General features: G+C 42.5%; 2 protein-coding genes across 4 annotated transcripts in view; both read right to left on the reverse strand.

Moving 5' to 3' along the window:
* Positions 1-336: 336 nt before the first annotated feature.
* Positions 337-42,538, reverse strand: ASB2 (ankyrin repeat and SOCS box containing 2). Of its 2 annotated transcripts, none has more exons than XM_057413428.1 (10): positions 42,419-42,538; positions 23,307-23,565; positions 21,645-21,749; positions 16,507-16,673; positions 15,704-15,859; positions 13,919-14,164; positions 11,784-11,955; positions 6,491-7,052; positions 2,843-2,996; positions 337-2,079 (listed from the first exon to the last, which is right to left on the reverse strand). In XM_057413428.1, the coding sequence occupies exons 2-10, from the start codon at positions 23,543-23,545 to the stop codon at positions 1,943-1,945; spliced, it is 1,938 nt and encodes a 645-aa protein (XP_057269411.1). In that variant the 5' UTR covers positions 23,546-23,565; positions 42,419-42,538; the 3' UTR covers positions 337-1,942. The 2 variants fall into 2 exon arrangements, with proteins under 2 accessions (XP_057269411.1, XP_057269410.1); XM_057413427.1 differs by lacking the exon at positions 42,419-42,538 and adding an exon at positions 29,515-29,943.
* A 19,693-nt stretch (positions 42,539-62,231) lies between these two features.
* DDX24 (DEAD-box helicase 24) overlaps positions 62,232-72,089 on the reverse strand; it is a 15,582-nt gene continuing 5,724 nt past the window's right edge. Inside the window, exons 3-8 of one of the 2 annotated variants that reach the window (XM_057413426.1) lie at positions 71,121-71,274; positions 70,194-70,709; positions 68,053-68,128; positions 67,302-67,490; positions 65,234-65,363; positions 62,232-63,424 (exon numbers count right to left, since the gene is read on the reverse strand). In XM_057413426.1, coding sequence (XP_057269409.1) covers positions 63,189-63,424; positions 65,234-65,363; positions 67,302-67,490; positions 68,053-68,128; positions 70,194-70,709; positions 71,121-71,274 — 1,301 coding nt within the window. In that variant the 3' untranslated portion in view covers positions 62,232-63,188. Of the gene's footprint in view, positions 63,425-65,229; positions 65,364-67,301; positions 67,491-68,052; positions 68,129-70,193; positions 70,710-71,120; positions 71,275-72,089 lie in introns of both variants that reach the window. The other variant, XM_057413425.1, reaches the window with a different exon arrangement.

The following is a 72,089-nucleotide window of genomic DNA, read 5'->3' on the forward strand; positions in this document are numbered from 1 at the left end:
CTGCTCACATCCTGTCCTACAAGTGCTGAACACATTTCACACAAAACCATCACAGAATCTGAACTCGTGTGCCCAGACTTGTTTTGTGCAACACACTTTTACTCCTGTGTTAAGGTAGAAAACTCCACACAAATAAAACTCAGTGCAATGCATTTTCGCTACTTACATTTATATCTGATTCCATGGGTGGCATGCAGGCCAACAAACAAAACCAGATCTTTCAGGTCTCTGGTGGGAAATCCAAATAAACCATGGTGCACAGCTCCTTAATCACCTAAGGTAAGAACGAGTGTGTGTCTAGCATAAGATCCACAAAGATGTAGTTCCAAATGTAGGTTTTTCCATCCTTATTTAGATGCCTAGTTAAAAATAAGGCACTCATCAAATCAGTTCAGCAAGTCACACCTGTCAACTGAGCTGTAGTCACTGCCAATAACCAACCGTTCATGGGCTTTTCGGCCTCCCCAGCTGTGAGGGAATGTGACTTGTTAAAAACTTCACTAAAAGAATTTCACGGACAATTATAGTGGTTCAGCTGATAGATGGTAACTTGTTAAGCTGCCATAAATCAGCTGTAGATCTGAGCTGGAAATAGGTGACCTAATTTTCAAAGAAGCTGAGATACTAACTTTCAGTGTCAAAGGGAGCTGATAGATACTTCAAACCTCTAAAGTCAGGAAATTCAGAGCTAAATCCTAAGACATTTATTCTGCCTCAGTAATATCTGACACCAAATGTGATCCCATTGGCTTAGTGGAACTACACCTGGCGCAAGCAACTTGACATTGTTTAAGCACCTGAATAAGGATTTGGAAGCCTAATTCTGGGTATTTGTTTTCATAAATCTCAGTCTGATTTCCACAATTTTGAAATAATATCTCTTCCAGTGATGGTATTGTTATAGCTACAGAGGTCCAAGGAGTAACAGAGGCTGGGCCTTGTAGGGAGCAAGATCTCCTAGAGAAGGAACAGATAAAATTGGTTTATCAGTGTTGCATCTCCTTACATACCTCACCTCTCTCCTTCACATCACTTTCTCCTCCTCTTCCCCTCGGGCTTTGTTCTGTCCTGACACCAGCTCCATGACAAAGTAAAGCTACTGTTTACAGTGCAGCCACTTCTAATTTATATCCCACGCTCCCCCCAAAACAAACAACATCAGAAACTCAGAATTGCCTTCAAATCCCCAGTCTAGAAAATGTTCTCAAGCAGAATTTAACTTTTTTCTCACTGCAAATGTAATGCAAAATGAACTGTATTCACTATGTGCAAATACAGTTCTTACATCCTTCTTAAATAAAACTTTCCTTGACTTCTACAGGAATCAGCATTTCTGTATTTTATTTCTATTAAAGTCTGAGATTTGAATGTTCAGAAATCAGGTACTCAACAAGAAAGGTCCAGAAAATGAAAGCTTTTGCTTGTTAGCAAGATGGTATCAAAGTATCAGAGAATTAGCAACCAGCACACCTAGCAGAAATCCAAACAGTAGAATAGAAACTGAAATTAAAATCTCAGTTGGTGAAGGAAATGTGTTTGTTTTCCCAAATATGTTGAATCTTGACAATTTCTCAATTTGGATTACAGCAGGGATGCTAAGCTCCACCACAACCCCAGAATACCTTTGAATTCCTCACTGATACTTGCTTCAGCACTACTCATTTTTCAGTGTTGGCTTTCATTTTTTCTACAAACCAAGCTTTGAGGTGAATCATATGTTTTCTCTTGGAAAACCTAACAGCGGTCCTGTGTTTAGTTCTCTGTCTCCATCATTTTCTTCTCACTCATGCTTCAGAAGCCTATTTGTCTTCAATTAGTCGTTGGAGGGCTATTGACAAAGCCAGCAGCAATTCCTCCCCACCATGCACAATGTGTGCCCTTGCCATGCTGATGATGCTGGGTGTCATGTCAGGAAGCCGCTGTGTGCCCAGTGTGCCTTGGGTCACTGTGTGTAATTATGCTGTAAGTATTGAATCAGTCTGTCTGGGAGAGGCAAGGTGTTAAGAAGTTTAATGCGGTTTCTTCCAACCAGGCTTCGTACCTTGATGCGGCAAAGATGGGAAAGAGGTCGTGGGGGCTCTGAAAGACAGGCAGGTCAGAAACATGAGCCAAACAGGTTTGAACTTGAGAGAGACAGCTTGGCTTGGCTAAGTCAGTGGCAAGAGCAAAATGGGAGAAGGAGGAGTGAAAAAAGGGGGCTTTTTCTATAATGGAGGGATGATATAACTGGCATTGGTGGCAGCTCATCTATACTGAGGCATATAGGACACACATAGGGAAGGAAGTGGGGCTGGAGAATGGCATGCTGTATCTCATCTCAGCCTTAGCAATAGGCTTTCTAGGAGGATTTAAACAATTTGCTTCCCAGTACCCAGTCTTCCCACTCAAAATAAACGTAGTAAGTACCAAATTTAGCTTGGTGCCAGAAAGCTAATTCTGATAATGCCTATGAAAGACTTTGGATCCTGAGGGAAAATACATTTAGGAAAGCAGAATATTAGTAAAGTCTTTAAAGGGCACTGATGTCTTCTGGGTTGCTGTGGAGATGGTCATGCTGCCCAGCTGCCCTGATCTGACTGCACCCCAGATGCAGCCACATGGCTCTCCTGCACTGACAATGCTCACTCCCAGACAGATCCACTGCTGGTGTACATTTAACATCACAGAGTAGGTGACACCCCAACAATTTCTAGTACTTCATACCTGGTCTAAAATGTCATCTAGTCTCAGTAGAGAAATCCCATCAAGTTTAAGAGATGAATACTAATTTGGAGACGGTGACTAAGGGTTTGAATCCAAAACCAGGACTATTTGTGCCAGATTCTTTCCAGGGTGAACATACCTGCTTTTTCTTTAATGACAGCCCAGTCCTCATAACTGTCAATATGCTCCTTGAGCCGGGAACAGAGCTGCACATTACCCACATAATCCAGAAGAACATCGATGATTGGCCCAGCCCAGCGACTAATCTCTGGAGTAGACACCATTTCACAGAACTTCAAATTAAAACAGATTGACTACTGTTAGTGGGACATGAATGCACCCGTGGAAATTGTAACGATAGTAACTGCCCCAATGTCTTTGGTGGTCCCACCCTACTACCTGATAAGAGGGCAATTACCAGTTTCCCCTCAGAAAACTTCAACTAAAACTTTTTTTTTGCACCTGAGGTTAGAATCCCCTCTTTACAACCACAGCAGGACACAAACACCTGGTGAAATCCTAGCTCTGGAGCATGGAAAGGATACCAAGTTGTTCATGGGGTCCACAGGTCCTACTGCAAAAATGGTAAGGCAGAGAAGCTTTGTGCTAAACCAGTGAGGGAGTTACTGAGAGGTCTATGCAGCCCAGGGCACTGTGACCCAGTGTGCTGGCTCTCTTTAGCTTCTGGAGAGGGGCTCTGTGGGGCAACTTGCACAAAGGAGGCTCAGGTAAAGTGAGAAATTTGGCAAAGCACAGCACTTCCTGCTTCTTGTGAACCCACTAGTATCTGCAGCTTTTGGGGACCAAGCGCCTTACTAGAAACAAGTCTGTGGAAACTGCATAGATGAATCCCTGGCATTTTTACTTGCTCATGGAGAACTATCCTGGGCCTAATATAGAGGTGCCTTCCTTACTCAGTCCTGAATCAGGCAAATTTTCTGTTGCACTCACTGTAAGCTGCAGAGTACTCAAAGCTGTTGCATGGAGGGCTGCTTATGGAGATACTGAAGAACAGATTTAAGGACCTGATTTTAAGCAGTCTCATTTAAAAAAAGTAGTGACTTCTCTTCCCTCTTTAATCTAAATATGTATATTTTTCCAGACAGCTTAATCTATCTAGAGTGCTGCATATGATGAAGATATCTGTGGATGTATCTGCATGTGAGCAGCCAGAAGGTTTGACATGAATTAAATCATGCTGTGTGGATAAGAATGCAGACACATAGACAAACCCAAATGAATGATGGTGGCTTAAGCACCATCCATCAGCTTAGTCACAGAGACTGCAAGCACCCTCCAAGCCCACCCTAAACAGGAAAGAAAATGCACCAGCTTAAACCTCTTTCAGTTTAAGCTCCTCTAACTAGATCAAATTTGATGGTATATGTATGAGCTCGCACTCAAAAGGCATTAAACTTTTGTGTGGATAATGTTATTCAGAAATAAAACCACATTAGCTCACCTAGGAAAGAATAAAGCTGCAGCAAATTATAAGGCAATTTTGTTGAAGATAAGAGCATTCACGGAGGTGGTTACTACTCTTCTGACTTTTTTTTTTTTCCCCCACTGGGCATCACCATGTAGTTTCTCCCAGGAAAATTAGATACAGTAACATCAGGAGGATCCCAGCAGACAACCCAGTTTCCTACCTGAAATGTTTATAGGAAATCCAGTATAGTATATCTGGCTGTCATTCTCCAGTGCATGTGGCATTCACATGCAATTACCCATAGGACATGCAAACTGGGGATCTGCACCACTACCTCCAAACAGTAACTCCACTTTGTCAGAGTTTAAATGAAGGCACATGTGTAAGGCAATAAACCACTGGATCTTACTTATCTCTTCTTGCCTCTGCCAGAGAGTTTGCCTTTTTCTCTCTTCCCTGTAGACAAGCTCAGTCTACAAAAAAATTTTCTGAAATAAAAATGTTCCAAAACATGTTGCAGGAAAAGAAGCATAGCTAAACAAGGAAAAATAATTCAAACCTGCAACTACAGGCAGTGGAATTGAATCAGGGACAAAGTGACTCAGAGCCTCCAGTCTCGATAGGCCCCAGAATGCCCTCTCGCGGCAGTAGAATAATTCACTCCCCACTTCCACGGTTTTGACACTGCAACTCTGGAAACGTGGAGTGAGTCAGCAACCATTTTTCTGTGTTCACTTTCTCCAGGACACATTAATTTAGTAGCAACAGTAGTGATTTATAGTTGCACGTTTTTCAGATCACTTCCAGTAGCTCATAGTCTTTACTGTATAAAGACTAATCATTCAGATTTATTATCCTTATGTAATCTTGTACAAGAAAATAATAAAAAAGAAAGCACATCTTTTGTCTCGAGAAGTCTATAGTTTCATAAGATCCTCTATACTTCAGAATACAAACCATATCACAACTATGTCATGAAGTTACACCATACAAGCCTTATTTTTGTTAGCCAAATTCCTAGCAGTGGGAAGCAAATTTAAAATGATATTGGAGGGAAGGAATTGCTTTTTCTCTGTATGCATTTGTCCCTCACCAGTCTCTCTCTAGGCACATATATAATTTTATTATTTTATTAATTTTTCTGTGACAAAAATGTGGTATGCTAAAGCAATCCTAAAGCTGTGACAAACACTCTCAAAGAGAAGTCAACTCTTCAGGATAAGAGATTATTTTGATGGACTCTTACAATCTTCTTTCTAAGATTTCTTTTTGTTTGTTTCTCAGACATGTCACTGAAGAGTAAAGTTTTTTGGAAGCAGGGCTGGTAAAAAGTTAAAGATTTTCTAGGATCTTTTAATGTATTTTTTCATTCTTTCCACCACTGAGGAACATTTTTGGTGACTATCTCTTAAGGCAAATGACACTTTCTTCTAAATCCCTCAAAACTATACTTAAATGAGATAGAAGGTGATTTATTTCTTCCCTAATTCTTTGCAAAATGGAAAGACTGACATGCTAAGATTTCTTTATCATGTTACATGTTTAAGGGTAGAAAATTTTGATTGGAAAATCAGATTTTGTTTGAGATTTTGTTTGGAAGGAGTCAATATACAGAGATCAGAAAAAAAGCATAATCTTAGATTATACAAAATCCTTTTGGGTATTGAGAATCCAATGGAAGATAAGCCCAGCTGCACTTTGGAAAGGACTGCAAAGAGATATGTGTAAAGCTTGGATATTTAAAATCTGTAACTGGCTTTGAAATCATGGATCTAAATCTCCTAATCTCTTTTGAAAACTTCAAATATAATGCACAGTCATATAGCTAACAATTTACTCCCTCTCTCCAGGCTGCCTATCCAGTAGAGTTCGAAATTACAACTATTTACATTCAGTGGTTTACCTACATGAAGTGAAGCACCAATTTTAATTTAGCCAGGAGCTTAAATTCCATATCAGACAAAACAAATCTTACAGGGCAAATAAACCAAGAAGCAAATAGACTGCCTATATGCTACCACCCCTATTCTACCACCTGTATGACATTGCCTGACACTCCTGGCACTTCAGATCCAGAGGAAAAAATTACTGTAGATCTGACAGCAAGGCTGTCAAGATGGCTATAATTCACTGTAAATTCAAGCTAGGGCCACAGTAGCTGTTGCCTACCATCCTGAAGTCATTGAACATGGACTTGAAATGTTCACAGACTCTTATTAAGCCTTTTTTCTGTAAATAAAGCAGGAATAAAGGCATCTTCTCTCACAGGAAAGATGGAAGAAACAAATACACTAAAGTTTCCAAGATACATGAGTAGGAGACACCCTCAGAAGTACCAGTAGACCAGGCAGTGCTTACCTGAACTACCGTTGGCTCCTTGGACAGTTCAGGATCATTAAGTCTGTCCCGTCTGTAATTTAATGCAGGGTGCGGGCCATTTCCATACTGACACTCAAAACAGGAACCTGCATCACAGCCCAGATCCAGCAGATACTTCAGCACAGATAGGTACTTCATTGAAAACATGATGGTAGCTGGAAATGTGGTGGGGTGGCTTGATATATAGGCATCAATGTTTGCTCCATGGTCAAGGAGCAGTTTCATGGTCTTCAAGCAGCCGTGGCGGATGGAGATGAGCAATGGGTTAATAAGGTCAACATTGGGGTTGGCTCCAGCTTGCAGCAGGAGCTCTGTTGCGTAGATGTTGTTGTTAAAAACAGCAAAATAGAGGGGGGTGGTGCGTCTGTCTTCGTAAAGGCAGGACCGTTCATTGGACAGCGCAGTGTTAACATCATAGCCAGCATCGATCAGCTCTTCCAAGATGTCATCGTTGTTGCGTTCGGCCGCTAAGTGCAAGGGGCTGATACCACTACGCTTGATGCGGGTGCGGCTGGTCACTGGGATCAGCATGGAGACAATCCTGCCAGGTGGAGAGTCAGCGTACAGCAGTGAGCTCCAGGGGATCCAGGGCATTTACAACCACACAGCAAATTTTAGCTCTCCATAGGAGAGAGCCTGCTAATTTGGCCACAGGAAAAACTCTCTCTGAGAGAAACCAGGGTGTGAACTTGAAACCCGTCAGCTGTGTGACCCCCTCTTTCATGGAGGAAACAAGTGTTTTTGAAATTATCACCCAGTTTCTATGAGGTATTGGCAGCTACAGGGGCAGTTATGATGGAAGGGGCAATGTGCTGGCACTCACCTATGCTGTTGTAACCTCTCTTAGGTGCCACAGCCAAATGGCAGACACCAGACCAGGATCCCCCAGACATTTTGCACCTTCATCACCATGCTGTGGGTAGGACTGGAGAAACAGGCATGGCCTGCAGGCCAAGGTGCCAGCAGACGGGCTGTATCTTCCAATCTCCCACCTCCATTGGGATTGCTGTATTGCTCCACAGAGAAGTGTGCCAACACAAATCACTGGCAGGCCTCATGGGTCACAGCCACAGCAAGAGGCTTGAGACCAGAAAGGGAGTGAAACGAAACCTTGCTTTGCAGGATTGCACAAGGATAGACTACACGTTTGGTTCCCAGGCCTCACCACCAAATTTTACAATTTGGTTATTACCCTGGATTCATCCACATCCTGGAGGTCCTTGCCATGTGGCTTTTGGTTGTGGCAAATCCATGGGACTATCAACGGCCATCCCAGACCACAGGGAGCCAAAAAGACAATTTGGAAAGAGGAGAAAAAGAAATGAAAATATTTTCCAAGCTGGTTTCCATGCTTTAGCAGAGGGAGAAAAAATGTACAGCCAAGTCCTAAACCCCAGTAATCAGGGATTGTTACTGGAAAATGTGATGTGGCCTTAAATACAGCAAAATAAATCAAGCTGCTGTCATGTAATGTGAAGTGCAAATATACGATGTACAGGAGCCCCACAGTTGCAAATCCATGATTATTTTTATGTCTCTCTAGCTGTCATTGGAGCTGCATGACCAGCTCCATGGGTTAAACCCTCGCTACCTGCTCATAAAGTTGGGTGGCTTAGCCAACACACTAGGTTGATTTTGTAAGCACACGTGAGTCACCTTAACCTACTTCCAGAAAGAGACTGGGGACCATGCAACCTGAGTCTTCCTATTGTGTCAGGAGATGCCCATGCTCCTTATGTAATGCTGGTGGAGAGAGGAATATCTAAAAAGGAATTTGTGGGACCAAGCTAACAAGCAAAGCACACCCTCACCTTTTCTTCATCCCATGCAGACTCCTCTATCTAGCAGTCAACAGTTCTAACACAAACATGCAAAGCTTATTTTTCTACCATGTAGTATGCCTCTTTTAAAATGCTGCATATCTTCAGCTTCACTGCAATGGTCTCAGCACTGGGACCTCAAACATACATTTACATAATGAACAAGCAAAATATAAGTGCTAGCCTTAGAAAAACCTTTGGCTGTGATGATCCTGTGATCCTGTGAAAATGATCCTGTGAAAGACCGAGCCCCCAGAAGCTGAAATATGAGTTGAAGATGCAAAACACTTTACAGGATTATGTTCCTATTTACGTGATTAAGCACTTCTTCCCCCCACCCCCCCCAGCAGCTTCACTAATCTTCTAGTGCTGTGATGCTCACCAGGGAGCAGGAGGTTTGGGTGCTGGTGAGCTGGCAACGTCCCACCATTAGCAAATGTTCTGTAAGAGCCATAATAACAAAAAGAGCACAGAGCACTGTGAGGACACCATGCCAAGTACCAGCATTAGTCATCCCATGATCAACTGATTTGAAGATTTAAGGGTCTGTTTTGTTCTTTTGCTCCAGCATATGTACTTCAGCCAGCTCTTCACATCTGAGTTAAAGAGGCACTGCATCGTTTCTGCCTGCAGTGGGGACCTGACCCTCACTGCAGGGATGGCAAGCTGAGGCTCTGCATCCAAATGCTGCAGTGTCCCAGACCTTAGTACACTCCCTGTACCACACATTTATTTGGGGAGGAAAAGCAGGAAGCATCAAATTTGTAACAGAGAGTAATTTTGTAGCTTGAACCTGTCTCCCTCATCCTCCAAAGTGGGTTGGTTCAGAAATAATGGTGCCTCCACCTCTTCAGTCTTTCCGGTCTCACTAGGGAGAAGGCAGCTCAAGTGAAGGCAGCCAAGGCCAGACAAGCCAGACCACATCCCAGATCTGTCACAGGGCTGAGCTCCATGTACAGGTTCCAACTAGTGTTGAGTTTCTCCTTATTCCTGACACCTGCTTCTGTGATTTCTATTTGTTAGAAGTTATGTGGAGAAGGAGGCAGAGTATTCTTAGCATGAGTGTGTCAAGAGTCTGATGACTTGTATTTACTTAATAAATCTGCTCACACTTCACAAAGTCTTCCCTTCTCAGCATCTCAGTTCTGAGGGGTAAAGAGTTAAACTGACTGCTTGCGATTGTCTTACAGCTGATGAGATGACCCTTATGAATTTGAGGTCACTATTGACAAGGTGTCATTTAAAATAAACAAACACCATGCAACAAGAGTTGACAGTTGAGCCTTGGGACCACATTCTTGGCTTTTTGATGGTAGGGAGCCTTTGTGTTCTATCAAAAAGTTGAAGCATGGAATTCCTACAGAATTACATATTAAATCTGAGGAATACAGAGGACACTGTGAAGGGTGTTATTTTACTGAATATTGAAAGAATTAAGAATGATCAGCCAATTAGGCTAAAGCTTTGTCATTTAGATAAATATTTATAAGAGAAGATCCTTTTCTTTCTTCTTTCTTTTGCATTTAGTTTGCAGCAGTTATGGACAAAAATCTGTGTTCCGTCTTTTACAACTCAAGGAACTCAGACTTTGTACTGAATTCTGATCTCATTTATGCTGCTTGGTTTTGGGAATAATAGATGTGAGGTCTGAATTAGGCCCTTTCGTAACATGGGGATGGCCTCAGATTGAAGAGTTTCCATGTAAATTTCTTTTCAGGTCAGGATGTGGCACTATTGAGGGAAGGAAAAGATTCAAAAAGCTGACTCTTGTGTACAAATTGGATTCTGATCAACTTACTGTAGTTTCAGAGGAACTTTTCTGGAAGTGAGCAACTGGAGCTGGGTTCTGTCTTTGGCACATTTCTCATCTCAAATGTGTTTGTTTTCAAGAAAATGTCCTTGTAACTCAAACCCCAGAGAAAATTGTTAATCATGCCTGCATTAGTCTATGTGTGGTATTCATGTTCATGCTCTAAGCATATAAACCCATTACATAAATTCACACTGGGCTGCCCTCTAGAATACACAGCTTGCACAAAGAAGCAGGCTTACTCCAACTACAGAAAATTAATATCCTCATATCTATTAAAGTGATTTAAGAAGCTATATTGGGATTCCCAAGCAGACCTAAATGCTAGGATGAAAGATGCTATGGGAAGGTGTAGTGCTGTCAAAAGTTTTCATTCCTCAGACATTGTGAAATATATGAGAATCTGTTCTAACAGTTGTTTGCAGATACAGCTTTACTGTCCAGAAACAGTCTTTGCAGTGGGATATACTTTTTCCTTTGATTATTGCTGAAAGGATTTTTATAGAAACTGTGATAGCCAGAAGAGTTCACTACAGTCACCAAAAAGGTCTATCACCTCCAGATGTGACTGTTTTGCAAAAACAACTGTGGTTGACTTGCCTTTCCAGCAGTGAGGGATTAAAGGCAGGAGATAAATTTGCTCTAAGATCAGAAGTAAATGCTCAGGATTAGAAGCATGCTGCAACGTCCTAGGTCTTGAAAGAGCAAGGTAAACACTATTTACATGACTGTGCAACAATCCCATCCCTAAACAGGATCTTCTAAACTGATATTCTGTATCATGCGCTGCATTGTTTCTCCATCTCCTATAAACACCTGTACTTCAGTGGAGTGGTAAATCTACCCAATTCACAGTTATTTTTTCCATTAGTTACTTTCCTCACTGTTTAAAGAATGTGCTCAGCTCTATCCCAAATACATTAAATTTCAGAAACAAACCACTGGATCTTTTTATGCATTTAAGAGTCATTTAATAACTCAGTAATGAAGTCTATTTTCCAGACCGTGAGTAATTCTTTTACTTCTTTTCTGAAGCCTTTCCAATTTCCTGAAAGGTTTCTGAAAGGGAGGATAACAGAGCTGGACACCATATTCTAGCATCATTCTCACTAATGCCCTAGAGATTCACTTAACCGCTTCCTGCTGTCAGCATCTGAATTATTGTTAATAAAACCTGAACACAACAGAGATGAATGAAACATGTTCTGCTTGTGCAGAAGAATCACAATGGGCTCATGTAGGAAAATTGTTGCAAACTATCCTGCAATAGCTATTGAGGACTATCTCCACCCCCCCCCCCCCCCCCCCCGATGCTTTTTTATTTCATCTCAAGCATATTTTGTGCAGCAGAGTTTAATCCCCTTCCAAGATACATGATGTTATTTAACTGTAATTGATGATATCTTGGCAAAGCTAAATGAATCTTGCACCCACATTCCTGCTCACCCAATCCCAGCCCATAATCACACTCATCAGTTTATAATTTTGAACCTGAGCTCTGCAAGCAGAAAACCCGGTTCTCAGTTGGCAGCTCCTTTGCTTGCAATGCTCAGAATTAGATGTGGGACGTTACATTTTAATTTTCATGAGGATGTTGTATTCTTTTCTAAAAAACAAAACTATGAAATGAACTAAAACTTACTTGCAAATCCCTTTTTTGGCTGCTATGTGAAGAGGTAACAGGCCATCCTTATTGGCTTTGTTAGCATCTGCTCCTTGGGACAAAAGAAACTCCACAATATGTACGTGTCCATTTTTACAAGCTTCGTAAAGAGCAGAGGCATTATCGCTGGCTTGAGTATTTATATCAGCACCTAGGAAGAAAAAAAAATAATCTCAGTAAAACAAAAAGGTCAAAATCAGATGGAAATAACGTACTTTGAATGAGCATATACATCTCCATGACACTGAAGCTACTAAGTGTGATGGAAAGAGATGTTATCGCAGATAACAGTCATATCAGTTATGTAAAGTTCTACCATAGTTTTCCACTGGCATTGAATATGATGTGAATTTTATGAGGGAAAGTTTAACCTTGGGTGGAAACCATTATGTCCCAGTCATGAATCCAAGCTCCATTCAGCATTAGGAAGAAATTCTTTACGATGAGGGTGGTGAGGCACTGGAACACATTGCCCCAAGGTGTTATGGATGCCCCATCCCTGGTGGTGTTCAAGGTCAGGTTGGAAGGGGCTTTGGGCAACCTGGTCTAATGGAATGTGTCCCTGCCCACAGTAGGAGGGTTGGAACTAGATGATCTTTAAGGTCCCTTCCAACCCAAACTGTTCAATGATTCTAGGATTTTTGGGGTCATTTTTTCTTGAGCTCTACTGTGTGCTTCTCGTAATAAACATGATACAACTATAAACCAAGACCTAATACTTCTTGTCTACAAATAATTTGGAATCTAACTTCTGTGTTAGATACTTACGGCCTGAAATCCTGGGTTTCAACTGTAATATAGTGTACCCTCATGTCCTCAGGAAGGCTGTTTTATGTGTATCCTAAATGGGAATGACAGTTCACTGGATTTTGTTTCTAAACTCCAGTAAAGAAGCCAATCAGTCTCCTGTTTTATCATGAAAACTCCATGTCAAAGAGAACATTTCCTTGTGCTCTCACCCCAGACTGAAATGTGTTGTGTTTGGTTCTTTGAAGATGTTGTAGCTGGGAACATCAGGGAAATTGCTGTGACAAGACATAACACAGGACTATGTTCCTAATGAAAAAGAAATTAAAAAGAAATCATTTTTATGATGAACATTGCTCATCATAAAAAAATGCAGTGATATCATTCCTGGTATTCTCTGAGTTTTTCAGGGCTTGAAAAAATTGGACCGTTTTATTGGATTTTCTCCTGTGTATTTTTCTCAAAATTGAACTTTAAGGAAATCCTAATAGTTGTCTAAACTGAAACTCATATCACATTCTGCCTTAGTTTCTAAAACTGTGGGCAGTATAATAGACTAACTGGTCATATAAAACTGACTTGACAGTGCCAGCTGGACAGCAGAACACATTATTTGTTCCCTAACTCTCATATCTTTCTTATCCACACTAACTGCTTCAGAAGTCTCTCTTCATCAATGTTTAGCTCTTGTTCCACAAGTGCAGGACACAACTCTTACCTGCATTCAAGACATTAGTCCACAGTGAAAATAAAATACACCTCAGAATAGCAGCGAAGTCTGTTGTGCTTGTTGTAAAGTTGTTTTACATGAGTGGAGAAGTAAAAGTTAAGTTTAGTGTAAACTAGATTCAAAGTCGCTGTTTATACGTTTGAACACATGGGGAGAGTTTCTGATTCTTCTTAGTGTTAATCCAAGAACTGTACAATAGTATTTAATTTATTTTCAGTAGGAGTCATTAGTGGAGGAGGGCTAACCTTGCCCATCACTGCACATCTTCATGAGCAGGTGGGGTTGGCTAATATTCAACTTCTGCCATCTATTACCAGCTATAGCTGCCTTTTATGACTGATGGGGTTTTAGGCTACACATGTGCAGCAATATAGGTTTTGAAAACTGTCAGATATTGCAATTAGAGAGCCCCATATTACTTCCCAAAGTAGCTGACCTTGAATGAATGCTGAAGAAGTGCATATACCTAGACCACACTTTCTGAAAGCTTCTACACAATTCAGCCACCTGGAGCAACAGGGTTTCATCACCTATGCAGGCTCCTGTGACAGAAAAACTAAGACAGGGAGAATTATGGGAACTTTGAAATATTAAGAATTAAGTGAGCAAAGGCATGTAATGGCATAAGTGTACTCACCACATTTTGCGAGGTATCTCAAAGCTTCCAACTGCCCACTCTCAGCTGCCACAAATAAAGAAGTGATCCCATAGGCATTTGCAGACTCAATCTTGGCACCCCCTTTCACAAGTATATCAATAATCTCCAGGTCATTTCGGGAGACAGCCTCATGGAGAGCAGTCCATCCTCGATTGCAGCGATGGTTGGTGTCAGCATTGTACTGTACCAGAAGTCTTGCAGCCTCTGCATTCTTGTACTCACAAGCTGTTTTGGAAAAAAAGGAAAGTGATTAGGAAGGCTTTTGAAAAGATTCTGGATATTATGGTGTCCAGTTCATGCAACACAGTGACAAGGCAATATAATACAACTAGGCCATAGTGAGTAAGATCAAAGACCATCCTGAGCTAAAGGTATTTTCTTGATAATTAATATTATCTTATTGGGGTTTATTCTACCTATTTGTTCCATTGATTTTTCAATCCCAAATCCTGAGGTTTCTATAGAACTTTCAGTGGGACCCCCAAACAAAGGTACCTAGAATAAGCAGCCACATTTTCAAACCCCAATTAGCATTTATTATACAATGTACAGAAAGAGAAGCTAGCACATTCCATAACAATTGTTGATTTTTTTTCATTGAAATAATAATAACTTTTTCTCACAGAGGTCCCATGATTTGGTTTTGACTCTTCTCTTAGGATATTTCCACGGCTTCCTTTCCCATACACAGGAGTCACATGCACTGAAAACAACTTCATGATTAGATACTTCTGTAATTACCTATACACAGCTCTGAAGAATTTAATTTGCTTACATACTAGGGATGACTAATTTGTTATGACAATTTGTTATGATCAGAGACCAGAAGATTTTACATCAAGACTAGTACATTCTTAGTAAGCTCTTCTCTGGCTAAAGGGTGATTTCATATTATTGCTCTTATTATTACTGAGTACTACTACTACTACCACTACTATGTGTTTAATGCATAGTTGAACAGCTTTCCTGTAGCAAACTATAAGCCAAAATTTTGAAATGAAAGCATTTTAACCAGAGCAGCTCTAAAGCCAGGTATCCAGAATCAGAGGCCATTAGTTTTAATCACTCATATGTGATTTTAATGTTTCAGACTGCTAAAAATAGTCATGACATGAGCAGTCAGTCCATCATCATCTCCTTCTCTGAATCTTTGTGATACCATGGATGTAACGCTGTTCAGCTAAAGAAAGTACTCTTTCTGACCAACAGCAAAGTAACATGTTCATGTTAAACACCAACTACCTCACTGAATTCTTTATAGCTTTATGCTATATATGCTATATTCTTTATAGCTTTATGCTATATATGCTATATTCTTTATAGCTTCCATAGCACACAGCCTGGCTTGGCCTACACAGTATCAGAATCACTGGCATATCTACAGTTACTGTACTCCCACATCTAACAGTGACTTAGGTCCTGCTGTTTAGAAAAGCATACATATTCCCATACTATCCAGCTTTCCATACATCTGGGACATTGTGCAGACACCCTGTGCTTAAGCATCTCACACCTCATACCTCACTGATCTCAGCAGCAAATCACAGCCTGCACCCTGCAGCGTGGCCACTGATACTGCCTCTGATGTGAAGAAGAAGAAAAACCACGACATAGGGTGTCAGACACAGGAAACAGAGGACTACTGGAGGGAGGTAGAAAATGGGAGCTAATTGCTGAGATTCAGCCCTACATTACAAGGTATCCTGCAGCTCTGCCTTGGTAGTGCCAGAAGAGCTCAGCATCCCTGGAAAAGCAGCCACTCACCTTTGTAGAGTGGCGTTTCTCTGGCCTTGTTGGAGATGTCAGGCTCAGCCCCAGCCTGCAGCAGGGTAAGCAAGCAGTCCAGGTTGCCCTGGCTGGTGGCCAGGTAGAGAGCCGTCTCTTCATTGAGGGTGCGCTGGTCAATTGTGCTGGGGTACGCTGTGGAGAAACGGCAAGCCCAAAGTCATTGTGGCATGCAATGCAGAAGTACCTGCAGCATCATCACTTTTCAAAATCCTTGGAGATTTTAGTGGGGTTTTGTTGTTTATTTCTTTTCCTTTTCCATGAACAAAGTAAACTAAGAATATACTATAAAGGTACTATAACTCTGATTAAGTGTCTAAATCAGTCACCAGTTTAGATTAAAATGTTCAGCTATGGCCATTAGTGATACCGAAAGTTATTAACTGCTCTTCAGCAGCACTTTCAAAACAAGCTACAGTGGCTAATCACTTTCAAGCACCAGAAAAGAGGGGCTGGGATGGATCTCCAGCTAGTGGGAGGTGGGGTAATTGCTGTCAGCTGTGGCAGCTGAGCAGCTTACAACAGCCAAGAGCTCAGCTAAAGGCTTTACTGTGAGAAATCGAGAGCTTGGCAAGATCTATCCAGATATCACTTTCTCCTCAAGATCCTAACTTTAGAGGCTTCCGCCTGGAAACCTATGCTCAAAGAGAAGATGAAGTGAAAGGCTGAAAGAAAGCTTCACACAGTCCCAGATGAGGATTGGGCTGCTGTTAATTCTGCTTTTTAGTTAATTCATATACTTATTTTCCCTTTTATAATTAATTTGTTTTAACTTCACTGACCTTTTTGCAACAGGCTCAGACAACCCACTTGGCCATAGTATGCAGCTTCGTGGAGGGGTATCCAGCCGTCCTTATTAGGTTCAGAAAGATTTTTTCCTGATTTCATCATGTTTCTTACCGCTTTTTCATCTCCATTCTTGATTGCTGCCACTACAGGGTCAAGTTCTCTTTAAAACAAGATTAAAACTCAATTACTGCTTCATCGTTACTGAGAAGCTTTTGGCAGCAGCATCTCTGTATCATTTGGCCCAAACACTGAACATCTACAGGATATACAATAGGTATTTGTTGCCCTAAGGCGTCTTCCTAGAGTGACTGTAGAGGTAAATTTGACTTCTCTGATTTAGCCATTCACAATAGTTCAGAAGAACCACTGAAAGTGCTGATCTCTTGGAGTGTAAGGGAAGTTTAGGTGTGACTAATCTCTGACATAAACACACTTTAAATATCTGGAGTTGGGGGCTGTTAGCTCTACAGTTGCTCTGTACACTGCCATGCGTGTCCATGGCTATGAAAATTACATCACCCTGCCATTTGCGATTGCATGTAGCAAGGTGTTCCCATATGAGATCTCTTAAATAAAATCAGCTTTGAAGAGAACTGCCCCTGTTCATCCCTGAAGAAAATTTTAAATTTGATTTGCATGTGGCTAAGCCCTAAAGCAGAAGTTCTCAATAAATCTTATTATTGTATTTTGAAGATACTTCCCATTTCTCTTATGCAAGCCTGTTTTCGGAAGTTAGCCAGTCCAGTTATGAGAGAACTGGTTAGACTCTGTGAACATTTGGGTGTTGGTCTGGGCTCTCCTTTCTTCTGCCAAGGAGGATTAAAACAATAAAAAGACCCACCCAAATGAAATTCTGAGCTGCCCTTCATGACCATGTCCTAGAGATTGCCAGCTGTTATTTCAGCATGGAGTACTCAAATTTTCAGAAATTATAACCACTTTAGACATTATAGACATTCAAAAATGTGTTGGACACTTCTGAAAATCTGCTTTTTAGGAGCCTGTTTGGGAGAAGACCCATTAGCTCTATTGACAAGACCACTCTTGTAAGCCTCTTAGCCAACTTAGCAGTTTCCCCAGTAACTACAACAGTCAGGGGCCTCTGGAACTGCAATGGGACCTGGTGCCAAGCTGTGCAGTGGTTCATGTTCCAGACTATTTGAACCCAGCAAACCCTTGTCAGGCCCCAGAGGGCCAAGCAACTTCTAGGTGCAAGGAATAAAAGGAATGAAAAAATATTAGGGAGGGAGGGAATACTTTGAAACCTCTTCTGAGCAGAAAGTCATTGAAATGTGTAGAATCACTGAAAAGTGTTAAAACAGTATTTCTGTGTTTACCAGAGAAAATACAAATAGCATCAAAGTCCTCTTTTTTTTTTGATGCTACCTAATTCTGAAACTTTCAAGAAAAGTCTCATGAAAATCTATAAAAAAGCATGAAGCATGTTCCATGCCACCCAGAAGTGAGACACAGTGAGCAGCTACAAGTGAGCTTTGCTCTGACAAGCATTCCCTTTGCCAAGCATACATTCTGCACAGTCTGGGCAGCAACCCATTTCTCCAAGCTGTCTAAGAGCAATTGCAGAGCAGGGCTGACATGGGCACACCACTCCTTCTACACAACAACAGTGAAAGCTGCTGCCTGACAGTCACCATACCTCTGATCAGCAGTGACTGCAGCAGGACCTGCCTTCCTGTTTGAACCCTGACTGAGACCACCAGCAGCATAGCAGAGGGAGGGAACTGGTACCCTGCAGCCGATGCAGGCAGGATCCTTGCCCATGGCAGTGGCAGATAGTAGCTCTGCTCAGGGTGGCAGCTGTGCCTTCCAGGACTAGCATCTGCTGGTGCTCCTGCTGAGCTGTACTGGGAGAAGGCAGCCACTGCTTCCTTATTCTGAGGCACCAAACAGCTAAGCTTCAGGACTGCAAACACCACAAGGAAGAAGCATATTTTTAAGTTCTAATGGGGTCTTGTAGAAACTTAATGTGAGCTGTCTTTTCAGAGAAGAATAAGATGTTGAAAACACTGGAGAGTTTGTGGTTTGAACTAACTCTAAAGATAAAATCATGCAGCCTTGAAGGTGGAGTGAATGAGGGGGGAGTTGTGTATCTCAGATTGGCATTGCCTGGGTAGGAATACAGCATGTGATGAAGGTCATGCAGGGCAGTGACAATGGGAACAGTCAGGAACTCTGTGAAAGAAGGTCTAAAATGTCACAACAGTAAAATCAGAGATGATAGAAAAATGTGGGCAGCTCAGCACAGGAGTCTTCAAAAAGCAGATCATTGACACAGCCTCTACACTTAGTGGAAGTTACAGGAGCAGCACTGGATTTCATTGCAGGGGCTGGAGAGACCAACAGCCTGAAACTCACACAGACATCTCTCATTTCAGCTTGCCCAGTGGAACCCAATCTGTGCCACAAACTGATATTAGCACTGAAAGCAGTCACCAAACTGCTTCTCTGAGGATAAACTTGGGGCCTGGAGCGGAACAGGTGAGCACAACATGTGTGCCAAGGAATGAGAAAGACACCGTTTCCCAGGTGAAAAAGTACATGGTGCCACTTGCTCCATATCTATAGCTGGAAGCAGTGATCTCAAGACAGCAAATTCACAAAAATAGCAGCACTGGAATGGGGATTGCTGTGGGACACAAAGGCAGGTATTTTGCCTGAGGAGATAGCTAGAGCAAGCAACTGCCTTCCTGTCCACAGCCCACCCAGGAGGAATCAACTGACCTTCTGATAGCAGCCAGGCAGAGGTCCCAGGGATGCTGCTGTATCTCCATACTATTTAGAGTGCCCTGGGGACTAAACTTAAAATTGCTAGTTTTATTTAAATAACAGATTTTTATACAATTTTGCAAAATTGAGCATTTTGTTGAAGTCAGCAGCAACAATTGGCATGTTTGGCTGCAAGAGGAGGCAGAGGTGCCGAAGCTTCGTTTTCAAAAGCCTCTGGCACAAGACTGCTGAAGCCATCTGCTGTTCTGTGCAAAGGTTCATGTTACACATGCAGGGCAGCACAGAGACCTCAGGATTTGGGCACATAATAGTTACCAGCACTTAAAGAGTTACTGCATGCCAGATGGGCCATGGCAGGAGTCTGTATGTGGGGCTGAGACACAGCAAGTGCAAGGTGAATCACCTTAGCTGAGAGCTCAGTGAAAGCAGAGTACCTCAGAGGTGTGGTAGGGTTAAAAATGTGTGAATAATCAGTTACTATCTGCTTAAGCCCTTGGATGTTGAATGAAGCAAGCTTCTGCCAGGCTCCTTGACCTTAAATAATTCCTGGCTAAGATGAGGGGGTTTGCTGGACCAGGCTATAGATGCCTTAGCCAAGAAAATTCCACATCAGTACAGAAAGTTTAATGAATCTCTATGTGAAATCCTTGTTTTCTGCCTGGTTCATAGTTGGCTGTTGTAAAACCAACACATTCTGCCACTCAGATTTCATCAGATATAGAAAAAAAAGAGTATTAAAACTATAGAGGAAGCCTGGAGTTCAGATGAAATCTTAATCTTAGAGGTGACTCAAAAGAATTACTACATTTCAAAGGCCAGTAGCCAAGATAGTAAATACGCATTGTAGGTGAGATGCACGGTGTGGTCAGTTCAGAATGCTGAGGAATATGTTCTGTGGACCACAGAAAGGTTAAGCAAGCTCAAGCAAGCTCCTTCTTTTCCTAGCAGCCTGATGAGATGCAGGCAGCATGAAGGAACATCATCTCCCCAGGTGAAGCCACCTATCATCCCTGTCTGGCTCTGAGACCAGGGCTATAAACACAGTCGTGCCACCATGCTTTCCTGTGGCCTCCCAGCCACAGTTTGATTTCACCTGGCAGAAGAGGAGGGCCAGCTTACCAGCCTTACACAAGCCTTCTTGTGGCTTGAACTCTACTGAGCTATGAGGCAGAAAAAAGAGCCTAAACTCTGGTCTTTGCAGGCAGAGCAGTAGAAGCATGCAAGATGTGCAGAACACTTCATAAGAAGATGTGATTTCAGTATGGTCAAGGGGAGCTGGCAGGTGACAGGGATGAGGGAGGCTTCATGTTCCAGCAGAATGAGGTTTTTTCAATGTCAGGGAGGGGAAGGTCAGTGAAGAGTCAGGGACAGAGCCTGGATCAGCCGCAGTGCAGGCTGAGGTGGGGGTACTTTAGAGATAGGTGAGGGATGAAAGGAAGAAGAGTGGTGGAGAGGTAGTTAACTGCAACCATGCATCCAGGGAGGGACTTGTAAGATGGATAAAACAAAGTACATTTGAACTGGGTAGGGAAGAGTTTTCTGCAGGACTCAAAGAAGTGCTGCCTACAACACTTTCCTCTCTGCTAAAGGCAGGTGCATGCATCTACTCTGCCCTGCAGAGAATTGTAATAAATTCATCATGGTCCAAACTTTTCCATTACACACAGGCACTGGGGCAGAGCGTGGGCCACCCCCTTGCCTGTCTGCTTTCCTCATCAATGTCTGTGTTCACGTAAGATTATCTATGGTCTCCACCAACAGAAAAACTTGGCCAGAAGGACTGAAATCAGTCACACTGGTTTCCTCCTTGGGTAGGTAAGATGTAGTACACCCCTCTACTAGCCCTCCTCAGGGTGGCAGGACAGTGCAGGTATTGCTGGGAACAGGCATTGCATTTATGAAATATTTGCTTCAAAAGACTAGAATTTCTCACCCTGTTTATCTACTGCAATAAAATCTTGGGTTCCCGCACTCTTTCCCCATATTTGTACTGTGACCTTTACAATAATGTAGTAGCTATCAGCACCTGCCTGCCTCATCTACTGTGTTGATATGGGAGATAGCCTATATAAATAAACAGCACAGGCATCTCTTCCCTGTTGTCCCTGTCACCTCAGAGCTACCAAGTGACCCAGAGTCCCAAGGACATGTGCACTGGAGAGAGAGAGAGGGATGAATAGGGAGACAACAACGAGGGAGGTTTGATGTGGATCACCAGTAACAGCCTGGGCATGATCCATGGCAGCTGGGAGGCCAGAAGAAAGGCACCTCTATTTCCCCCCACCAAACACTATCACCACCCAGAAGATCTAAGGGGGAGAGTGGGCAGCAAGGCTTGTTTTGACCACAGGGGAAGGCAGGAGAGGGAGCGGGAGGCACTTACACAGGCTGGGATGTGCTGAAGAGGCTGCTGTCGTACCTTCGCCTGATTCCCCAGGCTGCCCCTGAGCTGGATGGCTGAGCACGGCCCCTCGGCTGGGCTGCCAGTCTGGAGTGGTGATGACATGAATGAAATAAAGAGAAATACTCTGAATAGGAGAAACAGGTCATGTTGAGGCAGAAACAGAGACACACATCCACAGAGACAAAGTGAGAAAGCTGGCTGGTCAGGGCTTTGAGCAAAAGCAGATGGACACAGCTTGCTCTGCACTGGATTCAGCTGCTCTCTCAGCTTGAGTTTATTTTTGGCCCTCTGAGGAAGAGTCAGGGGATTCAAATGACCATATAAGACAACAGTGAGGTTAACCCTACAACCACTGCACAGGAAGCAGGCATGAGGCGAGGTGAGGTGACATTCATCACCTCTGAAGTGCCACACAAGGAGGTTGGAGGTGGGGGTGGAGGAGGACCCAGGGTCCCCGGGTGACATCTGTTTCTAGCTTGGCATTCCTAGGTGGCAGAAGAGTTCAAAACCGCTACAGATATGGAGTTACAAGCTGCAGAGGTTTTCCCTCCAGCCAGAGGTCAAATGCTGCTGGGCTGAGGCAAAAGCAGATGCTGCCCTTTGCCAGAATAGCAGGTGTCAGAGGACCCCCAAGGAGGACAGGACCAAACAGCCAGGGAAGCCCTTATTTCGTCTGCATCAGGTCCCTGTGGGAAAGCTGACAGCACAAGTGAATGGTAACAGCGTAGAGAAGCCATGACCTTTGGTGGGAGCAGGACTGCCTGTTGTACAACACCCTGATTCTGCAGCTATGAAACACATGTACTACTCATCTAATTGTCCTGTTTCCCAGCCTTGGAAACCAAACAATCACAGGTGGTAATGACTGAGGCAACAGTGGTTGATGGAGTTATGTGAAAGGACAAACAAAACTTCAGTTACCCCCAGCTTATTCTAAAAAATTGGTTTAAAAATACATTTTGCCTTGGTTTTGGAGTGACTTTATAACCTCTTCCCTCCCCCTTTGAGAAATATGCCCTTTAAAAAATGAAAGGAGAACAATGTCTGAGTTTGAAACTGTCAGCAGGGCTCTGCAACCCACAGCCCAGCATCACAGGGGAGGGGGATGCCTCAACACTTCGGTGTTTGGAGCAGCCCTTGGCTGAGAGTGGTGTGCTCGAGGTCAGGCTCTGATCTAAAAGAACTACATCCTTTAAAGACTGCAGTGTCTAGAAGGTACCAGCTCACACGGGTTTATATACCTGGTTTTGGACTCTCTCCTGTGATTTCCCGTAACAGGTCCTGTGCCCCCTCTCTGGCAAAACCTAAGCTCGGTGTACAGTGTGTCCGTGGGGGAAAGGAGTCACTGGCTTCAGCAGGGCTGTCTGTCTTTCAGGGAAGCCTGTAGCAGTGTCCCTTTTCTTGTTTTATTTGTTGCTTAAAACAGACAACATCAAGCAAATTCTCGTTTGCTGTGAGGTCATAAACTGTTAACCTCATCGTATTTATAGCAAAGTCTGGCTTTAAAACTAATGACAGACTCGCAGAGCAGCCGCTCAGTAAAGCTAATTAGAAAGCACGTGTTTTGACAGGGGGAGCTGTTTTCCCTTGCTGAGCAGGGTGTTTGCTGGGATGGCACAGCTCGGGCAGGCGCTCACTCACCTTTGCCAAGGGTAAATGTGGTAGTTTGGGTTGTGGCAGCTGGAGTGGCTGGGGGCAGCTGCCTCACCGGGACGTGCCACCATCGACTTCTGATGGACGTCTGGCTGACACACTGGGTCCTCTCCCAGGCTCTGCTGGATGGCCATCTTTATGAGCTCGTCTTCGCTCAGGCTGCTGTACAGACTGTATTCCTCACAGCCTATAGTTTGTCTTTGAGTGTTTGCTGCCATTGCAGCCATTTTTTATTTATTTTGCTTACCTGTAAAAGGAAATGATGATCATCAAAATCTGGAAAATGTAAGGAACTCAACTATATTGTGCTTTTGTTCAGCTCCACCTCTTGATTAGACTGACCAGAAAATCAGAAATCCTTCACCAGGGAAAGAACACTGTCAGCTAAAATCTGCACTTAACTGTAAAACTTAATGAACTAACTCCTTTCTATCACATAAAAGTAACTGGTTCAGCTTAAAAAAGGGAAAGGAGCTGCTGCCAGCAAGACAGGTTTTTACTTGCTTATTCGGGTTACGATGGCCAAAGAGAAAAACAGGTAAAGGAAATCCCCATCAGATTTAAGACATACAGCTTTGAAATTATTTTATTTAGGCAAATGCAAATAGACATCTCTTTTGTTGTTTTGTTTGCTTTGATTTTTTTTTTTTTTGTGGATTTTGTGTGTTTTATTTTCCTTATTTCTTGTTTTAATTGTAGAAAATTAAGGGAAGAGGTTTGTGTGTCTGCTGGTTTTCTGCAAGAGCAGGTTCTCCATGAAGTGCAAAAAGACTTAACAGAGTAATTTTTTCCACCTTATCTGGAGATCTCTCCAGCAACATGCAAATCTATGCTTTGAAGTGACTGTTTCACTCAGCTAGGAGAGCAACATCACACTGATCAGTTTCACTTCTGATTTTTTGTTTTTCACAGGACAGTGTTCAAGGTCATGATCCTAAGATTTAATAGTCAGACTCTCTTCTAAAAACTGGTGGTTGAGAGCTGGAAATGAGAGAAGGGGGAATTATCAAGGCACACTCAGCAGTTACAGAATGACTGTGAACCATCACCACAACATGGAGTCAAAAAAAGCAAAGGCAACCCAAACTACTGCAGTATTTCCAGCAGTAATAAGGAGGTATTAATGGTGTGAATTGGATGGTGCTGTAGCAGGATCTCATTTGGATGCTAGAGAGCACTCTGGTCACCACAGTTCAAGAGCCAAAGTCTTATTTCATGGTAGGAGATGGAAAAGCTTGCCTCTGTTAAAGGATGACAGCCAGGAAGGAGTAGGTTTGCTTTTTATGAGCACTGCATGAGAAATGTGTAAACGGGAGAACAATGAGTACAAGCTGTGCAGGAGGATATGGACAGGACAGGTGAGGACAGGCAGCCAACAGAAGGGGACTGGGGAGGTATCTCCCCAGGTGCAGAGAGGAGAGGGGCGCCAGTGGGGCTGCTGACAAAGCTGCCTGCCCTCCCCGGAGCTGTCAGTCCCTGCCCCTGCACATCCATGGACAGGCAGAGCCACATGTGTGAGGAAGGCAGAGCCACGCAGCCTGCCGCTGCTCGGCACCTGCCTCCCACCACACCAGCACTTATTCCCTTTCGCTGTGCAGGGGCTCTCTGCAGCAGGCTGGGCTCTGACCCGGCTCACCCAGAACCCAGGGCAGCCTGGCTTCCCAGGGACTCTCACCCACTTCGACGGCAGCAGGGTCCAGTCTGCCACAAGTCTCACACAGGAAATCACCCTGCTCTAGCAGACCTTGCTGCTGAGTGCACATCCTGACCTGGAGGAAGTGGCACTTCCCCAAATGGCAGTATCTATGTGTGTCAAGACACTTGTGTTTGTTTCTTTAATTATAATTAAAAAAGTAATAAAAGAAGGAACTAATACAGTTTTAAGGAATTGAAAGAGTTTGAATCAAGCCATAAGTAACTTAAGATCTTGGATTTAAGCTTTCCCCTTCAAAAATCTCCCACATCAACAGCCACCTCAGTGCTCCAAGCACTCCCCAGAAATGGAAAAAGGGTAGAGAAGCCCAGCAGATTTCAGATTGACATTATGACTTTTAACAAGGGTTGTATTTTACAGCCATGGAAACTGTCAAAATAAAACCTTCCATTGCTGTAAATAATGCAACACGATTTTGTTGATTTTTCTTTTATTTCAGTCAGGTCTTTCCTGGCTGCTGCTGGCTCCCGTCTCCAGTAAGAGCTGGTGTGCCTCAGCTCTGCTATGACCCTTGCTGTCCCAGGCAGCCAAGCCCAGGCACCAAACTACTGATACCTCCTGCATAGAGCCGCTGCCTGCACCACACCCCAGCTGCTTTGGTACCTGTCCTTGGCTGTGCTCCAGCCAGTGGCTGGCCAAGAGCCTTGACACATCTTTGTTGTCCCAGTAGCTCCTGCTGCTGCTTGGCTTGCTCAACTCTGGCATGCTGGGCAGCACAATGTCTGTCAGTCTAGGTACTCACTTAGAAGGTGGTATGCTGTGGATGTGTGAAATCCACTGGTGGGAGTCAAAGAGCTTGTCTGTAGCACCCAGCCTCAGTGTAGGGACCTGGCCCCAGTGGTGACTCAGACACTAAACTAAGCAATCAGTGGAAAGGGCAGGATGTGATCATAAGCTCCTAATGGAGGTGATGCACAGTGACTCTTTGGAGGAGACAAGAGTGGAGCTGAGACTGCTCCTCTCAGAGGGCAACCTGTACCTTTGCACCCTGGGACACAGATCCCTACTCTTGATCCTCCCCAGACCCACTCCTGGCATCCCAATGGCACAGAGCAGGCAGCGGGTCCAGCCTCACTGTGCTTCTGAGCTGGTGTCAGACTTCCTTTCTGTGCGGTCAGGCCTGAGACCACTGCCAGCACAACTCCACAGTCTGGCACAGAGGAGATAAGTGGTTAGCTGCATCACCAAATCCCCAATGAAACTGGGTATAAAGGCCATTTCTGGACATCTTTCCCTCCCTCCTCCTTTTGTGTCAAACCTTGTTAAGGTATATGGAGGGAAAAGGAAGTTTTTGAGTATGAGGGTCACTTGTGTTTCACCCTCTTATCTTTGTACGGGTTAAGTGGGTCCTACCCACTCAGAGAGAAAAGGGAGAAGCTCCCCTGCATGTTGGTGATTTTTGCTAAGCTAAATATTTTGACAGGAGTCCCACAGAGTGCAGAAACAACAGTGCTGGCTGCAGCTCTCACCACTGAATCATCCTGCAGGGAGAAAATTTGAAGGGCCTAGGATAGAGAAAGCTCTCAGTTCTGCTCATCTAACTGGCACAGCCCCAGCGAATGTGTAAGAGTCACATCCTGGGGCTGCAGGAGCTTTTGAGCCCACCCTGACAGCCAGGGACAGCCTTGACTACCCTTGCAGAGACTGTTCTAGTTGGGTTTGAAGCCATTCCTTCACCCTATTCCTCAGCCAGACCTGTGTGGCGTGCCTGAGTTTGGCTCCCTTGTGCGATGGTCCCAGCGGAGCAGAGCAGAGCAGAGCCATCACCCTTTCCTTCCACCTGGAGATGCTGTTTGAAGCTGCAGAGCCACAGGGCTGAGGTTGGAGTTATTTCTGTAGCAAGCCACGGTGAGCCAGCAGAGCTGTGGTGACAGGCCGAGCACATGCTCTCAGTCAGAGGCTGATGCAACACAGCCTCATTCAGTTCAATCTTCTTTCACTGCGGCTAAGCTTGGTGGCATCCCCTGGCACTCCTGCAGCTGTCCAGACCTACCCTAGCTCAGCTGATACAGCAGGGCTAAGGTTACTCCATTTGAGGCCGGTGGTGAACTGCCACCCATGACTTTATAAAAGCCCACTAGACTAATGTGCTATAAGTTAGATATTTTCCACCTTCTGTAATGAAGTTGTGGAAAAAAAATCACTCTTTATTGCTAGGAATGGTTGAACCAGTTTGGATAAGTCATATCTGGCCAAAGTGGTCTTTCTAAATGCACCTTGAATCTATTTGCTTACTCTAAGCCTGCTTACTATAGGTTTAGAGTTCTGGAACCAGATTTATGAGTTAAATGCTGGGATTACTGTTCACCCTTAACTTCGGGCTTTTGAGGGAGGTTTTAGTGTTTGGCTGTCCCCTGCATTTCTGTGGCAGCCCAAGAATCACACACATGTAGCACACAGCATCCCATCTGCTGTAAGAGAACCTGATTTTTAAAGCTGTGGGGATTATTCCTTAGAGATTGCTTTGACTTCAGTTCTGCATCACTTCACCAGTGATCTCTCTTGTCAGATACATGTCTTAGGATACTGCTGCCTGTGCTGCCATGTAATAGCTCAGTCTGACAGGATCTTCTGGATCTAAATTTACCATAATTTCCACATAGGGCCTGATCTTAATTTTGTCATCCTGATTTCTGTCAGAGTTTGTTTATTTAGATGTAGAAACCAGACCTGTGTCATAAGGGGAAACTTGGCAGCATACAGTCACCAGAAGATAGGGTTAAAAATGAAATACTTGTTCCAGTGACAGGCTGCAATGCTCTGCCCTGTGTTAACTGAGCAGGGCAGAGCATGTACCTCTGAAACCAAAGCATGATCTCTGAAACCAAAGGTACCACTCACCAGGGTGACTACTAGTAACAACTCGCACTATGGCAAAAGCCACAGACAAACACAAGTAGATTGCTATTATATTTGGACTACAAGCTCTGTCAACATACAGTGTTTAGGAGAATGGGCCTCTGATCCCTGATGCAACATAAACAACAAGGATTAACAGCAGGCTTTGAACATGCAGAACTGAACTATTCAGTGCCATTAGCATCTGAAACAACTGATCCCCATTGATAGCACTTCCTTAAAGAAAAGCTTATCAAGGCTGCCTGTGCTCCTTCAATAAAACCAAGGCAGCAGAATTCGCAGAATTACTTATTGCTGTCAGAGGAGGGTGGCAGGTGAGTGACAAGGTCATTGAGGGAGCAGGGACAGAGACTTTGCCTGCCTTTGCACTGGGTTTACCCTAGTCAGCTTGTAACTCAATACAGGACCTCAGTATTTATGGCTCAGGGTGCGACAAACCACATTTCTAAAACCAAAACCAAGTATTTGAAGACTGCACGAGAGAAGAGGAGCAGCTTACTCGGTTTGTCTTTTGCAAAGAATGCCTGAGCCCCAGCTTCTGCAGATACGTGCTTGCTTTTCTATGTGTTTGCCTTTACTTTGGAAAGCAGCAGGAGCATGCACAGACGAAAGGTAAACATGGCTGGAAGCCTTCACATTAAACCAAGCCTCCACTTCAGCTCTTACAGTGACACCTTTCAGGCCAGATCTTCTGCTGGCAACGGAAACCAGACCAATTTACAGCACTTAAAGGACTCACATTTTTGCTGTATTTTAGGTTGGTTTCCAGATAAATCTTTGCAATTCTCCAGGGATATTGTGTTGCATAACTGCTACTGGGAAGCAAATGATTTTTTAAAAACAGAGATTTCCATGCCGATCAGATCTGCCAGAGCTGAGGCATCAGAAGAATGACACCTCTTGCTGTCTGGCTGCGGCAACAGGCAAACATACTTTGTAATGACAGCTTATGCAAGCTGCTCAAATTCTAGCCCAGTACTGAAGGAGCAAAACCAAGCTTCCCAGAGGAATCCTCCAAGCAAACAAATTCCCTTGTCTAGCCCCAGCTGTCAAAACAGGTCACCTATCAGTTTGACATATATTATGATGCCATCAAGTCATGATTCTGCATGAATTCTTTTCTGGAAACGCATATACCTGCAAGCTTTTATTGTTTCTCAGAAAGCACTAGTGCACATAGCAATCAGTGCAATATTAGCTTCATGCCTTTCCAACTGGAAATTTGTAAACAAAAGAAATCATTTGCTGATGTTACGTTTTCCCTTCACACTGTGCTTTGCACACTAAGATGTACCTTAGCATGTTGTAACTACAGCAATGATTTGTGAGCAGGCTATTCTAGGGACAAAGATATAAGCATCACCTGCAAGTGAAATTAGAAGAAGGAAATGACAGAGCTACAGTTCTGCTTAAAACCAGTGAATGTTTCATGGCTCATTTTGAAAAACAAAAATAAAAAATCCCAAACCCAAACCAAAGGCAAGCCACAAAACCTCCCAAGATGGGTGCATGGTGTTAAGGTGTTAGGTTACAAACTGCTATGCAAATAAATATTTACATAGAAATAGCAAACTGACAGATTGAAAATGCTAAACAAGTTCAAAACATGCATATTTGCATTACCTTTTTGTTCTGAAATAAAAGGGTAATAATACTGTTGAAATGGGTTATCTTCTTGATTAAGTCTTAATTCAGAATATCCTTCCTGGTCTTCATCTCCCTGCTTTGCCTGGGTGTTTCAATCAACTGCAGGACAGCTTTGAAACAGTCTTGCTTTGAAGCCTGAAGTTTATTTCTGGATCACCCCATGATCAGTGAATACAAGCCAAAATGTAAGTTGTTCTGAATCTCAGATTTCCTGCTTGAAGATGCATGACAGAAACTTTTACCTATCCTAAAGTTCTTCTTTGTTGCATTATCTGAAGAACTTTACTTCATCAAGCATCCTGTAGCTAAGTGACACAAAGCTGACCTTTCTATTACATCATTATTTATTGTTCCTGACACGTAGACCATATATGGACATGTTTCTGGAACCTAAAGAAAGAAAAAAAAAAAAATGCCATATGATTTTGAGTTGTCCTGGAGAGTTTTACTTACTTGGGGAGAAGGGGGCTCCATTTACTTTTCTTTTAGCTGCTGATTGTTAAACAAGACAGCCAAACCTTACATGGGTATTTACTGGTGTTTTAGAGAGTGGTTTGTATATTTTTGAGTCTGCAAGTTTGAGACTTAAGGATTCTAAAAGATGACAAAAGCAGCTGTAAACCTGTTCCAAGTAGTATTTGTAAGGGTTTACTAGTGCTTTTATACCACATAAATATGAATGACAGACCCTCTCTCAGACTCCTTGAGGCCATAAATGTGAAATGGTAGCCATATTCCCCACATCTAGCAGAGGGCAAGCTGGCCAAGGAAGAGATAGCATTCATCTAGGGATGAGCTATAAGAAAACGGCACATACAGGAGAACTGACACTTGGATTAGCTGGAGCGCGGGCATAATACTCACTTTAGGAAAGTTTCTATGTATCTGCTAGCTATTATAATGAATGAAGAAAAACTGTAATATAGTACCAAAATGATGCCTGTTTTTTCCCTCAGCTCCTGCTTCACTGATTCCTGTGGCAAAACATAGCACATAAAGATAATAAGTCTTAGACTGCAATGGGTCTGGTTTCCTTTCCAAGTACCTCATCAAGCCTCAGGCTAGCTGTACTCACACTTTCAGTGCATAAACACTCCTAAGGCTTAGCAAGACCAATCTTGAAGGGAACCAATTTATCAAGACTATAGCATCCACTAATACATGATCCCTTCCAACTCACCTGCTTTGCTTGTAGGGTCTTTCAGTACCAGTGTCATTCCCTCTCCATGCTTGGTCCTTGATCCAACTTACTTTGGCATGACAGGATGGCCAGTACGTGACTCGTCCCCTTTCCGTGCTGCCTACGAAACCATCTGCTCCTCATAACTAATGCTAGGGATGTTTTTTTATCTAAAGTTAAGGACATTGAGCTGTTACTGCAGCAGGCAAAGAACCCCTGGATGTCGTCACCAAGAGGGTGTGAAACTCTTACGCCCTTGATGATGTCAGCCAACCATCTCTGACTTTCAACCAGCACCCAGCACTTTTTTCGCCTGATATTACTTTAAGACTGTAACCAGGCTTGGCTTAAAACCAGGAGTGAATATTCCCACATTTAACTCTTTTGCTTGCCTTTTGTCAGACTCTCATTGGATCCACACCCTTGGCATCCTCATGGCATGCTTGATGTCCCACTGAACTCAAGGAAAAATGCCAAAACTGTGATGCAGATTCATGCAAGGGAGTCTATGTCTGCCAGGATGAACCATTTGATTAGAAAAAAAATATGAGAGTTAAGGTCCCATGGCTGTAAACGCTGCAGGTGATTCCCCATGCCATTCACACCAAGCACACTGCAACTCCCTTCCCTCCCACATTCCTGGGTTTCCTTGCAAAGCACTGTGCACCTCTGACATATTTGGGGCCCTATGAATGCTGTTTACCATTTTCCAGTAAAAGCACAGGACTCCAGAAGATCTGTTTCCAGATACCACTAACTCTCCCTTTTGTCTTAAGTCAATCATTTAACTCCTCTGTGTCTCATTTTGTGCAGTAATGAAGTGGAAATAATCAAATGCATTAACTTCTGAGAAGAGTCCAACATTCCTTGCAGACGGAAGCCAATAATACTACTTGGATAGACGTTGCCGAATAAGACCTTATTTAATTAGTATCAGTGAAATACTCAAAGGAAGACCTCATAGAATTTTGAAGTACAGAAAAATTACTATACAGGAATGAAATCATACATTTGGGAATTGATTTTTTTTTCCCAATAAAACAGTGTTGTGTCTTTATTACAACACATTCAAAGCATAAAAATAACAATCATCATGATTTATTAGCATTGCTTCAGATTTGCTAATATTTCCCCTGGGGCATGTTATAGATCTGCATTTTCAGCTTAACCCCAGGACTTTCTAAGAGATAATAAAATGTCACCTGCAAAAATAAATACACAAATTTATATCGTTTTCTAGACAGATTTCAAACTCAGACACTGCATATTAGATCTGTTTGCTTTCTCTTTAAATAGAAAATTATGGAAACAGCCAACTCATGCTGGTGGGGAGTCAGCTAGGGTCTCACAAACAGGTCATGGTGAAAGATATTTGAATATGAGAGAAGACAAAGAAGGACAAATGTGAAAACAACAAATGGTGAAATGAACAGCAAGATTCACTTTATTCTTCGTGTTTCCCCCAAATAGCCAGCAGAAGCCATGTTAGGAAATAACATTTAACATTTCCTTCATTTTTGGATTTTTTCAGTCTCTACCTCCATTAGTTGAATTAAGAGGCCCCTCAGCTCTACTAAGATGCACAACTGAATCAGGCAACTGAGACTGGTGAAAAAAAGAAATTCATTTGTGCACCTGGCAGACTGATGAGCTTGTTACAGACTCATTCTATGTCAAGCTGCCATCAATATGCCCTCACATGATGAAATGCAGGTGAGAATGACCATTAGCACAAACTGTATTTTTTGTCCATAGCCTATATAACTGTCAGTGATAACTAACTCTACTGAATCCAAACACTTGGCTCAAGCATGGCTGTTCTGAAAGGAAGAAAATACTGATTAATTCTGACAGTAACAGTCCCTGGACAGAAAATCCTCATGATACTCTGCCACAGAACAGCGTACTGCTTTGTGCACCAATTACCTGGAACTCTTATGTTGTTAGTTGTATGTTGTCTGAACTTCTTTATTGCAGAAAGACAGCAAGATGTTTTGTGGCATATTTTACTAAGAGCACAGACCTATGGCACACATCTCTGTACTTCTGCCATCATATTCTGCTTCCATCAGACGCTCCCAAGATTAAACACAAACACCAGAACCAAAAGCAACTCTCCTGTGCCTCCTGCTACACAACCCACGTTCAAATAAGAAGATAGAAACTCCAACAGGAGAAGATGGTTTTGATTTCCTTTGCAAGAACTAATGATTACTTTGACCACAGTACTCTGAGAGAGGCAAGGAGCCAGAGGCACTCGTATGGGAGAAGATGCAGGATGTCACACGTGTCCAGGAGTAAGGAATACAATATACATTATTTCTTGCTGACTCTGCTGCCCAAGTAGTTCAGTGCTGGAAATATGTAGGTGTTTTGAAATGTCTCTACTAAGAACATAATTCCCTTTTCAGGAGGAATTCATCCCACTAATGGCTGCTGACTCACATCCTGAATCAGGGTGGACTGCAGCTCAGTGTATGACTTCCACCTCTGCACATTGGCTCCTCGCAGATAACATTTATCTTTCAGATACAATCAAAATGGAGTCCTCTCTCCTTTGGAAATACGACATGAGCACAAAGGCGATCACACAGTATCCAGATCCTAAGCCCCATTTCAGGTATCTGACGACTCAACCCAGACCTGCCCTTAGAGTGAGCTTTGGAAGAGGGCACAGCTACTGCAGTCACTGCCTTTCTGCAAATCTCATCATAAGGTCACATCCACTGACTCAAACTGAAAAAGGAATCAGTCAAAGAGAACATGAAATGCTAATATGAAGTGAATACAACCCAAAGACTGTACAAACAAATGCACATTCTTTGGAGAAAGAGGAGAAGCTTAAACATTATCATTTAGCTACATTTTGCAGTGCAAATATCATTTATCTTATGTTATAATGTATGTTAGTAAGAATTCTAATGAAAGATTTGTCTTTTTCTTGACCTTTACAAAATCCACAAAATTCAGAGAACCTGATACGGCCCTTGGTTGCTCCAAGGCTTTTGCAGGGGACCATGAGGATGAGAATAGCAACAGGAGACACAAGCTTCTGTGAACAGCAAAGGTCCTGGGAAATACAGCAACTCCAAAACAACAATGATAGAAAAGTAAAATCAGTTCTGATGGAAAACAACCTTTCCACATTTTTATTAAAGCAGTCTTTGGAAACATACAAGGGGTGTTTACCTCTCCATTAAATCCCTTAGGCTAGTTTTTGAACAAAATCTCTTTTGATGCATTTCTCTGGTACCCTCAAATTCCTTTAAGACTGAGTTGTTTCTAACTATTGGGCCTGTTGTTTGCAGTAAGATCTGTTGCATTGCTTTCTAGATAGTGATCTGTTTTGCTTTACTATTGCCACAGATAAACAAGCCTCAAAAAACAAAAGATGCCCCTGCCAAAATTCAGCAGCTTGTGAAGTGGCCATTAATTGAAGCACAATGAAGTTCAAGGAATTATGACTTTCTACATACTTCTATACTTGGAGTTGAACTAATGCTAGTAGGTGCTACCAGAGTGGCAAGGCAGAGCAGGACCTTCCTGTGCACATACACAGGGACAAGTGGTTGGTTTTGATTCCTGAGACACAGGCTCCAGCCTGGCATGGGATGAATGCTGAAAGTGGCTTCTGCCCACCGCAACTGGATGTGGATTTGCTGGACGGGGCTCAGAAACTCAAAGCAAGGGGACAAGCAGTGGTCCATGCTGACTCCTGCCATGCCATGCTGGCCTCTTCCTGCAAATGAGCTGGCCAGGCCTGGGATATCATCAGCTGCTGTGCAGACAAGAGCAGTGAAAGAACCAGAATGGACTGTGCTAAAGGACACTGAACTATCAACTCTATTTGCCCAATGTTGTTTCTGCTGTGCTGTCAAATTATATGTAATAAATACAGTATCTGAAGCCCTAATCAAAGGAACCATTATTTATACTGTCACTGAGAAAGCTTTGTTGTTCGGCACTGACTGCTTTGAGCATGAATAAGAGAGGACCAGAGGTTTATGCCTCCTTTAAGTTTAAATCATAATGCAATAGGTTTGTTTTGCAGGGCTGACATTTAATTATTATGCTCTACATCTATCAGGTTAAATTTAGATTGAAATTTAGGACAAGTGTCTGGACAGAATGTCATGATACCAGTGTATATCTGTTGCGCAACATGCCATACAAATGTGTAATGTTCAACTCAGTTAAAAATAACCATACACTTACCTAATTCAGCAGGCTTCTGGACTCTGTCTACTGAGCTGGTAAGCAGTCAGTACAATAATAAGAGTTCACAAATACACTGAGGGAAGAGATATCACTGGATGTCAGGAGTAAGAAGACAGAAAAAAATTAAATCTTTTTCTGTATTTGTTCTATCTTTTTGCTTTGTATCAAGTAGTAATTACTGTTCCATAGCAATATATGTGTGACAGTATAAATTATCTTAAAAATTGCTGTGACCGTGAAAACAATTTTAGAGCTTTTTCCCACCAAAGTAAGAGATCTCCGATTCCTCAAAAGCAGAGTTAAATGGCTGCTAAAACTCCCACCCTAAGCCTAGAAAAGGACAGATTCTTGCCCAGCTATGAAATAGCTTGCTACATACAGGGTTTTCTCAGCTACAACAGAGCTAGGTGACACCAGCCAGGATGGCTGAGGCAGGGAGACCCAGATCTTCAAACTAATCATCATTAGCTTCCAGAGCTGTGTTTGGAAACCATAGCTCCAGGGCAAACCTGAGCACAGGAAAAAAAACTCAACCGTTTTACAAGTGTCAAAGCCGCAAAGGGAGATAGAAAATCTGTTTAACACATTTACAGATAAGATGAGAGCAAGCACAACAGCACCGGTGAAGTCTAGAGTGAAGAGCTGAACTTCAACCAAGCTGCCTTGATGTTACTGATCTGTGGCAATAAACAGGATATATTTTCTCCATTTGACCTGCTGCCGTGCTTCTGTCCTTTGGCATTTATCTAGGCCCCCACTGCTGCTGAAAGGTTAGGGTGTTTTCACCACGCTGTGGATGGTGGGGATCTACAGGTGCTCCATCCACATGTGGGTGATGGCCATCAATGCTGAGCTCTCCTCCAGTGCAGGGAGCTGGCAGCCTCCATGGCTCCTTGCTGTGAAAATATCCCACATAGGTCCACAGGTTCCCAGCTGGTGCACAGTCTCTGTCCACCAGTGTCTCCAGAGCTACAGCCTGGCAGCGGGAAGGTCACTGGGATTAGTCAGAAAATGCAGAACGCTGCTGGCCATCAAAAGGAGGGGCCACCAGCTATAATGTGCAAATCAGCTTGTTATCAGGGTGCTCTTGAGAGCACCAAAGCAGTGTGCAGCACTGCTGAGATAGCAGTGGGGTAGTGTGGGGAACCAATGCTCCTGAGGCAGATGAGCAAGGAGAGGGCTTTGTTTCAAAGCACTAGAAATTGGATACAAACAGCTCCCTGGGTCATTAGGCTAAAGCTGGTCCAGCCCAAATGAAGGGGGCTGATACCTGTGAGTTGAATAGCTGATGCTATTCAGCACATTCAGGCTTGGCCTGGGTATAGGATGATCAAACACATCATGGATTACAGTGGGTACTGCCCGGGCTCCTTAGCAAAAAACTCTCACCCTCAGGTGGGGCAGTCTTTTGGGACTACAGCGAGAGGTCACACTATTACCATGTCAATGTAGAGAAATCTATCCATCCACTTTGTGCTTGCTGTCCAGATATCAAAAGACTTTTCTGTGAGGGCATGCCACAATACCTTTCAACAGTGCGTATGTCATGTTTACCATTTTTCCTTTGATGAGTGGTTTCCTTTTGGCCTGAGATTGTGAGACAAGTTTAGACATCTCAAGCTGCTTGCGTTATATATGGGTGTAAGTGGGTACATGCAGAATGTAAAAAATATTGTTATAGAAATCCTGCAAAGACTGAGTCATTTCTTGGTTAGCATGTTCTATTTTTCATAAAAATGGTTTTGCTTTCTCAGTTGCCATTGTACATCACGTCTGTCACATTAGTTGTGATCACAGTTATAGATCATGGATTCATTTCTGACATAATCTTATTTTCTGTTGTTTCATAGCTAAAAATCAATCAGGCCAGTGGTCAGCTTAAGAAAACAACATGGGTTGACTCTGGCAGTGGTGGTTTAGGAGCATTTGCAAGAAACTTCTGTCAGGATAAATAGTCCCCTTCAGAGATATCCTGCCAGCTCATAGAGACTGGTTTAAATCTTCAATACTTGGCATTTTGCAACCATTAGAAATATTTTTCTGATTATTTACTTCTCAACAGTTCTGTTTTCATGTAACACTGAACCCAAATTTGAATCTTGCTAAATTTTTTATCTCCGTGACATTTTGAAGCAATGTGTCCCAGAGCCACAAATAGCACATTCCTGTGCTATTGTTGTTAGCCTTCTGACAACCAGCAGGGACCTATGTGGTTTTGAACACACGGAGCAGGGATCTCCATCCCTGATGGATGTTGGCACTGTGAGCCAGTCACTAGGGGAAAGGCAGGCTGAACACACCAATTTAGTTTTTGACACATCGAATCCCACGGAAATGACATTGGGGCATGCTGAGAACACCAAGTTCAGGTTGCACAGGAAACTGTGGTTAGCTTTAAAACACAGTCAAAGAAAAAAAGTTCCAAACCTCATACATTCATCAAGGCTTCACTTTTGTAGGCAGGAACTCTCAGTGCAGGTGCCCACACACTGGGGCAGGTTGTGCAGCATGTGGACCAGCAGAGCTTTAGACACATTTGTGTCTGGCAAAAGCCAAAACACTCCTATCACAAAAAAGTGATGGATAGTGTGAATTTTCAGCAGTGTTATGAAACATCTCTGGCTATTGATTCACTGCTCAGGATGTGAATGGGAATGGAGTGTTTCATAATAATTTTATTTTAAATTATTTTTTTTTAAGGGGGAAAAAAAAGGGAAGATTTACCATAAACCACTGAAGTAATTTGAGGGTCCTGTCCTCATCACTGATCTTCTTAACCACAATCCATACCACATGTTTGGCCTCAGAATCAGTTTGTTTCGGCTCTGCATCACATCTGTATAACAAAGCATGGGAACCAATACTCATTTAGTGATATGCTCAGGTGTATCGGTTCAGTACTGGAGAAGCTGATGGAGTCACAGTGCTGTGCATTTAAGGGTGGCATCCCAGGAGATAAGACCAAACTGGGATGAAGTTAGTAGGTATTGACCAAACTTCAATCTGTCCTGCAAAATGGGAAAGAGAGATTGTAGAAGTCAATGAGAAGATTCCTCATCGCAAAGTTAAAATACATAGCAGATAATATGGAGCAATGAAAAATAAAATGACAGAAAAACACCATGCATAATATGACACACATGTGCGCAGCTGGTTGGCTCAGGCCCTGAAAAGCCTAGAACAGATCTGGAAAACTGAGCATGTGCAGAAGCTGCTGAAGTGCGAGCCTATCTGATGCATCCCCCAACTGTAATGTGTTCCCCATTGTAGTACCTATTTACATGCTGCAGAGATGTGACACGTACATGGATTGACTTGCTTTATCTAAATTGCTGCCCAGACCTACTTGTTTAGATGCCTACATGTAGCTGGTTTGCCCATTAGCCTTCTCAAAATGGTGCAAAAGATCTGAGGGGTACAGTCCTTCCCACGTGTGTTGGCAGCACTTCCTTCCAATAGAATAACTCTTCAAAAGAATAGGCAACATACCAGACATGCCCATTAATTTTGCACATTTCAAGACCATTCTCTTGCAGTTTGTCCTCAAAGACCTCCACCCCCAGTAACAAAAGACTCTAGGCTTCCAACATTTATGACCATCAACAAACCAAATGCATAAGATCACTTAAAACATTTGAATGGGACTAACCCTGGAAAAAAAGCCTCATTTTACATCCCACATTTGCAGGCTTATCAAGTGCCCAGTGGAAAATAAGTAGCTGGGACCATAGCTCGTTTTCCAGTTTGTAAAACCTATGAGACCAGATACTTTCTTCAAGGTTCCAACAGTTGTATCCAATGAACTAATCTCTTCAGGGGTGGCAGAGAAAACATTCCATCTGAAGAAAATCTTCAGGAGCTGTTTAGCATCCATCCATGCAGAAGGATCCATTCAAGAGACCATCACACTTGGAATTATACTGATAAACATGTGTCAATCCTGCCTATGAGGATCTGGGCCCACAGATTTATAAACTTCAAATCTTTGGAGTTAATCATTGATGTTAAACTTAGAAGTGTGATATATTGAATCTTCCTGTTGGAAAACCTGCCTGTCTCTTGAATGCCTTTCTCCATTTCTCCACTGAGCAATATAATGCAATGTGTTTGTTGTCTGGCCCGAGCACGGTACTAAAGTATAATTATTGCACCAACTTGTCAAGAAGCTGGACAGGTCTGTTTTATATTCCTTCAGTCTTCATTTAGTTTACATTGTCCTCATAAGGAGCCCTGCCCATATAGATACGTATGTATTTATAAAACACCCATCCATTTTGTACACAGAGCATTTCAAAGTACATTCATCTCTGTAAACACTCAGACAAAAACCCCTTTGGCATCGAAAGCACTGATACCAGAAAGAGACTATTTTCTTTGTCTCAACACAACCCTTTCTCATCTTTGCTGTCATGCACTACCAAGCACAGCTGTGTGATTGTATGCCATGACGATGCACCACATACCATTACTATTAACAGGCTTGAGAAATGCTGCAACTCCAGGTGAGGAGCCCTCCAGGTTTAACCCCCAGAACATCAGCTGGTGTTCAGATACTTCTAGAGGGGCTCAAGTGTGAGCCAAGCAAGAATCTGCTCCACCTGAGCAGTGCTAGGCATCTGGCAATACAGAGATTGCCAGATACAGGTGACTCTCAATGTCTATGGGAGAGTGCTAAGTGATCTAGCCACCTCCAGCATCCGAGGGCTTTCAAGAAGCTGTATCTTCCAGTGACAGTATGCAAAGGGATGGTGTCCAACATAGCTGTAACCCCAGCTCCTGATACACCCAGTGATATATTGTTCAAGACCTCTCTCCTCTGATTATAAGCGTTCTTCTAATTGACTCATGGCCCTTTTTTCTTTTGCCGCCAGCTCTGTTCTTTAGCTTAACTGGCTCTTCATTCTCCCTGGTGTTATGCCCTTGCTTTATTTATAGAAAGCACTGGTATCTACTCTGGGATACTTTCTCTCTAGCATTAATATGGCCAAGTTCCGCTTGTCCCAGAGAGGCTCTCAGTTCCCCTGCTCTGCTCAGCTCTCCCTGCCTGCACCTGTGTAGTGTGAGTCTGCCTTTAGGGAACACTGGACATGGTATTTGGGAGATCTCAATATCTAGTACCACAGGATGTTAATACTTGCCACTATTAACTATACTGAATAGTAGCATTCCTATTATTTCAGGAAGCCATTGGGAAGCTTAACTGTCAGAACTGCCAATTTTCCCCCTCTAAGGATAGTTGTTTTTACATACTCCTCCAACATCATGGAAATCCTCTTTGTGTAACATAGCACAATTAAAAGCTGCTTTGACACCAAAGATACCTTTAACAACATACTTAATTCTTACTGTTTGAACTAACTCATCTAAAAGAGTCTTGTGTATTTCTTCATTTTCTTTGCAGGCAACAAAAGCTGGAGAAGAAAGTTGCTAAGTACAAAGTATTTGATGGTTTCCTACTGAAAACCAGTGACAAATTGCCAGACAGTAAGAGTTACTCTAAGGCACCTGCTGGGTGTTCTACTGCAATAACAGCAACTGTCATTGCCTCCCTTTGCTCCAGAGCTGTGGTCCAGTAAATACAGTCTCCAGCAATCAGCTGTGCAGAGAGCTGTGCTGGGATGTAGGTGGCAGCTGATGGCAGGAGCAGCTGGGAGCAAGTCAGAATCACTTTCTTGGAGCTGAGGCTTTGTGCCAATCAACACCGTCAAGCTGGACATGGAGGACAAGGGACCCAGATCCCTTCTGTAACAGCTACAACCCAGTTTGACCATGGGATCTGCACAGCCTTATGGCTGGGAACTAGGAACACACACTTCTCCAGCTCATACCAGCACAAGGGACAGAAAGGGCTGTTGTGCCTGAGGAAGAGGGTAGTGATGCTTGCACGGCTACACCACGCTCTCACTGCAACCACAGACTAGACTTAAAGTGGCTATGAGCACCCTGAGCTTCCTGACTCCCTTGTTTCCCATTTTCGTCATTGGCTGTTAGCTCTGTGATACTCCTAGCTCCTCACAACCATACAACACTCTGGTAGAGCCAACCTGAAGAAACATGTCTGGACAAGCTGTAGCCTATTGGCCTTGCTTAAAACTCTTCTTAGACCACACAGCCCCCAGGACCTTGGTTTTGAGTGTGGTTGGGTTCTTTCCCTCCAGGTGGCTATGGACTTTGTCCAAGAATGGTTCTAGAGCACGTGCTTGCATGGGAATAGCATGGATGGGAGACAGCTCTGAACTTCTGCTTCCACCCTTTTGTGAGTGACACAGTCTGTGCTTCTCCATTTTTTTATTATAGAAGTAGAGTTTCCATAAAAGAGGCTCCAGACTGTTTTATAGCTCAATGTTTTTCAGCAAATTGGTTGTGACCCCTGTAGTCCCATGCGAAGCAGCCAAGAGGGTTGTGATATGCTGGAACATTTACTACACTAGAAAATAAGTATAGTCCTGCTCCACGCCGCCTTCTTCATGTCTAAGGTCAGTTATGCTCTATCAGCTTCTCCAAACAATCGAGTCAGTCCAACAAGCACTGATAATTATTTCTCTTGCTTTTATAACAAATATACTGGGGTCAATGGAATATTTGTGTTACAATGAGGGGGCCACCACCCAGTGGAGGCTGTTAAACATAGATCCAGCTTGCTGAAGGCTCATTTAGTTTAAATAAACCTATTTGTGTTTTAATTCTGTATTTAAACATATAGGTGATTTCTCTTTTAAGTAAATTCACTGATTTGTTGTTTACATACAGGTAAGGGACTTGCCTATCATTACCAAAGAATCTAATCACATACCTGATGGAAAAGGGGTTAAATGCACTTTCTTAAATGCATCTTAAATCCTACCTGAATCCATTTAAGCATTCCAGGTCTTTGGGTATTCAGACCAGTTCTTTCTTAAGTGATAATTCTGCACCAAAAGGTTTATCAGCAAGGGCTATTTAACACCTAGTCAGGTGTTAAACCTATAAATAGTTTCTTTCTTGGCAACATTTAGACTTTGCGCCATGAAAAGTCACTGGCTTGCTTTCACTGTGAGGTCAGGTCTGTTAGAAGGAATAGCCTGTTTAAAGGACACAGAAATCCCTATGCAGACTTAGAAAAAACCCAACCCAAAACCCCACAAAAAAAATCCAAATGACAAAAATGAAAATAAAAAAAAAAAAAGAACCACAAAACACAAATCAAACCCCAAAATAAACAAGTTCTGTTAAAAACCCATTTCACTTACTGGTGTGAAGTCTACACTGGATTAATTTCCTTGTTGGGTCAGTACAGACTCTGCCTGTATCTGTTCTCTGTTCACAGAGCAATGTCTTACTTGGTGAAGTTTTCCTCCTTTCCATCCTTATCACCATGTTGTCCAGAAATCAGGTTCGCTGGAATTATACACTTAAAGCCCTCAGAAGCAGAGGTATGAAGCCAGATACTTTTCCCTGACAAAACCTTGATATGAAATCGCTTCAGACGCCTCATTTTCTTACCTTTCCACATTCTCTGAGTAGAATAGCTCTGTCTTCTTTTGTCAGATATCCACCAGCAGAGGCAGTTTACATAATGTTCTCACACCTCAGACTAGCTGGTGCTTTGGACTCAGCAGATTAAGCAGTGGTCTCTACTCTTCAGGCATGGGTGGGGAAGGAGCCATGATGTACTTTTTTTCCTAAGGAGTCTGTTTCAAGCCTCTTCAAAGTTGCAGAGAAAGTACCTGAAAACGTGAAACTCATGTTTGAAAACTGGTGAGCACAAAGAACTCCCAATTTCTATTTTTGGAATTCATGACTGTGGAGATGACCTCCAGATGCAGTAGAGGGGAGCAGGCTGAGTGTTGAGATACAAGTGCTCCTAACTAATCATTTTGAATTGATTCCCATTGCTAGACACACTTCCCAGCAGTGAGATTAGTCTGTTATGCAAGGGTCCTGGTCCTTCATGGATTTTGTGAGGTGCGGGCACTTCCTCAGAGATACATGAGCAGTCGTGCATGAGCAGTCAGAATAACATATCCTGTTATTCTGTACCTCAGCACGATTTGGTCCCTACTGTGCAAAGGAAGGACAGAAAGGTATATGTGATAGACAGTAAGTGGCACCTATAGCCACTTTATGGTCCATTTCCCTTGTGCCCTTCTACCAATTATTTGGAACACAGTGGGGACCCCTTGGTGAGAGCTGTCATCAGAAATCATGAGTGTCTCAGCTACAAAACAGAGCTTGATAAAGAATTTAGTTATCTTGTCAGATGACTAAAAAAAAAGCCAGCATGACCTTGCTATGGGAACATGGTACCACAAAAATTGTGGTATTATTAAGCATGTTATTTATGGTTTATAGGGTATTATTTAGGCCAACAGAGTCACACCACCTAAAAATCAAATTCCCTGTGGTGCTGAATGTCATATTCTTGCAAGAAATCCTTAGGGCCGTGTCACATGTAACAACTGAAGAGGGGAATGTTTCTCTAGTTATTGCTGACCATAAATATTAAATATATCCCCCTCATTTGAACAGGCTAGAAAAAAAATCCCTGTTGTTAAATGAGTGGTGTCAGTGGCCACTGCACAGCCTGGTTTCTGTCCCTGCTGGAAGCCTCTCTGGATATCAGGTGGGTTTCTGGAGGGGATTCAAGTGCATTTCAGGCCACAGCAATACACAGGCATGGTTACTGAAGCCTAATTTTGACCTGTGTTTACAGAATGTTGCTACTGAAGCCAATTCTGTGGTTAAAAGATCACTCCTGATATTTTTAGTTAAATCAATTACCCTTATTCATTATTTTAACTGGATTAAATTGAAAGACCAGGAGAAAGCTGTCCTGCAAAAGCCTCAGATCATTGCCCTGGATCTGATACTTCAGGCCAGGCTCCAAGGAGGCTCGAGTGGTGCTCACTAGGTTTGGGCTGCATCCAGGCAGCACTCCTCCTGGCGCCAACCTTTCTGTTCAGCAATGGCCGAGGGCTGACAGCAAAGCTGCTTGAGGCTTACCTCAGCATTGGTGGTAAAAGAAGAAGGTGGCCCTGACAGCAAAGGCAGAGATCACAGCCCCTTGAACAGCCTTGGTGCTTGTGGACCAACCTAGCCTATGCTTGCTGTAGCCCAGCCCCAGGAGCAGGCTTGGTAAATTTGCAAAGACATTTATAGCCACTTGGAAAGTCATTTGGTAACTGGAAGCCATTACAGATGGCCACCTCTCTGCAAGTGAGAAGCACAACAGGAGAGAGAGAGCTTTCTGCTTTCTTCATCTGGATGCTGGTGAGTGAGCTTTACCTGCTTCAGACAATGGGCAACACCTCATGGCAAAAAACAAAGACTTGGAGCTACACATCACCCAGGAGAAAGGTTGCTTCAGACAGCAGGTGAGCGGGTTGCACAGAGGCTAGCCGGAGTCACAAGGAGGAAACAGAAACAGAGACAAAAGCTGCAGTGCCATCAGGAAGCTCCCAGAAGAAAACCAGTATCTCCTAGAGATTTGTACTGAGCTGGAGCCTGCTCTGTCCCCATGGGAGCAATGTCCTTTTCTGGGAACTTGGCAATCCTAGACTTACTGTGAGGGACAGAAATTCATGCAGGGGTTTAGTGCTGGAGCAGAACCAGGAACAAGGCAGCTGCTGTCAGCCACCCATCATATGCAGCCTTGGCAGGAGGTTGGGTTGTTGTCAAGCCGGGCATGAGACAGGTAAGTGACAAACACACTTTAAGCATTGCTGCATGTGGCACTGCTCTGGGAGGAGCATGCACACCCTCATGGTCAGCTAAACACCCAGCTACTCACCCTGCCCACCAAATCACTCTGGCAATGGCGCTACCATCCAGTCTAGCAGCATCACTGATGAGATCAGGGGTATTGCAGTGGTGGGTAGTGTCTTGCACAAACAGCCAGGAACAGGAAGATGCAAGCTCAGCTCCACTAACGTGTTACAAAGAGTCTGTGAAAAAGTCATGTAACCCCATGCATTTTCCCCACAAAAAAAAAAGTATTTCTCTACCTCTCCCATTTTCTCTGAAAGTTAATAGATGCATTGAACAACTGAAATACTGGGTGGAAAGGCGCTAAAAGCGGATGTATATCATCAGTAGCACATGCACCTATGCATGTGTGGTATGCACACTGCACAGAGTATTGCTAGTCTGATCTTGCTGCTAGTCTGTATAACAAACAACAGTGGGTAACACTCCTTTCAGATGATCTGACAACAGCCAGAATATAAAGCCAGGACAGGGAGACTTGTATTTCTTGGCCAAGGTACGTTACAACATGTTTTTCAAAGCTGATCTTTTCAGGATTCAGCCCCTGGGAATGTAAACCTGAGGAACAGTGTATCATTGGAGAAATCCACAGAGCATGCAATCTGCTGGGATAGATTCATCAACTTGGACACTAAGTTTAGCTATATATGGACATTTCTAGAAAGTGAGAACTGCAATGTTTTTTTCCATCAATATTTTAAGTTTTTTTTCCAGCCTTTCCCAAAGCCCTGTATTAAAGTGGATTAGCAGAATAATCCTGTCTTGACAGAGATAATGGAGACATACAGAAGTGCTTGGTCAGAGGAGGAGCCAGGGAAAGTGCCAAGTGTAATATCTAAAGACACTTCTCAAACTGTTACAGCTTTGGGTCTAACTATGAACCTTGCCTCATCTCTCTTGATCTTCAGTTGAAATCCTGGCCCTACTGAGAACAGGCAAATTATTTTACCTTGCAAACATAAAAAGGAGCAAATCAGTTCAGATTATGGTCTCAAAACCTCTATCATGGACCTAGTCTGAATCTGTATGTATTTTATAGCAAGGACAGAAAATCCTAAATATAGGATATGCTAATAAATAATCCCAGTACTGTCCGGTACTAGTTAATAGGGTACAGAAACAGACTCCTTTCTTCACTTTTTTTGATCCACTCTGCCTGTTTTCCCGGCTACAGCACATGCCTGCAAGGCACAGCACAGCCCCATGATGAGACCACATTGAGCACACAGGCTGAGGAGAGCAGAGCTGTGGACTCAAATCCTGTAGGTTAAGACAGGGCTTGAGGCCATTAATGGTTTTCTGCGAAGGAATCCTCTTGTTTTCATCAGCAGAATTCAGTTCTGGAAAGATTCATATGTACACCTAGTGACACAGTGATGAATCTGCAAAGTTGCAGTCTGATTTCAGAGACAAGGCTCAGTGCAAGATACTGTGAAGAAGGTATGAAACATGCTACTTGTAGGCAGTGGTGAGAAAAAAATGGAAAGCATATCTTAGGTTAATGTTCTGCTGCTTCAACAAATTAAAAATGTGAATCTCAGCATCAGGCTAACTGGTTTTCTGAACTAATTCTTCTTTTAATGCTCATTTCATTTGTTTTCCCTGCCTATCGAAGCTTGGCAAAAACAGGTGTAATGGCTGGATAATGGAAACACACTGGCAATAAAATACATTGACATTACACTGTTTGTGCTGACTCTGATTCAGGGTATCCACTTTGAAATTAGTGCAGATCCCCTCATTTTATTTCCTTCTTCTCTGGGAGAAAAAAGGAGTTACAAAATGGACAAAGTATTGCATACCAGAACACCATGGGAACAGTGATGAATGATGCTATTGGAATCACTCACAGTGCCCAAACTGTATCATGATATTTCAGAGTTTTTTCAGTGAGACCAGTGGGACTCAGAGGCATTTGGCCTCTTGCTGTCCCCACACTAGCTCTTCGCTCCACAGGGTTTAAACTAGTCCCTCTAAATTCCCTTGAACCTGAAGTCGAACAAGGCTGCACTGAGTCTGGACCCTCATCCCCCCTTCCCTCAGGGCACACCTCCCCAGTCCATTATCAAGGGTTCAGACCACCTGGCAGTTCTGAGATCACCAACAGCCAAAAGAAAACAATGGGGTACAATTCTGTTCCACTCATCCTCCTTCCTATGCTCCCTCCTCAGTGGCAATCCAGTCCTGGGGGGCTCCTCAGCTCTGGGGTGGATTAGGTAGAGGAGGGCATCAGGAGCAGAGGCTCTCCACGGTCAGATGTTGTGAGCAGGAATGAAGGAGCGGGAAAGGGCAGGATGTGTACCCAGCACTGCAGATCCCATGATACTATGGCAGTCTTGAGTACTGGCCAGTGACACACACACTGCACTGTGTTATTACAGCATCCATCACTCTGTATGAGAGGTGACTCATTACCTACAAAACACAGAGGCTCTACTGACTTATGCCTGGTGAATATCTTGCCCAAGATTTCCAATGTCATAACATTGCATTCACAGCATTCCTGCAGGCTGCTAAATCTCTATACTAGAGCAAACTTGCTGGAAAACACTACCAAATTGGAAAGGAAGTATCTGACAGTGCTTTGCATGAGGCTGCAGTGAAACCCTTGACTTCTTCCTCACACCAGTCAAAACATGAGAGCTAGTTGCTAAAGTTTTGTTTCCGAAGAGTCACTGAATTAGACGCTCCTAAGTGACTCACCAACTGATGAAGCTAAAGGCACTCATTGCAGGCAGCGTCAAGTTCTTTCAGATCTAGCCTCAAACTCCTTGTCTTTTGTCTTAGTCCAAAGGAGGCATCAATTTTAATAGCTCTGGTATCAAACCACTCCTGAAGACCAGCCCTCAGTCTTGAGTCACCAATTATCCAGCTAGTAAAAGCCCTGTGGGACAGCAGCTGAGTACTGTTCATGCCCCATGCTTGTTGCCAAGCTCAGCAAGGCGTGGTACTGGTGCCAAGGATGTTAACCTTCAGGACAGGTGGGCAAACAGTGGTAAGAGCTAGCACTGGTGCCTTGGCTGGCAGCTGTGGAGCTGGACTCAGTGCATCTCACAGGTGCTGTTAGCAGTGGAACCAGCAGGTGTGTCAGTTCCAGTCAGCCACACCATGGACTGCGGAGGTTTCAGTCCCCTGGAAATTCAGGAAAACGTTGGTTCCTGCCCAGTTTGGGTCAAAACCAGGTTTTTAAGAAAAAAATTAAAAATTTTCCAAGACTTCTCATTTGTTTTGGTTGGCTCTGCTTATTACCTGTACACATAGTGCTTCATGTGGGGACCCGAACCCGGAGAGAGGTCAAAGATGTACAGCGATACCAAGCACAGAATACTGAGGCCAAGATCCAAGACAGATAGAGATTTGCCTCAAACCAAGCAATCCCAATCTTGTTTTATCCTGTTGAAACTTAATCCGTAGCTCACTCGGTATTAGAGCAACGGGATCAAAGAATTGAAGCTTTATATTTTTTAAGCAAGACTGATTTTGTTAAATGAATATAAAAATCCATCAAGAACACTGAAATCCTCAACAAAATTTTTAATAGCATTTCTCAAATTAATTACTTAATGGAAAAGACAGCAAGAACAGTTTGTTTTTTTTTATTCTAATAAACACTCACTGATCAGTGGGATAGCAATCTGATGAAGCTGTATCTGTTTCCAAAATTATCTGCTTAAAAAAATTTTGTGTTCATGAAGTGAGATCATCATGCACAAGAGAGATTTTTTTCCGTCGCGTACCATGTTCTGCATAGAACAGCCATATCCCTTCCACCCAAAACATATTCTCCACAGACAAGGGAAAAAAAAGGAAAGGAATGGGAAGAGAATAGGGTAAAAATCAATCTCCCACAAAGTACACCAGATGTTCACAATGCCGAGTTTCAAAGTTTACTCCAATCTCTAATTTCTGGGATCAGTATGAGACCTCTGTGCAGGACCGATCAACTCATGTCTGCTTGCCCCGAGTTGCTGAGTTGTTTGCAATGTTCCTTCTCAACAGCTGCCTCTGATTGCTGTCAGTGATGGAAGCTGGTCTACTGCTGCAATCCACAATAGCAATTCCTACATTTCACAGATCAGCCTGTTGCCAAATGGCTGCATGCCCTCAGTAGCTACAGGTACATGAGTATCTCATTAAAACAAGATAATTATCTCATCAACATTATAGGATTAAACACAGCAATCACAATTCAGTTCAGTTTCCTAGCTGAAGAAGCATTTTTTTATAACTTGACTGTCATTCATGGAATGTCTTGCTCTCAGTGTTAGAGAGAGTTAAACCTGAATAGTGTTTGATGTTATGGACTGAATTAAATCCAGTCTACTTTTGATTTGTACTCTCTTTCATAGGAACCTGAGGGGGAATTGTAAGTAGTGCTTTGGTCCTATAGAATGAGAAAATGACTGAAAACATTGAATAATGACATCAAAAATGTTCTATCTGACTTACTTTCAGGTAACAGAAGTACATAAAACTGAGTATAAGCACTGACTGTTTAAAAGCTCATGAACCTTGAGAGTGAAAATTAAAAACAAGTATCTGGTAGATTACCCTTAAATTTTAAATCCCCCATGTTTGCAATAGTTATGACTTGAATCTAGATTCCCATATTCCTACAACCTTGCTCTGGCTCAGCCATCCCACTAAAGGGTTCTTGCAGCTCTTGAACAGGCTTTCCAGGATGGCAGTGTGAGGCCAAATGAAGAAGTGAGAATCCCTAAATCATTGTTTGCTGAGAAATAGGTGGATGTATCAGGTGCAAGCAGGCACTGTACTTCCTCTATTTGTTTCATGTCTTTTATAGCCTGGCTTCTGGCTTGAGGTTTTTGCCATTAGTGTTTGTAGCAGGAGCAAGAAATCAAAGCCAGGAGAGGGCAGGTGCTGTGGGCAGCATCCCCTGCTGTTTGTCATGGCTGTGCCAAATGCCCCAGGCGTACATGGGGACTTGGCTGGAGAGCACATCCCTATGGCTTTTCCCTGGGTTTGTGCTTTTGCAAGCACCAACAGCACTTAAGCAGATTAGGATCCAGCTCCTCCAGCTTCTTGGTGGAAGCTCAAGAGAGGGTAGCCTGTGGATATCCACACCAAGATGTGCTTGACAAACAGCCCCATTGCATGCACCCAAGCTCCCATGGCTCTACTGCTGCCCCATGCCAGATCTGTGTGCAGCTGACCAGCATAAATGGTAACCATCACAATCAGGAGTTTATAGAGTGTAAGTACCAATAAGTTAAGCATCTGAGTGAGATTTCCCTAAAAGAGGAAGCCACAAAAGCTGTCTGTTGAGACCATTTACCAACGTAAGTGTGGAGAATTAAAATATCCTTGTTTCAGGCCGGAGGCACATGGGGAAATAAATCAGCCCAGAAATGCTGTGACTTGACAGCCCTGGAACAGTAACAGGGGTTTCTTCACCTGATTAAATAGTGCTGGTCCTCACTGCCAAGACCCACATCTGTCTGTTTACTTCACACCACTGTTTTGTTTAGACCTTTTCCAGCTCCCTTTGGCCTGCCTTGCTAAGGTAGACCCAAGGGATAATTGCGATCATTTTCATTCACCATCATCACTCAGTATGACTGAACAGTGTGCTGCAGTGGCAAAGAAAGCCAACAGGATGCTGGGCTACATTAAGGGCATCACCAGCAGAGATAAAGAAGACATTATCCCACCCTACTCAGCACTTGTCAGGTCACACCACCTGGAATGCTAGGTTCAGTCCTCATCCCTGCTATACAAAAAAAGATGCGAACAGGCTGAAGAGGGTCCAGAGAAGGGCCACAGGGATGATCAAAGGACTGGAAAGCCTGTCATATCAGGAAAGGCTGAGAGGGCTGGGTTTATTCAGTCTAGAGACAAGAAAGTTCAGGGGAGACCTTACCACCATGTCCCCATATTTAAAAAGTGTCTGTAAAGAAAACAAAAACTCCCTCTTTACAAGGAGTCATATGGAAAAGATGAGGGGTGATGGGCATAAGTTACTGATGAGGAGATTCCGTTTGGACACAAGAGGAAAATTTGTCACAATAAGAACATCGGACATTGGAATAATCTTTTCAAGGAAGTGGTGGATTCCGCAACATTGGATACTTTGAAGATTCAACAGGTTAGGGTGCTGGGCAACCTTGTCTAGACTGTTCTTTTGCCAAGAAAGATTGGACCAAATGATCCTTGAGGTCCCTTCCTCGGACTCCATGTATCTATGATTTCTGGGACTGAGCATACACAGATCAACACAAGTGCACAAGAGCAAACTGCTGATGATTTAAGTGAGGCTGAAGTCTAGTCTGCTTCATGTTCTTTGTGATGAGATAAATGAGTTACAAAAAAAAAAAAAAAAATAGTAAGTTTGGGCAAGTACAAGGGGCAATGTTGGTACCCAGTGCTCATAATTTAATCCATGAATCAGGAACATTTACAGATAATATATAAACTTGTCCTATGACACCTCTTGCAGAAGCTAACGAAGCAGAGCGTATTACACTGGTGGTTAATAATTACTCTGGTCACACTCCCTTATGTTTCCCACCCCGGCGCTTTCGTAGCAGAGGCCCAGGTTTGGTTCCCGGGAGAGGAAAAGATGCTCAGGGCTCAGCCTAGTCCAGCCTTCCTCTTGTTTTGCAAATGCATTTCTGCCATCTAGCGTTTGTTCTCCCTCACTACCGAAATGTCCCATTTTGAGCAGCCGTGGCTGTGGTAAAGACATTCTGGAAAGTAATTAGTTGGCTAGTTGCTAACGAGTTTACCTGGGTAAAGCTATACCTGAGACAGAAGATACACAAACTGCATTGCATCCATAGGTACACAATCATCGAGTCATTAAACGAAAGGGAGAGATGGACAGGGTTAAGTTACTTCTTTCTGCCCGTCTCTTTTTCTGCTACCTGAAACTGCAGTTTTGCCCTCTGGGAACCAAGCAATGAAATTCAACTCAGAAGGCATTCAAAACTCCCTCAATGTCTTTCTAAGTGCTTCAGAGCACTTGGATGCTTCCCTCTGGAGAGAAAGCACAAAGTTCTGTTAAAACAGATGTTAGAGTTGACATTCCAGAGATAAATGAAACATGAAGTGCCTTAATATATTTCCCTTTTCACTAATTAACAAGCTGCTATTTAATCATAGCTTTCAGAAGCCTCTGTTCACATGGATCTGCAAGAACAAGATGGCATCTACTTATCAGAGCCCAAAAACCCCTTATGTATATGCAGCAAACGGGATCTTCAGTACAGGATGCCAAAACTATGTGTGAGCAGAAGAGAGCAAAGAAAAAAAAAGGCATCTTTGGTGTTGGTGGTTGCTGCTGCAGTACAAGGTTTCCTACGGGTCATATGGATGTCTTCATCTAAAAAGTCGTCACACTCCATGACACAGAGGAAGGACACCCACCCCTTTCCCCCCAAGTAATCCCACAAACCCACCAATTCCAGTCAGTCTGAATTTTACTATAATTGTTTAAATAAGACACCAGTTTCAATTTTATTCTTTTTCCCAAGCACATTGAAATAATAAAGCATTTTATCTGATGTGTATGGCTTCAGAAAGCACAAAAAGGCTAAAACCTTACAGAAAAGTCACTCCCTGGTGTTTGCAGAGATTCAGTATACTGAAATACAGAGCCTGCTGCCTCCTGCAGCAACCCTTTGACCCAGGTACTGGCCTAGGCAACCCTTTGACCCGGCCAGACAAGGTGTCCGTGAGCTCTGCCTACCATACTGTCCTGGGTTCAGCAGTAGCAGTCATTTTTTCTCCTTCTTGGTAGCTGGTGCAGTGCTGTGTTTTGACTTTTGGCCTACGAATGGTGCTGATAGCACCAATGTTTTTAGTTACTGCTCAGTAATGTTTGGTCTGGCCAAGGACTTTGTGAGCCTCATGTTCTAGCAGGGAGGAGGGGAAGCCAGAAGGAAGCAGAGACAGGACACCTGACACAAACTAGCCAAAGAGGTATTCCATACCGCAGCACGTCATGCCCAGGATGTACCTGAGAGTTACCAAGAAGGGCACGGGGCTTCTGGGTTGGGCTCGTTTCGGCGGGTGGTATTGTATTCTCTTCCCTTGCTATTTTCTTTTATCATTATTATCATTAGTGGTAGCAGTAGTGATTTGTGTTATACCTTAGCTACTGAACTGTTCTTATCTCAACCTGCGGGAGTTATATTCTTTCAATTCTCCTCTGCATCCCTCCAGGAGCAGGTAAGGGGGGGTGGGGGAGAAGGAAAGAAAGAGGGAGGAAAGGGGGGGAGTGAGTGAACGAGCTGTCTGGCTGGGTTTAAACCACGACACATAAGCAGAACAGAAGAGTCACTTGCTAAGTAAAACTCTTGCAAGCAGTGCTGACATTTTGAGGGGAATCTAAAAAGCACATCAAAGCAACGACATGCAACAGCCTGAAACATCTTTAATGACATGTGATGCTTTCAGTATGGCTGAAAAAAATCCACGAGACAGCACACCCAAGCTGCTGTGTTTAGGGCAGAGCAGCTGAACACGTCTTTAAGGCATTGAGTAATACGCCGCAGAGGTTCTGGAGATGAGATCTCCTGCCTAATGTGCCTCCAGGTGATGTTGCTGCTGCCTGGTGGCTGCAGCTCTGTTTTACAAAGAGCCAGATGGTTTAGCTGCTCAAACACAAACTGTTTCTTGCAGAAACAAGCCAAGGAGCAACAGCCAGTTGCAGAAAATTGGACAAAATGTGTACAAAAGTGATGATACTTTGAGAAACCAGCAAGACTTCAGGAAGCTTTCTTACTTGTATTATGGCTGTGGCCAGTGGATCAGGATGTAGAACTGAAACAAGCCTGGCTATCCCAGAAAAGCTTCTCTTTTTCTGTTTGTTTTGGGCCGTCCCAATCCTCTGCCAGTCCTGCTCCTTCTCACTGCTGGTAAGGTGGAGGTGAGTGCCGGCAGAGCCACCAGCACCAAGGCCAGTTCAGAGAGACAGCTGTCGCCACTGGGAGGGTGACAGGAGGAGTAGCCAGCCTTCTGCTCCACTCAGCAGCAAGGTATGGTGGCTGTCCAGGAGGTGAAAGGTGGCAGGTTTCAGCAATATTAGCAGCTGACATGTTAATGTTGGATTAACGGGAAGAAAGGACAAGTTTTGGCCCTCTCTTAGCTTCCCTTAACATGCTCCTCCATGCTTGGGAAATGGGCTATTGAAGAGGCTTTTCACAGGGATGAGCTGACAGGCAGATACAGAGGATTTTGCTTGGAAGAGTAAGGGAAGGGAAATACATTGCCAAGACTAGGAATCCCATACCATTAGTAGGATTAAATTCAAAGAGCATTGTCTTATTGTGATTTTTTTTAAATATCATTTTAGCAAGAGACATTTTAACAACTCAGATGTTTGCTGTGTTATTGTTTCCATGAAGTGAATTATCAGCAGTAGTAGTACTGTGAGTACTCATTTTCTTTCAAGAACTCTCCTTGTCTTTTCAATCAGTGCAGTGAAATGACAACTAGGAAGACTTGAGTTTAATGCAATAGCTGAATAAATAAATATGTAGAAAGCTGCAGATGTAAAAAGAAGAGAGAGACCGATAGGGATTTATATTCGGCATGGTGGTAACCAGCAAGAGACAGAGGAACAACTCATGGTCTGTCACTGTAACAGGGAAGAGGGGCAGAAAGGTGGAGTGGTAACTACAGCCAGTGGTGAGGGACCTTGAGATAGAAAACACTGAGGCAGAACTGGGAGGAGAGCAGGGCTTTCTTTCATCTTACTGTATTTCATTTCCATCTTGCACGGAAGAGGTGGGATTCCACAAAGAGAATATCCACTGTTTATGCAGCAGCATCACCCTGGTTAAGTTTTGGACAAGGGACAAAACAATATCTCCATAAGAGACCTCTGCATGAAAATAATACAGGAGTTAATCACTATACCAGCTTATCCCTCAATGTATCCAGTGCTGCAATGTGCTGTGCACTTTAATAGCAAATTAATTTGTTTAAAATTCAGTGCTAGCTAGGGAAAGATGTACTATCAGATTTGCTAGGATGGATGAAGCCAATGGATGAAGCAGAGAGAAGGCCTGTTTACTTCTCACAACAGCAGCAGCCTTTTGAATTTGAGGGTTTCCTTCCAGAGCTTGATAAAAGTTTTTGAACAATTATGGCATTTTTATCCAAGGGGCACACAAACAGTGTCTGAGAGTCACCACTGAGAAGATAAAGCCAGAATCTTTTAATGCGTTAATTGAGAATGATGCCTGTCTATCCCCTGGACACAATGCAGCCTGCTGTACTGCCTGGGTTCTAAAACAACAGATGATTTGACACCCAAACAGGCTCAGGCTTACAGGACTTGGACAATCTTTTGCTCAGTGTTTGTTATGCAACCAGCACACAGAGGCCTGGTCTGCACCTGGTGATTCTGGCTGTATTATTGGATCAGTAAGTAATGAGAGCTGTCAGGAACTGGCAAGCTCCACTTGTAAAGCTCTCTCTCGAATCAGTTCTGCACCCCAACTCTCCAAGTTATTTAATCAGTTTTCCTAAATGAGTGTTTACTTTTCACATTAACTTATTTGGAAAGTTATGCTGATAGCTTAAAAACAAAGCAGAGAGGGAGAACATCTAGTTTTAGCAACTGCAAGGTCACAGAAAAGCTTTTTCTTGAACTCCCTCCTCCTTAACTCCTCTGCTTTGGCCATTCAGTAGAGAAAAGCGCATTACCAGCCCTGTGTGTACCTGTATGTTAGTCCTCTCTTGGGGAAATGATGCTGTTCATTCAGGAGCCTGACTTGCTTTTCAGAGCATATAAAATGGTCATAAATAGAAGTACACTAAAGAGCAGGAATGTTTGTTTATGGTATTTGTTTGCCCAGCAGTGGAACCAATGTCTCACAGCTGTTTGTTCTTGCAACATAACCCAACCCTGGGAGGCTGTAATTCATTGTGAACTGAATTCTGGTTTCACCCTTTGTATATGAGGAACAGTTTGATTAAAATGCAGGAATAACAAAGGCAGCTTCCATTGACATATAGTAGATAACCCTTTCTCAGTCAGTCTGATGTCTTATGAGAGGCAATTTTCCCAGTCTAGGTTTTTGGTCATTTTCTGGTTTTTGTTGTTTTTTTCAGTTTGGTTGTTTGGTTGTTTTTTTTTTTTAATAATAAGGCATTGCAGCATAATGAAGTATAACAGAAAATGCAAGTGTTTTCTTCACTGAAAGCAGAAAGCAGCCCCTGGCTATTAGTACACCTGGACTTCTGTGTACTGAAAAGTGCTGGGATAAATGATGGGAACCCTTTTCTAATGAAACAGTTTCTGATAAATGTTACTCAATGTTTATTTTTGAGATGTCATTGATCGTATTTTAAATAAGAGAAAACAACGTGGAATTTCAACTTGATAAAGCTGTCCTGGTTTTTACACTCCAAATATCAGGTCTTGCTTTCCTTTTCCTTTTAATGCCAATGAATCAATGTCACTTTTGTCCTTGGATGGGAAATAGCAAGAAGTAATAGTAAATCAGTATCAGGGATCCTGTTTCACCTTAGAGGAAGGTGCATTTTTTAAGCTGAGGTTTAGCTGAGATTGAACCTTGAGATTTTCTTGTTTGTTTTGAAAAGTGCAATGACAATAGTTTTTCCAGCTCACATTTATTTATCATTTGGTAATCCTTACTAAAAAGCTAGGTCCACACCACTGCCCTGTGGCTTATTAGACAACTCAACTGGATCCTGAAGTGGCCGTGAATAATTCCTGTGTTAAAGCAAATCAACCAAGAAACCAATCAACAAACAGTGACTATCATAGAAAGAAGTAGACCATTAGTCCTGGGTCACCCAACAACTGTGTATATCCTGCATGAAGTAGAAAATGATTCTTAAGTAACATGCTACACAAGCATCCCCACAAATAGTACATTGCTATGAATTGATGATTTTAAATGTGGATAATATTATTCTAGAAAGATGCAATGTTTTGAATAAAGCAACTTCACTGCATGTTCCCTCATATAGCGAGCCACACCATGATTACGTTTCGAATCTAGCCCTTTTCACTGATGCATCTTTCTACTATGTGAATGCAAAATGACACACAGGGTATGCGGTGGTGGGAAACTTAGAGGCACTTGAAGCAGAACCTTTACAACCCTTTGTGAATGCCCAAGGGGCTGAATGAACTGCAACAGCATGAGCAGTCTTGTGGGGATGTAATCAGTGGATAATGATTTATACTGACTCTGAATACACTTTTGTAGTGTGTCATGCAGTGGGTACGCTATCAAAAGAACGAGGGTTCCTTACTTCAGTGGGAAAGAGTATTTCTAATGGAACTGAAATCCAAATGCTATTGGAAGCTATAAAACTTCCAAGGGACATCCCTATAGTACGCTGTCCAGCTCATACCAAAGGATCCAGCAAAACTGAAATCAATAACCCAGCTCAAATATATGCACAGGCTACTCAGGAAGAATATGCTCAATGGGAAAGTTGAGAGGCTTCGTGAAATATGAAATTGGAATTTGGATTACTGGGGGAAAACCCCATTTTACTAAGAAAATAGACTAGGTTTCATGATAAAACACACAGACAGATGACAGCAATTGTTAACCAGATTGAAAAAATGTGGGCAGCCTCCAGAATACATATGGCGGTAAAAAGGATTGTGAGTTCTTGTCGCACGTTGGAAGTTTTCAGCTGCAAAACCCAAACAGGAGGTTGGAGGATGACCATGAGCACACTTCCCATTCCAAAGACTGCAAATTGATGATGTTTACATGCCTCTTGCAAGTAAATGTAAGCACCTGCTGGTAATTGTGGATCAGGATGGGTAGAAGCTTTTCCCACCAGAAAAGCTGATACTATGGGAGTGGCCAAAGCACTCTTGTGGCAAATCATTCCCAGATACAAAATACCTGAAACTATAGAGTCAGACAGGGGTTCTCATTTTTCAGTGGGAATATTAACAGTATCTATAAAAGTTTAGGAATGCAGTGACAACTACACAACTATCATCCCCAGTCCTCAGAACAGTTGGAATGAATAGGACTCTCAAAAATAAAATTGCTTGAGCTTGTAGTCAGGTAGGTTTGAAATGGCCTGAAGTTTTAGGGATACTGTTATGGGATATTAGAAATACCCCTCGCCAACCTCTAGCATTGTCATCAGCAGAAATGGTGTTTAGCAGGCACTTAGCTGTATCCGGGACCTTTGTTCCTGCTAGGACCAGTCTCTTGGATGGAAATGAACAAGGTACCAAATTTGTACTGGGGATAGAAACATACCTACAAGAGGATGCAAGCCAGAGACTTTCAAGCAGTATTAAGCAGTATCAGCTGGAATGCAAGTATATGACATCCTGTCTGGCAATGCAGTAATGATAAAAGTCAACCCCTTGCAAAACAAATTTGAACCCTAAATGGGAGGGTCCATATATTATGTTATTAACTTCTTACTCTGCTGTAAAGGTTGCAGAAAAGGATAACTGGATTCAGTAGTCTTATGTTGAATGACTGCCCAAAGAATATGAGTTACATTGACCACCATCAATACCACAGAACTCAGTCAATCCTAACTTGGAAAATTAAACTGGGACTATTTGATCTTACAAAGGCTGAAGGACATCCCAGGATAAGGTAATTTTTTTTTTCCTTCTAGAGCAACCTGGACCAGGGAGTCACCCACTTCTTGACCGAGTAGACCATCAGAGACCATAAATCAAGGACAGTGTACTGTTTGGTCCTTATAGAGTGGTAATCACCTCAGGATCAGATCCAAGAAGGAAAGGTTTGAGATGACACAAGCATGGTTGGCTTTGGCTATCCTGCAATAATTGTGGCCCATGTCATCCTGGAGTAATAAATAACTGTTATAAAGGTCATTGGGAAAACCATCATTGAGGTTGGAGCTGAGGAAATATAACCAGAAGAGGTGCAGCAAGATGATACATAAACTGATGCTGTGTATGCAGGTGGTAACAGGTTGCCCAGTGAAGGAGAGTTAGCCATGAGGCTCGATGGTTTATTATTAGATTAAGATTATCCTCTATACCTTTTTAAAACAGGAGTGGTTACCCTAGTTCTGGTATCAATCCTTCTTTGCAAGGAGGTTGTAGATCCTTTTCTTTTCTAGAAACCAAGAGAAGGAGTCAGCTTCACAAGACCAGTCCAGCAACAGTGAAAATGAACAAGAAATCAAAAGACCATTAATCAGAATTAAGTGATTGGGGATTGAGTGATGGTTGGTAAAGGTATAACTGAGGGGTGTGATCTTGGGCTGGGGTCCCTCTCCAGACCCAGCTCAAGTTGTAACCTCAAAACTAATAAAAGAAGACCTGGAAACTTTCACTCAGACTTTACATTAAGCAGTGAGAACCTAGGGCAGGACCCTGTTGTGGAGAGACTGGCATGTGTAACAGCTGATAATGCTAAATCTGATAATGCTAATCTGTAACAGCTGATAATGCTAAAATTGCTTATACTAGTGTAAATACTTCCATGAGAGAAGGAAAATGAACTCTACTCCTACAGAAGGATTCATAGTACTGATTAGACTAATATAATTACATCAATAATAAAAGAACGTCAGACCTCTTATTAACCCAGTGGTACCAAAGCCTGTGTGTACTTGCAGTGCCTCTTCTTTTCCAACCCAGTATTTGGTTCTGTGTTCTGCAACTGCAGCCCTCACCTACAGAGATTTGGCGATTTGTACCATCTAAAGTTGGTTACTCTGGAAACAGGCTACAATTTCTTCCAGCTTCTCAGCAAGAGCTGTTGAACTCCAAGACAAACAAGCACAGCAGCTCTGTTCACTTGCTTCCCCAGGTCAATGAATGTCCCTCAGGAGTTGCAGATTATTTTCCTCTTTATTATCATCCACTCTGTGAGGCCAGCCCCAGGAGAAGCTTTTGATTGACTTGAGAAAACACTGAAGTTTTGAAGTACCTTTCACAAAAGGAAGCTGGAATAAGAAATCTCACTGTTCAGAAAAATATCAGACATCTGCCCAAGTATCAGAAGGGGGTGTGGAAAGGGTCTATGGATGGTTACAGCATCAGGACCATTTCCTGAAAGACAGCCCTTCTATCTGGTGCCTTTCTTCTTCTCCCCAATCCTATGACCTCTGATGTTCTACTTTTCTGCAAGGACTATTGGATATTACTTATATACTGTTGTCTGCCATATTATCAGTCTGTTACTAGTCACTCAACTCATGGTCTTTGAAGCACCTTTGTTCACCAAGCCATTCATCAAACTGGAATCAGCCATCAAAAGTACTGCTAGCACAGGACAAAGCAGTGGATGTTTTAACACTCAAGAAAGCACAGCTTTTTTTTTTTTTTTTTTTTACCAGATTTTCCTCCTGGTGTCAGGCTGCACCAAGTGTCCTTTCCCGATCTTCTCTCCCCCTTAGGAACCTGGATACGTGAGTGACTGCAGCAAGTGTGCCACACACACTCCTTTCCAGTAAGGTGCAAATTACCTCCCTTATGCCACATGGCCAGCCATGTGCCTGGGCTGCTGGCATATGGCAAGGTAGCACTCCAGATCCTGCTTTGCTAACTTGCTGGATTATTAACATACAGGGGAGAAGGGAAAGAAAAGGCATGGGGAAATTTGGGAAACTTTGCTTCTAATGTGTGAGATTCTGTCCAAACTATCTCCTCAGCAGATGTCTTACACTAGGGACTCTTCCTTTTCTTCACAGGAGTATGACAGACCAGGAGCTCTGCAGCAAGGATGTCAACTGGCCTCTCCTACTCACAAAATGAAAAATGAAGGCTCAGAAGCTATCAGGGTTTCGGTTTTCTACTACATAGTACTGGTTGCTCTGTATCAGCTTGTGCCTACCAATACTCTGCAGAACTCACACTTTTAATAATCTACTTGGAAGTTGCTGTGACAGCCTAAATAGACTTAATTAGTCCTTTAATTAATGGGTATTTTAGCAGACATAAGATGCCACAAAACACAAGATTGTGTGTTTGAGGCCTTAGTGTAACTGCTGTGCCAACAAAAACATAACAGAAACAACCTAATACTACGTATTTCATTAAATACTAAAATAAACGGCCTAAACGTATTTGATATAAAAATCTCCATGTCTAATGTGCACCAGTGATGCACATGCAAATGATCAGAACTGGAGAAAACATTCTCCTTGGCCTTCCTCCCTTCCTGCAGTAACCTGGTTCCCATTGGAGGAGGGCAGCTAAGTGGTAATATTTTCCAGTTATTGTTTAAAAACTTATTTAAATGAGGTAAAGCAAGTATAAGTTTTTTCTCTAGGTAGAGGACTGAAGGTATGCTGGTAAGGACAAGGCAAAGCAGGAGGCCACAAGAGAGCTTTCACAGCGCTAGACAAGTATTTTTTTAAGACACAGAGATATTTATAGAGTCCAAGCTCTCCTTGAGCTCCTGTGGGGGTGCAGCATCAGCAGATTAAGCATTGAGAACTCAGGCTGAGTACATCAGAGGCTGTGGGAGAAAACCAGCAGCAAAGCATGCCCCACAGACGAGCATGAAGGTGGTGAGGAGGGCAGAAGTGTCGAGATCCATCCTGGGGGGACTAAGCAAGACAGCGGGCTAGGAGTGTGAGAACTAGGTTGGTAAATATAGGTTAACAGAAGCAGCTGAAAAACTTGACAGGAATGATGGAGAGGAAATAACAACCCCCTCACTGTCACCCAATTCAGTTCTCATAATTATATGGAATTATAAATTGCCAAAACTGTCCTGCCTTATGCAAATTTCAAACAAGGGAGGAGATGCACAGCTCTAGTGTCAGGATTCAGCCTTGATTTTGCTGATGAATTGTAAGCAGAAATACATCACAAGATGCAGAAAAGGCCCACCTGGTCTTCAATCCCTTCAGGGATGCAAAGTCAATGCAAGTTTCCTTTCCATAATGTAAGAATGTGATTAAAAAGGCACAGAAAAGGAAGGCAGGCATGCTTGCCTTTGCTCAGTTATTTTTTCCTTTTCAGATTTCCTTACAAGGAACATCCTTTAAATTCTTTTTCAGATGTCACATTAACTTCAAAGATGTGTCATCTTTTCACATGGGTGAGGAAGCAGAACCCTACCATCTCTTCCCCAGCAAAACTTCCCCCTTTTACTCTGAAGGGCACTGGACAAACAGTGCAATGCAAGCAAAGTTTCATACATAAATGATAAGCTCTGTATGCTTATGTCACAGCTCTTCAGTAAGGCAAGAAAGCAAAAGAAAAGCCCTCCAGAGATAGGAGGTCGGAGGGGGCTTAATTACTTACATAGATTAAAGAGTAAAGGCTTTGCCTTTCTCACATAACCAGCAAGTGGTTGGAGGGGGCACGCAATGCCACAGATTGCTCTTTCACTAGCTGAGTAAACTGGTGCCTCCCATCCTGGCAACAACACTGGTTCTATACTGTGTGACATGCAAAATCTCAGCCCGATCTAGAGCTCACAGCTGAAGGTTCCCTGTGCTCCCATCAGCGCAGATCCCAGTGCTATTTCTTACCTTTTGGGTGCTTTTCCCCTCCCCTTGCATGCTAAGCGCAAACAGCATCTGCTACGAGGAATTTAGAAATCTCAAGGGACTGTAAACAGACACAGTCTTTGGGATTTACAGCAGATATATTTTGACAAAAATTAAAAATATACTTTTCTGACATATTTTTAAAAATATGTTTTAAAAATTATTTGCTCAGGTCAGGTAAAATGATTTACAAGCATAATTCTTAGTAATCACTCTTCAGAAGTGACATTTCACATCTGTCCCACTCAAGCAAAGGTTCTAATGTGTTTCAAAATACAGACTTAACTCCAGATATTAATTAATAAAATACTGAGTAGCAACATTTATTCCTCAAAAATCTACACATCTTCCAAGGTCAGTCCTGGCCCATTGTCACCTTGACTTTTTTTGCACATTCTAAAACATATTAACACAGGACTAATGGAATTAGATCCAGCGGAGAACAGAACAGAGAGATATTATCAGAGGAGAAAGAAAATTGGAAGAGATTTCCATAACCACAATTATAGACTTGCTGGTAACACTGCCTATATTTGCTGCCAATCTCACTGAATTGGCTGCAGTAAAAGCCAAACCTCCCACTAATAACAGCTCAGACTGCACTTGGACTGTACACAGCCTATCTTCCCCTGTCCTTTAAGGACATTAAAATTCAGATCAAGTTCTGTTTAAACCAAGTTTAAAATTTAAATCAAGTATGCCCACCGGGAACTTTACCCAGTAGCTTTTACCCATCTCACAAAAGGGAGTAATAAACAGTTATTTCAAACCAAATTAACTACTATTAATACACAAAGTAAGAAAAAAAATCAGTCAAAAAAAAAACAACCCAAGATTCAAGACAAGATTCAACTGTAACCACCTGCATGTTAACAGAGCCCTTTAAGTCAACGTTTTGCTTTGTGCCTGCACAACCAAGACACAGGCAACATCCTCTGATACTACGTGTCTTTTAGCTGAGTTCCTCCATAAGCATTGACAGCCTTGATAAGGATTGTCCTTGCTTCCATCACACTAAGTGATCTCACTCAGTTACTTAATTTAATTTTATTGATTTCTTCTTCTTGGCTTGTTGTTTGGACACGGTACCCAGAGCAGATTCTGAAATGCTCACTGATGTCTGAGGCAGAAGTAGTTTTCCAGACTGTGTTGGGTACTTGGTTTTCATAAGAACTTTAAACAGTGGCTGGGACAATATATGTTTTAATTGTTTTTTCATCCCCTTCAATATCTTTTGCTTCTGGCTTTCTTCTTCCTCACTAGTTTTTCTTCCTTTGGGCAGAAAATAAAGACACAGAATGTTACAACAAGAGAAGAACTTGCATTGGCCTCTTTCACCAGGCTTTTGTAATGCTATAGTGAGATGCTAATCTCATCTTCCTCTAACAAGGTCACAACTCCCATACAGTCTGCCAGTCATTTGTGACACTTTCAGATCACCAAGGCTGTCCACAAGATAACAAGATCAAGAAGAATCCTGACTACTGAGCAATTATAGCCCACGTACTATTCTACTAAATCATTCAGTGGACTCTCAACCCTGAATGGAATCAGGAACAAAAGGAAAGGGGGTCCAGAATACAAGGTGTTAATCCAGAGCTTCTACCTCAGGCAGAAGCTTCTTCTGTGTATTTTGTTAGTTTATGAGCCTTATTTCAGCATCTGTAAAACAGGAAGCCCTTTCCTCCTTATACATGAACACCAACGAGGTGTTCAGATTTAATAACACAGGAGAAAGAAGGGCACAGAAGAGATTTGAGAGTTAATAGGGTCAGAGACTTGAACTGGAGAAAATAAACGAAATCAAGGTTGCTGTGATGTAAATTGAAAGAACATTACTAAATCCTTTGTAACAGTGTAAGAGGCATTTACTTTATGGGAGGAATGACTGATTTTAATTGGTCTCCAACAAACAGCAGAAGAATTAGAGAATGAATACATTTTAAAGCACGAATATGGCAAGATTTTGTGTGGCAATTACAAAGTGCTTCACTTGAGAGCTACAACATACTTGGACTGGATGTGCTGTTTTGAAACTCATTCCAAAGCACAGCACACTCAGATTATGTGAAAACAAGACAGCAGAGTGCTAATTATCTGAGAGTGCTCCTGAACAATTTGGACTGAGACAATCAGTGTTTGCTTGCAAAGTGGTTGAGAACAAGCCAGTCCAGCCATGAATAAATAAAAAAATTAATCTGATCATGCTTCAAAATTAAGACATCTGCATATTTAGCAGCTAACACATTAGAAACAGCTTAAGCTGAAATGGCCCAGGCAGCACCCCTATTCAGCATGCTTTCAAAGAATTGGTAAGAAATCATACCTTCAGCTCCTAAAATCTGAATACAATGTGGCATTTTACAGTGCATCTAAGCATTGCAAAACTTCATGGCACTGAACTAATAGGCACCTCTAGCTACACAGGGCTATTCTGTGCAGCCCTATCTGAGAGAATGCACAGCAGGCATTCTCTCAGGCACAGACTTCAGAACATTTCATTTTTAAAATGTATGAAATTATTTACTTTTATAACACCACTAAAAACCTCAGCAATTTGAATCTAAGTATTGGCTGTTTAGCCCACACAGCTCAACCTAAATAAGGCTCACACAATTTTGGCGTTAGCTAGCACTTCTGGGTGTTCCCACACAGAGCTGTCAGGCTCCCGTCCTGCTGCCTAACTACAGGGGGCTGACAGAGATAAACTGAAGTAGAGAAACAGCTTTTTCTTTGACACAGAGGGAACAAAACTCAAGCAGATAGTTCTGGGCTCTTAGATTACTCTAAAATGTTTGCCAGAAGCTAAACGGTTCTTGTCCTATAACATGTCGACTTGTTTGCAGCTTGCCAGAACTCTCACACCTCACTCACTCAGCTCCAGCACTATCTACTGTACAGCCAACCTGGAAATACCAGCATCACTATGTTCTAAGTCATGACAGTCCTTTCCTTCCCCTTCTGCCCTGCAGGTTTTAAGAATTATTCTGCCATGGTGCAGCTGCTTCTGAACACCAGTTCTATCAGAGCACCTGAGCCCCATAGGTTTATATCCATGAACAAGCAAAAATTTCCACTTGCCCATAAGCATGTCATCATCAAGATCAATCTCAAGAGCCTCTGCAGCTTGCTGGAGCCAAGAGTTGTGTTGTTTTGCCCGACTGTTGAAAAATTCTACGTTCTCAATCTGCCGTGCCAAATTCACCCGCTCCTGCAAAAAAAGTGCATTTTAGACACTGTGATCACGTTTAAATGTGGGGCACTTCAGCAGAATCAGTGCTTGAGAGCATGCATTACAATGCAACCAAGATGCAGAGAGACACTTCTGTTCCCTACTGATATCCCAAGCCGATGCCTCAAATAACAGACCATTTGCTGAAGCATTCTCCTCCTTCACTTCCATGATAGAATCTGACTTCTAAAATATCTCAACTACTAAACAAGCCAAAAAGTTAACTACTCCTTCTTTAAATGAAACATTACAAAAACTTCAGAGAAGTAAAGGACAAACCATGATTCAGACATTTCCAAGGTACATGGTGCACCTTATTGTAAAGTTACTAGTCTCAGGAGTAAAGGGCAGCCACTACCTTCATCCCACTCTGAAGAAGTAATCTCCTGCCACCCATACGGAGTAAGGTACTCCTGTTTTCAGAAATGCACCTGGATCTTGTTTAGGCACAGGACAAAATGTCCTGTCCTACTTCCCAGCTGCACACTGATAGAGCAAAGATGTCCAGCAAACCTAACATGACCTGCAGCCTTCCAGCTGGGCCAAGCTGTCTTAGATCTAATTCGTTATGGGAAGAAAATCTGCACTGACAATAATAATCAACCCATCAGCAAGTTCTGTGGCTTGGAACATGCCTGTGGATACACAAAACAAACCCCTGTGCTGGACACCCTGACCACCCGTACTGAACAGTCTGGTGCTACACAGTAACTGCATCAGCTAGAACTGCCACATAATTAAGATGTAGAGAGACAGGAAATTAAATGTGCAGTAAGCTAATAAAATAAACCAGTCACATCTTCTTAGACCATTACAAGAAATTTTAATCAGTTTTTCCATCTCTGTAAAACTTGAGTTCTCTTTCAGTCTTTCTTCTACCATGGTTCACCAATTCTATTCCTCTCAAGTGTGAAATCCCTTCAGACTTTTCCTGAACTTGAAGGGAGGCAAGCAGAACCAGGAAATGAGCATGCCAAAGGGACAGACATAAAGACCCAGCAGCACTAGTTGTCCCAACTACTACGGCTTTGTGACTAAGCCTAGGGCAAAGTGTAAATGAGACCTGACCCATATGAAGGGCCTAGAAGGCTGAAATCCTGTACTTACAATTACAGGCATCTTTTCTGGGGAGAGGAGCACTACTACACGTAGGAGAGATTGTGAGATGGTGTGGAAACAGTATCTATTTACTCATTAATTGACAGAGCATGATAGGAGCCGAGAACTACTCATCAAGAAACACAGAAGGGACCTCTGAAGAAACACTCTAAAAACAACAGATTTCTTTCAGTAACCAGAAACTTTTGGTGGGTGGAGGGGGCAGATGGAGGAGGAGATGGAAGAAAAAAAATAATTATCAAATTCTCTTTACCAGAGGAGAAACATGAGACTGTGGAAGCATTTATTTGATTTCTTCCTCTTTCAGAAAGCTGCATCTCCTGGAAGATTCGTACTAAATACCGTTTTGATGGGCTTCAGTAGCCTCACAATACAGGAACTTCTAAAAACAGCAGACAACTCACAACATCAACTGAGAAGAGGCAGATGAAGACCACTGAAGATCCCTGGACCTGCTACTGTTCTCTAGTCTAACACCTAACAGAGCCATCTTAGCACCTGAGCCACAAATCATACTTGCTTCCCTGTTCTCTTTTTGGGAACCTAGTCAGGAGAAGCTCTGCGTATCAACATGCAAGAAAACTGTAAGGGATATTTATGTGTGAACACCCTTCTTCGGCCAGTTACTGAAATCATAAATACTGTTTAAAATAAGATGTGATTAACTTCATTTTCAAATCTGGGCCCTGAAGAGTAACTTTCATCTGAAATCTGGAAAAAATGTGATGGGCAATGTAAACGTATATTATAAGTAAGCAAGCAACTACTCAGGCTGCAAAGAGATTGCTGTTTCTTTACCTTGATAGAAGTCATGCACTTGGTTTCAACTGGGAAAAATGGCAGTTCTTCACTTTTCTCCAATGTCTTATAAATTTTCCTAAAATTGATTAAGTCATCAGGGCCAATCAGTAGTAGGCTGAGGCCTTCATTGGCAGCTCGGGCTGTTCTACCGCTTCGGTGTACGTACAGCTCAGAAGTACGAGGGACCTGCAAATATTCAGAAAATACTATGAAGCTCACCATGGAAAACTAGCAGCAACCTAGTGTACTCTGGCCAAAAGGTTGCCACAGGACATTGTTTTTTATATACACATGGCACATTGCAAGTAACGCAGCTGAAGGTAATATAAAAGACGATGTCTGGAGACACTTCCTGTTCCCTAGTCCACTATTCTTCCTTGTATAATCTTTTGTGAGTCTCTACTAACTTCTGACCGTCTGTCATTTAATTTGAAAAATATTGTATGTCTTCAGAGTTATTTGACACCTCTGTATATCAAAGTTAATCAAAAAGCCCATCAAAAAGCGCATCATCAAAAAGAATCATCTGTTATGTCATTCGTCATATATAATCACATATTATGTATAGTCAGCCACTGCAACAATGAGATCCTTAAGTAAAAAGCTCTAAGTACAGTTGAATTAATGATGATTAAATCTCTATACTTGGGACTATACACAGGACCAAGAATCACAGATTTAGTGTCCGGGATCAACAAAATTTAATTACAAAACCAAAACAATAAAAGCAAAAAAAATAATATTTAACCTGGTAGTGGATGACATACTGCACATTGGGAACATCAAGGCCACGAGCTGCAACATCTGTTGTGAGGAGGACACAGCTGAGAAAGTAATAACATTTAATGAACATAAAATTGAACAGTAAACCATCTGCCTAGGAACATAAAATACAGCAGCCCAGAATTCTGCCACAGCAATTTAAGGAACAGATTTGTACTATATCATCTGCTGGAAATACACTGTTTGTTTGGCCTTACAGAAAATAGCACCCAGTATTATATCAGAAGCAGTCTTGAAACAGCAATTCTTAAAGTAAAACAAAAAAATGCAAATGCTACCTTCAGGAGGTCTGTCCCGTTTACAATAAAGAAATTCACTACCTTGCTGGATCCTGTTTTCCCATGCTTTTATTCTCTCCCAATTCACAGGAACACTAGTGCATGTCACTATTCAATGACCTAACTCAACCATTTGGATATGTTCCCTTTCATTACATTTTTCAGTGCTTGGCTCAGGCTGGGTTTAAAAATACCTTTAGCTTGATATGACATTACTATTAACAACACAGCTGATCTTTTTGGCAGTACAGTTTCACCAGTTGAGAATCACATTACTAACTTTGTAATTAAGAGCTTTTGGGGAACTTCTACCAAGTTGCATTTGCGTAAGTTCTCTCAGAAAATTAAAAGCTAGAATGACAAGGGGGGGGATTCTGTTCTGACAATTAGTATTTCTCCCTACCCTAGAAATGAAGACCTAAAAAACTTAATGACCTTTTATATAAACAGTCTGCTACAGAGAAGGATGTCTCCTTAGAGTATGGAACAATTTGATTTTAAAAATCTCCCATCAACTGAAATGAGCTACTTGTAGGTGACAGGAATTTCTTGAGATTTTATGGCATACAACTGTATACTCTATTGCTACAAGATTCAAAGGAGAATTAAACTAGAAAAATCTATGGCTTGCAACCTGCAAGATGCCATGATAGAAGGCCTCACAAATTTCTTCTTGCCTTGAAAATGTGCAGTCCCTGAAAATGCCCTATCTGGCCTAGACCAATGCTACTGATACTACATTTTGCCAAGGAATACTGCAGATCTGTCATAGCAATTCAATCTCTGTTCTCCCTGCCTCAGTCTATTTAAAAAGTACAAATTCCCACACTCAGACAGCATGCAGCACTTCACAGCAGGACTAAACTGAGGTGTCTGGATTATGGAAGTACTGAGACCATCAACCTCCTCCCAAAGGCCATTCCAAAGCCAGCAGGAAACAGTAACTTCAAATGGCAAGACAGGCCTGCACGGGCAAACTTGACTGCCTACTGTTGCTGAAAGACATAACTGCCCCTTTTCTTGCATTGCTGCAGAATACCTTGACACTCAGGAAGCTAATTCATCTAATTAAACCTGCAAAATCCCAACTCAGCCAAAAGTGGTTAGCTTTCTGATGGCTTAGTGGGATTAAATGACTTACAGAAGTATTCAAATGAGCTGCAGAGCTAGGGCACGGGGGCAGAGACAAGTGCAGGATAGTTATAAGAACATATGGCTGCAAATGGGGCAAGTGACAGCTCCTTCAGCAGCAATGAGCTGCCAGACCACAGGATAATTCAGGCTCCAAGAGACCTAAAGAGGTCTCTAGCCCGATTTCCTACTCAAAGCAGAATGAGCAATAAGTTTGGAAGAGTTTGCTCACAGCTTTATCCAAGCGAACCTTGAAAACCTCCAAGAACAAGTAGCCTGTCCCAGTGCCTGACTGTTCTCATGGAGGAAAAGCTTTTTCTTAGACCCAGAATCTGTTATTTTAACTTATACCCCTTATCTCTCACCCTCTTACTGTGCATCACTGTGAAGAGCCTGGCTGCATCTTCTGGATAACCTGAAGATACCTGAAGGCTGCCATTAGGTTTTTCCCAGGTGATATACAAATCCTAAGCCTCTCACCCTTACAAAGCCAGTGCTTCTTGACCATCCCTGGTGGCCTTCCACTGAACTTGCTCTAGTTCATCACCTCAACCATCCTGTGAAACCTCGTCCTGAATTGTTAATAACCTCGCTTCCTCAGTTACCTTCCCCAAGCCGCTCCTACTCTAACAGCTGTTTTCTTTCCCTGCTACCCTTTACATGATTTCCTCTGCTAGGAAGTAGAAAATCAATTCACCTCTCTCGCTCAGCAAACCTTTCCAGGTTTTTCAGCCTTTGCTTTTGGTGCATGTTGGCGTGCAAAGGAAGAGGATCACAATTTAAGATTGTGAGGAGAGAACTGAGGCGTTTCACACAGTCTATACTGTTTGCAAAGACCATGGTTCTTCCTGGATACTGGAGAAGAAAATAATACAGATAATAGTCCTTCTCATTTGTATTACAGTGAATTCTGGTTTCTGTCAGTGTTTCAACAGTAGCCTCTTTTCTTGTTAAGTCTATTACTTTGGGTTTGCCCTTTATTCCTGTTTTTTCCATTAACAATTCTAGTTTGGTCTTCTTGTCCATCTTTTTAGCATTCTTCTTCTGTAAAACTCTTGTGGGAGTCAGATGGACTAAAGTCAAAGTGGCAGAAAAAACAAAAGTTTGTCGTTGAGGGTTATACTGTGAATCATTTAAGATTTCCAGCAACTGAGACAGCTCTGAGAAGTGACCTTTCTCAACCATTCTGTCTGCTTCATCAATCACAAGGCACCTGTCAAACAGAAAACATACAGTAAAAATTCACTCGTACATATAAATACAAACCTGGTATGCTTAAAATGAACATTTCCTGATGAATACATGAGGGAAGTTCTAAAACCCATCTAAAACCCAAAGAAACACCAGGTACACGAGGGTAGCTACAGTAGCCTTACACTTTTTTAAAAAAACAGGTTTTTAAAGGAAAAAGGGTGGTTTTGCTACTGGTTTAACTGACATTTAATTGACATTTCTCATCAATTGACCCTCCACCCATATAACCACTGTGCATTTCAATAAAACACTCTGGCAAAGAAATATGTGATCTTATGTATTCTAAATTATTTAATCAGTTAGTAAACACAATCGGCATGCAGTGATGCCCAGTTCAGCATCCAGCAGTTAGTCTAAAAGGCACTGTTACCTGAGCTGCCGAAGATTTGAAAGATGTGGATGTCTCTCTTTAACTAACTCCCACAGGCGGCCTGGGGTTGCAATTACAATTTCTGGCTTTCGATTCAGCACACGTTCTTGCTTCTGTGCAGCCATGCCTCCAACTATAATTGCAGTCTTAATGCCTAGAACACGTAAATAACAGTTTTGATCTCAATAATTTATAAGTGAATGTCTTTACATACATCCATCCACCAAAAAGAATTATTTTAAGAAGTCTGCAACGCAACTTTCAGCAAGCATTTTGGCCAGGAAACTTCAAGGGTTTTATGTAACACTGAATGCACAGCAATGCCCTTAATTTTACAGAAAAATCCTCATTATAATTGGATGCCAAAAACAAAGTAGTTTTTCTTTTACTGTACCTATCTTCCAACAGCAGGAAGAATCACATATGCCCTCCACAGCTGTTAGCTTTGCTAACCCATATTTCAGAATCTCATGTTTTGTCAATGATATCTGCATGAACAGGTATGTTCCTGTTAGGAATAACCAGCAGGCTCCTCCAAAAATAAGACCAAGAAATGCTTGTCTTGCTAGTAACTGCTTATTTGCTATGGAATAATCCTAACAAGAATGCTTCTGCCCAATTAATGATTTTCTGGACTGCACGGCAGCACAGACCCTAAGTTAGCTTTAACTAATTTGCTCAGGTACTAAAGGGAGTTTACCTTTGGAAGCAGAGAGTCCACACATGGCTTATTTCACCCTATTTCTTCGAAGACTACACTGGCCCATAACAAACTCAATGCTAGTGTGCAAGATTCCTCCAGTACCCGAGCTACCACTGCTCTCTCTTCCTATTTCTTGTGGAATCCCATTCTTCCAGGTGGGGATTCTTTCCAAAGTGAATTTGAGACAATAAAGAAAGCCCTGCTTTCTATTTATCTTCTGCTGCAGCAACTATACATCACTTGGTGAGCAGATTTTTATGCACAAA

This window comes from Pezoporus wallicus, unplaced genomic scaffold, assembly GCF_028554395.1.
Source record: "Pezoporus wallicus isolate ANWC-B61680 ecotype Strahan unplaced genomic scaffold, APGP_CSIRO_Pwel_v1 contig_3017, whole genome shotgun sequence".
Classification (NCBI taxonomy): Eukaryota; Metazoa; Chordata; class Aves; order Psittaciformes; family Psittacidae; genus Pezoporus; species Pezoporus wallicus.

Excerpts from the sequence above, each read along its gene's own strand:
- ASB2 (XM_057413428.1), bottom strand. The coding sequence starts at position 23,545 with ATGGCTGCAATGGCAGCAAACACTCAAAGACAAACTATAGGCTGTGAG. Across the intron at positions 21,750-23,306 it reads CACATTTACCCTTGGCAAAG|ACTGGCAGCCCAGCCGAGGG; the intron begins GTGAGTGAGCGC and ends TCACCACTCCAG. Across the intron at positions 16,674-21,644 it reads TTCAGCACATCCCAGCCTGT|AGAACTTGACCCTGTAGTGG; the intron begins GTAAGTGCCTCC and ends CTTGTTTTAAAG.